Consider the following 72,089-nt stretch of genomic DNA (forward strand, 5'->3'; position numbering starts at 1 on the left):
GTATGTTTTCAGGAAATAAAATAAAAGCAATTTTTATTGTGTTAAAACTACTTTATTCATAAAATAGTAGAAATTAAAATGCTTCTTACTTAAGAAAAATGTACTACACTGGTCATGCCCATTATTTAAAAACTTTCCCAAAAAAAGCAGTTTTCAAAATGGTAAAGTATTCATAGGTAATATCAGTTAAAAACGACTTACATGGTATTCAACAGTCAAAAACAGCAAAATATTGAAAGGTTTGTTTGTTGTTTTTTTTACTAATTCGCTATTGTACGCATTCAAAACATTTAAAGTGTTTTTTTAATTAATTCATGTGGGATGAGGTAATGGAATGCGTGCAAGAAGGATGTATGTCAGAGTCGAGTAGATGAGAAAGAAAGGCATAGATGATTAAAAATGAGATTAAAAAAGGTTTGAACTGTCACTGGCTGTCATACCGTTTGCGTCTGTATCCGTCGTGCCGCTCGTAGCGCTAGTGTCGCTGTTTTCACGTCGTTGGTCGCTTGTGAACATCGAACGCCTCGGTCCACCCGGAAGTAGCTGCATACCAGGTTGTCCTCGTCCAATCACGTCATTGCTCCGCCGGTTGCTGCTTCCTCCTGCTTGTTGACACTGCGTGCGGTGCAATATGCCCAAACTAGTTGCACTTGAAGCACTTCATGCCACGATTCTTGTATGGACACTCTCGTGATGCATGGTTCATTTCTCCACAGTTGAAGCATCTTATAGCAGGACTTCTCTGGGATGGCTGGACTGCTGCAGGCTGCCTCCTCGTCCGCTCGCTCGTCATTGTCTCCATTGTAGATGCTGCTGCTGTTGCCGACTTTTCTTTCATCTGCTCGTACAGTTTAAGTTTTTCTTTCAGGACTGAGTACGTCGTAGAGCTGTACAAGATTGTCTTATTTACTTTCGCGTCCTTGCGATGCCTTCGATTATACAGGGTTATTGGTAAGTAGACCGGATCCTTTCAGGAGGTGATAGAAGAAGGCATTTCCAGTCGATTGAACCCTATAATGCATTATCCGAAACTTAACCATATCTAAGATATTTAATATTTAAGTTTTTTGTTAATTTTTTGCCAAAATTTTAAGTTTAAAACCGATAATAAATTTTTTTTCCGTATTTCAATATTTTTTTGGTTGTTTTGCATAAGTACCTTTATAAACTAATTGAAATAATCAAATGTGTATTATTTTACTTAAATTAGACACAATAACCTCAAAATAGTTAACCATTTTAAAAAAATATTCAAAACGCAAAAACAAATAAATTAAATTTAAAAAAGAATTTCATATGACATTTTTTTGTGCAATTCAGCTTAAAAACATTGTCAACTTATAAGCTTTCAAATAAGATAATTCAATATTTATTTAATATAGATATAAATTTAATATAGATTTGGCCAAAACAACCAGAGAAAGTGGGAAAAACCCAACATTGGTTTCCATACTAAAGTCAACAGGACTGAAAACAATCACACTTTTTACCTTTAAATTGGGCTAATTTTATTAGTTTTCCTGTTGAATTTTGTGCTGGTTGTTTTGGCCATATCTTGGTGATACCAAAATCGATTTGATATTATCTAATTATGTTTTTCTATGTATTTTATAGAGACCTGCAAACAATACCCTTATAGATAAAACCGGCCAAGTGCGAGTCGGGCTCGCGCACAAAGGGTTCCGTAGCTTAAATCAACCTATCTCAAAAACTATAAGAGATACTTTGATCAAACCAAAAATCGTTGAAAGAGTTAATTAGCATGCATCACCTCTATTTTTTTTAGAACTTTATACCCCGTAGTTATAAAAATAGAGGGGGGGGGACATACTTTTTACGACTTTGAGAGCTGATATCTCAAAAACCGTTCACTTTAAGAAAAATGTTTTTTAGAAAACTTTATATCATTTTAAAAGACCTTTCCATTGATACCCCACACGGGTATGTACATCGAAAAAAAAAATTTCATCCCTCAGTTACATGTATGGGGGGCCCCACCCCCAATTATTTTTTTTACTATTTAGTGTCATATTTTTGTAGCGGTTCATACAACACATATTCCCATCAAATTTCATCACTGTAGTACTTATAGTTTCCGAGTAAATCGGCTGTGACAGACGGACAGACGGACATGACGAAACTATAAGGGTTCCGTTTTTGCCATTTTGGCTACGGAACCCTAAAAATGGAGCATACGCCATGACTATTAAGGAAAAACTGGACATTTTGAATGTACTCCACATTGAGGGGTTATTTTATGACAACAGAAGTGAAAACGAGCAATCATTAGTAGATCATACTGGACCATCTATTACAAAGGATGAAATATCTTATGCCATTAAGTCAGCAAAAAATGGTAAGACAGTGGGACCGGACGACATACCAGCCGAAATTTTGAAATTGCTCGAATATGAACATCTGAGAACTCTGGTACAGTTATTTAATGCCGTATATGATACCGGACACATTCTGAAAGATTGGCTCCACTCTACATTTATAGCTTTACCGAAAATCAACAACGCCAAACGGTGCAGTGACTACCGCACAATATCCGTAATGAGTCATGTTTTGAAGATCAATGTCAATTCATAACAGGATATATAGAAAATGTGAAGAGAACATCTCAGACACTCAGGCCGGCCTGCGTAACGTGCGATAATTATGTTTAAGGATAAAATAAACACATTTAAGTTCTTAAATACAATTAACGTCTTGCATAGCAAAAATTTTGTTCTTAAATACGTTTAACGAACTGTCAAAGTTAAATACCCATAATTGGCTGTTTAGCGCCACTAAATACGTTTAGTTGCTTGTGTCTGTCAAAAAAGTTAGGTTAGGGTGCTTTTCCACCAGAGATTTGCTATGCAGCTATGCTGCGAAGATGTGATATCTACGCTACGAAAATATGTGACCGTTTCCACCAATACTACGCTAGGTAGCTGTGCGAGGAAGATGCGCTACGAAGATGCGCCGCCGCAAAGTAGCTGTGCGAGAAAGATGCGCATCTCGAGCTATGCTATGTATCGATAGTAGGGAAACGACGGGGGCGGCGGCGCGGTGAGGGGAGAGGCGCACACGCGTCCTGCCGCGCTGTGCCGGCGACTCGTTTAGTTCATTTCGTAAAGTTTAAGGAAGAAGGCGACAACTGAATTAAATAAAATGGATGAAAAGCTAATAGACGCGGTCAAAAAATACCCCTGCCTTTGGGTTACTAAGTTAGACACGTACAAATGTAATGAAACAAGGGATGCAGCGTGGGAGATAATTGTGAAAGAAACTAATTTTAAAGACAGTAAGTATACACACTTTTATTTAAATACATATGTAGGTAGGTATTTCGGTAGTAGGTAGGTTGTTAACAACTATTTAAACGCAATATTTGAATATTTGTCATTCAGGAGGTATATTAATTTCTTTGAGCGAGTCGAGATGAAATTCGAGTGTCTTGCCATGACACCCTTCCCTCGTTATTGAAGTACGAGCAATATATATCTCTAACTTGATAACTTCCAAAATTTGATATGTCATTGTTGTAACTAAGATTAGTAAATATTGAGGTATCACTTGTAGTAGAACCACTAAGGTAATCAATTTCTGTTTGAATTAAATAATTATGCAACACACACGATGCTTTTACGACTTTATCTACGATTGCGATACACGTACCATTTCCGCGCTAGTACACCAAATGTTGCTTCGACTATGCGACGGGCCCTTGATAATCTGTAATTAAATATGCGCTTTTGTGGATCTAATTGATCAACGTGGGTATGGTCGCATAAAATTTTCCATCAAAGGGAAAGCTTCATCACCTATGAAAACAAAAGGTACTGGTTCTCCGCCTTCATATCGCGGGCTTCATGCCAGAGGGGCGTATGCGCAAAAAATCGATTTTGCGTTTTTCATGCCAATCGATTCCTATACTAGTAATACACGTTCTGTAATTTTTTTGAAATTTTCAGTAAACTAGATTTTGATATATTAATAAATAACATAAAGGCGTATACGATGTAACAATAATTTTGTGTCGTGTCAAAAAGGCGTATAGACGGCGTATAAACATCAGTAGGACGCATTTAAATAATTACGCCATGTCAGAGAGGCATATAGACGGCGTATAAACATCAGTGGGGCGCATTCAAATAATTATCGCCATGTCATATAGATGTATGTGCATATTGCTAACAAAATATAACGAAAATATACTTTCACTGTTGATATTGATGCCTAGTCCTTTCCAGTCCAGAGTTTTAAATACATCTTCCAATGCATCACGGAACAGTATCGGAGAAATTACGTCCTCCTCCCTCACGCCTCTTTGCCTATGGATAGATCTTGTGGCTGGTTCTATACTTGGATAGTAATCGTTTCAGTGTCATTAGGCACTTCAGCGCCTCGATGTATCGTCAATCTCTTTGAGATATCTGCAAGGATGCCAGAACAGCCCAGATTTCGACGGAGTCAAAATTTTCATAGTCTACGAAAGCTAGGCACAGAGGCCGATTATATTCTTCCTTCTTCTGTATAATCTTCCGAACTGTGTGTATGTGGTCTACGGTGCTATAACCCCCACGAAATCCGGCATGCTCTAGCGGCTGAAATTCACCAAATCAAGTCTCGTGATGACTGTAATAAATGTACATAAACATCTTATTCACGTGATCAAAAGTGTGATCAGTCTATAGGATTTTAAGAGCAATTTGTCTCCTTTCTTGAAAAACAATAGACCTACACATCTGGGGTTCTGGCTGTTGCGCATGTGAAGCGTACAATTGCGCATAGAAGCGATCAAGGGATCGCTGCGACTATTTCCAGCTTAGAATCGTCGATTTTGCTACGGCTGGTTGTCAATTTTGTCATTAGGGTCCCTTCAAGTTGCTTAGCAAAGACATTCGATCCCCGGTTTTGTTTAATAGCTTCTTCAATCCGCTGTGTGTTGAAGCACCGGAGGTCACGATGAATAGCCTTGCGTATCATTTTGTTGAGAGCCTCTAGTTCTGACGGAATGGTCCAGCACAAGCGTTTTATCTCCGTAAGTCCAAGAGTCTCCCCTGATAGCTTAGACTTCCGTCCCGTGTGTTACATTGCACCGAACCTAGTGCCATCTTTCTGTATTGCATTGATCACGTCGTTGCAGGCTTCTTCAATGTGTGTAGTAGTTTCAAATACGTCAAATATATTTTTTAGCTCGAGCAATGAAATCGTTCAGACCCTGCAGTGGTCTGGCGCAGAGTTGGTCAGAGGGTGGACTTCATCAGTCACCGTTCTTCAAGCTTTAGGTAGATATTCAGAGTTCCTCTGAGTATATGGTGATTAAACCGATTGATCACTGATATATCTCTGAATATATGCCACCTTATCAGTCATGATTTCATTTTTCGTGACAGAGTCCGGCTTGCACCAGGTCCACCATCTTTGCGGCTTCTTTTTGAAGAAAGAGTTCATCAAGGAAAGCCCCTGAATTCTGCGAAGTTTCAGCTTCAGCCCTTTGTCATTTATTTAAGTATTTTTTTGTTCACTTAATTTAGAGTAAATTTTGTTTTAAGTAACGTTTATTCTTGTTTTATTTTGTACTCTTATTATTCCATATGAATTATTCTGTGTTTTTTAAAGCTTTACCATGTATTAATTAGTTCTTAAAATAGATTTTTATTTTTTTTTATAGGCGTATCATCTCTCTTAAATTGAGAACATCCGTTCAATTACGCCATGGCAAAAGGGCGTATGAAATTCGAAAAAAATAGAAGAAGTTATATTTTTGGTTATATTTTGCTATCAGTATATTAAATGATTTAAGTTTAAACCAAATAAAATATAAATAATGTAATTGGGTAACAAATAAAAAAGTTTGTTTATACACCCATTATTTCTATACATAATATGATAAAAAATGGATAGAAATACAATAATTTCCGTCAAGGCAGATAGACGTATACGCCATAAAGTGTACTTTAAGCATAAATATTATGAAAATTGGGTTTTAATAAAAACAAATAATAATTAATCAAGGTATATGCAAAATTATAGCAAGCTCCATTACTTATTAACAAAGTTATGATGTTTTTTGGCTCTCCTGAAAAGTAGGGTCGATGCAGATACGCCCCTCTGGCATGAAGCCCGCGATATAATGGTTCGGGTTGAGGAATATTCAGTCTCTTTTCTCGCAGACGTCTTCCAAAACTACTGTCATTGAATATGCCTCCATCACTAAATCTGCCCATTGACCCTACGTCAACCATTATAATTTTTCTCTTAGCGTAAGCTAAACACATAAGGACAATGGAAAATCGATGTTTATAATTGAAAAAAGAGGATCCTGTATTTGCAGGACACGTGATGTAAACATGTTTTCCGTCAAGAGCCCCCAAACAATTCTTGAATTGCCATAGATCTTCAAATTCTTTTGCAATTCTTCTCCAATCATTTTCAGAAGGTTCTGGCATAACAAGAGGCTGCAGTACATTCCATAGGGCCGTGCAAACTTCATCAATAATTTTCGACACGGTTGATATTCCAATTCTGAAATTTTCTGCCAATTTCGTAAATGAGAGACCCGTTGCTAAATACCTGAAAAAAGAGATATGATTTTTATAAATATGAAAATTCAATGTTTTTTTTACTTATTACCACCCGTATTCGTTTAGGTAAAACCGCGAAAAATCGGTGGAAACAGTTGCGAGACAGCCACCGCGAAGTATTGAAGAGGATAAAATCCAAAAAAAGTGGACAAGCTGCAACTAAAAAAAAAGAATGGAAGTATGAAAAAACACATGGAGTTTCTTTTGCCTTATATGGCAAATAGAGATCGGACATCAAACTATGGCGACGAAACATCTACAACTGATGAGAGAAATAATGATGATTCTACGCAAAGTTCAGTGCTTTCAGATAAAAGCCTAGATCAAAACCAATTTGAAGATCTTCTGTTGAACTCGGAACAAGAAGAAACTGCCAATTTGATGGAATCGATACCACCACCTTCTAAGAAGAAAAGAAGTGACTTAACTGAGTTACTGCAACTTCATCGAGAAAACCAAAAACGACACCAACAACAACGCATTGAAATAAAGGAAATGCTAAGTAGTGCAAAAGATGATTATGATGAAATAGACCACTTTTTCTTGTCGCTGGCGAAAACCACTAAGAAATTTCCCGGTTACTTACAAGCACGAGTAAAAAGAAGTTGTTTCAACGCAGTAGCAGAAGCCGAAGATTCGCATCTCTATAGTCAGCATACCTATGGTTATTACACAAACACTGGTGAATCAAGCTCACAACAAAATATTAGCAATTCCCAACAGTTTGAGATGATACCGCCACAGACACTGCCTTTTTCTGAACCGCAAAGCATTCAAGAAAATACGAACATGATACCGCCACAGACACTGCCAGTTTCAGAACCGCAAAGCATTCAAGAAAATACGAACAATTTAACAGAATCAGCACCGACAAAATCTTAACTAATTTTAAAATTTGAAACGTTGATTTATCTCTATTTTCTTTAATATTTCTAAAGTATTCTTAGTGTTAAATAAATGATAAAAAAAAGCTGTATTATTAATGACTGTTTATTAAACTGTACTTACTTTAAACAAACCGCTAATCTTTCCTTACAACTGATACATTTTCTGTAGTGAGTATCTTCCTTCTTGATATATGGTTCGATCAAATTATGTAATGATTCAAATGTACTTCTTGTCACTCTGTAAGAATTCTGGAACGTCTCATCGTCAGCTGTTTGGAATAGTGTAAAGAATTCTGAGTGTATTGAGTGATATTTAATATGATTTCGTAACCAGAATCTATGTTTTCTTCGTCGGAGTAAAAAGCTGAACAACAATTCATCTTCTTCCATGAGTTCTTCTTCGCACATTGCGAGATACAAAATAACTTTTTGCTTCCACGATGGCATGTCTACTTTCAGTGAAAAACGCGGGCATACTGTAGGTCTGCTCTGCACATACACAGCTACACCACTCGCGATGGTCCATAGCACATATCCATAGCACGCATCCATAGCACACATCCATAGCACGCATCATTCCATACAAAAAACATATCTTTAACAACAACAGAACAGAACAACAGAAAGTGGCTGCAGAATTTTACAGGATTGCAAAATTTCCTAGAGTGAATGGCGCTATTGACTGCACTCATGTAAGAATAATATCTCCAGGAGGACAAAATGCAGAGCTTTATAGAAACCGAAAAGGTTACTTTTCTATTAATGTGCAATGTGTAGCTGCAGCTAACTTGACATTTGAAGATGTAGTAGCAAGTTGGCATGGATCAGCACATGTTTCAAATATTTGGGATAACTGTGCATTAAAACGCAACTTTGTTCAAAAGAAATATGCTGATAAACTTTTACTTGGTGATAGCGGCTATGCACAAACAGGTTTCATGATGACTCCATTTCCAGATGGCACCCCGAATTCGAGGGGAGAAATCCTATACCAAGTCACAAATAAAAACCCGAAATGTGGTAGAAAGGGCTTTTGGAATATGGAAGAGACGGTTTCCCATATTATCACGGGACATAAGTGTCCACCTGCATAGAGTGCCTGGTATAATTGTGGCAACTGCCGTTTTACACAATTTAGCAATAATGCAAAATGAAAATGTCCCACCAGTTGATCCCGAATATCCTGTTTTGGCAGAAGATTTAAATGAAAATGTTCCACAACAACCAAGGGGAAATCGCAATATAGAAAGAAGACTGCTTGTTGAAAATTATTTTTCTTTATTATAAAACATTTATCATACAAAATAGAAATTCTATTCTACTAAGTTATTGCTCGATATTCCAAATAATAAACAGATTGGAAAATTCACACGTTTTCACGGTCAATAATCAATCACAGAGTAGGTAACAATCAACACATGGCATACTACTTGACAAGTACCTTACAAACGCATATCCCATAGGTCTAAACTGCCTTCCTAAGCTTGGACCATTTTCCACCATGCTGGTCTACTGTGGATTGGTGGGTTCACATATCAAGATGTGCTAAATCTAGATATGTAGGTTTCCTCACGATGTTTTCCTTCACCGTAAAAGCAATGGTATTCTTATTCTGTAAAATAATGAAAGAAGGATCTAGGGCGGGAGAAGCGGGTGCTTACACGACTGAGCTACCACCGCTCTCAATCATAGAGATCCTTCTTTCTTTATTTTTAAATCGATTAGAAGGAGCTGCTTGGCACGCATTTCAGCATTAAACTGTTTCTCCAACAGCTTTTCTTCCAACTCAATTTCAAATAATTTTCTTTTATGCTCTGTCTCGATTTGGCATAGTCTTTGTTGCTCCCTGACCAATTTAATTTTCTCCATGGCCAGGTCTTGAAAACTGTCATTGACTGTAGTTTTTTTCCTTGTATCTGAAAAATATTTTTTTTTTTTTAGATAGTTGCTAGAGGTGCAGTTTTAGCTCAATGGGTAACATGCCATTCTGGTTCGAAGCTATGATGTTAAGGATTTAAGGGAATATGGATAAATGTTAGATATTAATAAAATTATCCTTGGAAACAGTTATGACATTCTTACCATTAGTCCTCATCAGCTCTGTAGGCAGGGGCGTATTTAAAGATTGCGCGCCCTGGGCTCCTGTAGTTTTCCGCCCCATCAAGGAATAAAAGAAAACAAAAAGAGCAGTCAGTGTATAGTACCTACTACAACCTACCAATCTACATATGTATAAGAACATTGTGGGGATATATTTGCACTTGCAGAGATAATGATATCTTCCAAAGAAAAAAAAAGATTTTTCTGGATAGACGACGAGAACATTTTAGAACGTTTAGAAATAAACTTTGGCGACTGAGTGAGGCAATTTTTTTTCTTTAGATTTCCTTAATAAAATACAGTGGCGGAGATCCAGCACTGCTCGGAGTGACCCTGGATAGATCCCTCATGTACAAAACCCACTGCCAAAATACCAAGAAGAAAGGTCTACCAGCTGGGGCGCCTCTCCGCAAGTTCTACGAACAAGTAGCTTAGCACTCTGCTTCTCAGCCGAATTTGCCTGCCCCATATGGGCAAGATTCCCATTCCTCAGAGCCAGAAGACAAAAGTCTTCAACCAGTGCGTCCTGCCAGTGATGACGTATGGTGCAGAGACGTAGACACTGACGGTAGGACTGGTCTACCGATTTAAAGTCGCTCAGCTTGCTATGGAGACAGCTATGCTTGGGGTTTCTCTGATGGATCGTATCAGAAATGAGGTTATCCGTCAGAGGACTAAGGTTATCGACATAGCTGTCAAAATATGCAAGCTGAAGTGGCAGTGGGCTGGTCATATCTGCCGAAGAACCGATAACCGTTGGGGTAGACGAGTTCTCGAGTGAAGACCACGAACAGGCAAACGCAGCGTGGGACGCCCTCCTGCCCGCTCTACTGACGACCTTAGGCGGGTAGAGCCGGTAGTGGTTGGAGGAGGAAGGCGGACGACCGAGTGTTGTGGCGCTCCTTGGGAGAGGCCTATGTCCAGCACTGGATGATTATTGGCTGATGATGATATGGACAAGGTCCACGCATGCTAGAGAAGTAGATTTTGCTCTTAACGACACAGTTCGTATAGTAACGGGATGCCTCAAACCGACACCGCTCTACAAAGTCAACTCTCTGACTGGGATAGCACCCCCTAGCATACGGCGAAAAGTGGCATGTTCTGTTGAGAAAGGCAAACAAGAATGCGACTCCAGACATACACTTTACTCACATACTGCCGCACCTTCTTTTAAATAGTGGGGTGTCCTTAACGGATGAAAACCCACAAAACGCAAGGCTAAGGCTCTGGGAGGCAAAGCAGCCCTAGGATCCCTTCCTACCTCTTGAGGAAAAACTTGCTCCCGGTATCAGTCTCCCCTGGCACATTTGGAAGACTCTAAATCGGATGCGAGCAGAGGTAGACTATTCCACCGGTTCAGAAAAGAACGAAGGCGGCTTTCATATTTCTTAAGACATGAAATCAACATTTGGAAAGGTGGCTCAGGGCCGTTCTAGGCTTACGTCCAAAAATATTGTGCTGTACTTTTTTAATCTTCCAAACTAAAGCCCAAGGGCGGCCTGCCGGCCGCGCGACAATTAGCGACTAATTTGAAGGCGCCCTAAGCTAGTTAAACACTTACCACTAGTACCAGCTGAAACACTTTTCAAACTGTGCTCAATGGGAGTTTGTTGGTCCTCTTTTGGCAGAGATGCTTGGTACTGGGCCATTATATTTGCATCTCCATCATAAATGGTGAACAGACCATCCATTTGGGGTTCAATAAATTTTCTTAATTTATTTAAAGGTTCACCTTCATAATTAGGCGGTGGAGGTCCCCCACCTAGTAAAAAGAAAGTAAAATACAAATAAATAAGTATATTTACAGTGTTCTTGAGTATAGACCACAACTAGGCAAACACAGTACGGGACACCCTCCAGCTAAGTGGGTCGATGATCTGTAAAAAGTGTCTAGCTATTACTGGATGCAAATAACTTCTGTATGCATCCAGTGTAACAAGTGGTATTCCTAGGGAAAGGCTTATTACCTGCAGTGGACTATGTTTGGAAACAATAACATCAACAGTAGTATTTGCCAAACCACAAAGTAAGTTTCATACCTGTTCCCATTATTACACTCTTCCGCTGAGTGTCTTCTTTTTTTAATTGTTTCTTTAGATTTTCGAAGCTATTTCTACACACTTCAATTGGTTGATTCATGGTGGAAGAAATTTCTTCCCAATCCTCACCATGCTCTTCTACAGCATTTATCAAGTCTTTTCCGGAGTCTGAAATCAAGTGCTGTTATTAAAGCGATTGCGATTATACATACATAGGTGTGCATCAATTTAACATTAAAGTACATTCTAATTTACTAACCTTTCCACATCATATTCGCTTCCGAGTGTTGCTTTTTAAATTTACTTTTAACATTTCTGTAGCATGAAATTAGATTTTCCACACTTCTTGGTGCGCCCTTAGAATTTGCATTAAAGTTCTCGGTAATTCTAGACCAAGCATTCTGCTTGTCTACCTGCCGCACCGAATCGGTTTTTTTGCATTCAATGATGCTGCAGAATGGTTGGACCGTGTTGAACAACAGGAATTGTTCCTCTTCTGTAAAATTAGGCCCGCGCGGGCGTGAGCCACTTTTACCACTCATTATCACACACTGAACTGAAATGAAATTTACGATAAGTTTTCAGGAGGAGACCAGCACCAGAACTTGTAGTGAAGTGTAGTGTCAAGTGAACTTAAGTGTCATTTAGTGACAGTGACAGTTAATTTCTGGCGGCATTTGTTTCTATTCACGCAATTTTTCGAGGTGTTTTTAAATGTTTAGATGAAAATATGCATAGAATGAAACGTAACACATGCTAAATACGTTTAGCAAAATTTCGACTTCAAATGAGCCGTGCAAGACAATAAAAATAGTGTTTAGTATAAATACGTTTATCGAGATAAATGCGTTTAGCTAACTAAAATTAAAATATATTTAAATAGGAAGTCACGCAAGCCGGCCTCAATTTGGATTCAGGAATGGATTTGGAACGCGCGACGCACTGTTTCATCATCACAACCCATCACGTCCCCACTGCTGGGGCACGGGTCTCCTTCCAATGAAGGAAGGGTTTTAGGCCTAGTCCACCACGCTGGCCTAGTGCGGGTTGATGGACCCCAACACAAGCAAGCTTGTGCTGAGAGAGTTCGGGTAAGTGGGCAACCCGACTGTCAGATGTTTTCAAGCTGCCCGAAGGCCTCTGACTAGGCTTAACGACTGCTGCCGAAGCAGCAACCGGGACCCACGGCTTAACGTGCCGTCCGAAGCACGGAAGCGTCCAGAAAAGCACCACTTGAAATTGGTCACCCATCCAATGGCTGACCAAGCCCGTGGTTGCTTAACCTCAGTGATCAGTTACGATCACTGCGGCCCGCTCGACTACGGACGCTCTGTTTGGTTATCACATTTTAATGCAACGTTGTTAGGATATGGATTGATGCGTAATTGCGTATACATCTGCTTCATCGATTACGAGAAGGCTTTCGACCGTATAAAGCACGATAAATTAATTTCAGTGCTGAAAAAGATTGGCCTCGATACAAAAGACATTACTTTTATAAAAAACCTGTACTGGCAGCACACGGCAAACGTCCGATAAACCCTGTATATTGAATTGATACATAATCAGGGAACCTTGCTCTCTTACCCATTTCTTTCATGATGAGGATGTACTGATGATATGTCTTACTGGGCTACTTCTCACGAGCTGACATTAACTCGTGCATTTCTTTAGTGTTGATGCTTTCGGAGAATTCCTTTTGGAGGGCCGTCTTCAGCTCCTCAAAAGTCTTGAATACTTTCTTTATCTTCAGCCACAGTGCTGCGGTACCAGATAGGGATCTTCTTGCTATTATTAGTTTCTGTGTTGACCAAATCCCGTTTTTGACGAGCCCCCAAAATTTGTATCAAAAAGACACATTAACAAAAAAAAAAACTTTTTTAATTACACTCACGTGCAAATAAACAGTTCCAATTACAAAATGCAGAAACCAAATGGCCCCAATTTGAAAAAAAAATGGCAAATTTGTAGAAAATATTTATTTAGTTGGTAATATTCTGATGCGCCGTAAAATGTACTTATATTTCACAAGGCAAAGTCATTAAGTAAGTTTTTCCGTTTAGAAGTAATTTGGTGATTTCCTCAATGAAACTTTTTCATTGCCCGTGAGTGTATTTTTTATTTCATATTTTTTTATGTGTCTTGATACATTAATAAAAACTGTAGGGACACAATGGTCGCGGCCACTCAGCAGTTTAAGCCTCTCCCCGCGCGGCCTGTGTCATACTCCAGTCACCTCGCCTCCACGTTATGTAAAATTTTATAATTAATGGTCGATTTTCAAGATAATTATCAGCCTAACACTATTTTACAGAGGTTCGGTCGCTAAGAAAAGGAAATGGAAAAAGAAACTTCTTGAGCATCTATATAAAATATCGAGCCGGTAGAAAACCATCTTCAACCGACTACAAAGGAAAAATACATTTGTCAATAAATTTTATGGAATTTAAAAGATGAAATTTTACTCATAGTCAGTGTTTGCTCTTGTTGATTATCATGTCATTTTATTAAGCTAATAAAATGCAAGATTAATTAATTCCGCATTATTTTTTATAAATTCAGTGTCCATACTAGTTAAATACAACATCAGGGAAAGTAATTAAGGTAACCATATCAAGTTCATACAGTGGCGACGAGACTTTGAACCAACAGCGTGTGGCAAACAGTGCAAGCAAGTTGTCCGACATTTTGGATTTTTGCCAGTAGCTGTCGGCAAAACAAGGCCCATCTTGGTCAAAGTAGTGCAGTGCTGCCAACTTATCAATTCTGAATATTCTGATGACATCTGTTCTGCTCTGTGATATGACACTGACAGCTGACAATACATTCACTCATTAATTAATTGTATGGATGTAAACAACAAAAATAAAGTTTAATATTGATGGAAGAGGTAAAAGACAAAGTAAAAAGTGGAAAAACATCTTGGATACAGTCGGAGTTGGGGTTAGTGTCTGAGAGGGAACCTATATATTTAGAAGACTTGCGTAAATTGTTGCGTACGCACATCAAGACTGTGAATCAGCCTGAGGAGGAGGAGGCGCCTCTTTCACACAGTAAGAGAACGATGAATTATTTACCGTCCAGCTTAGATAATTTCAGTGGAAGAAACAGAGTCCATTAAAGATTATATGATGGCATTGAGAAAAATGACAAGGGACTGTGCTTTTACAGATATGAATGAACAACTGAAAGAAAGATGCTAAATGGAGTCCATTTTGGGGGTTCTATTATTTGGTATAGTCCTAATCAGAAGGTTGAAGAGAAACACTGTTATTGTTGATACTGTTCAAATACTTATATTGTCCGAAAACACAAGGTTACACAAGGCACGATTTAATTAATAGATGTGTGGCGAAGGCGGAGTGACGTGGGCTACTAGCGTGTGGTTCCCGTGACTCCACTACGGAACGCTGAATTGCTAACACGCAATTTGCAACATAGTCGCCACAACACTACCCTTCTAAAAAAAAATAGATCCAAAACAAAAATACAAAAATTTTGTATTTTAGAACACATAAACTTATAACACCACAATTTATCAACTGTCGGTTAAACTAGTCAATAACATCACAACATATTACAATTTTATTCACTCAGCAGTTTATCGTCAAATGGACTCGACTTGTTATCGCATACTTAGCGATCGGATTACGTTTAACAATGTTCTAGCAAACAACATTTATTTAACTGTTTATTGGACTTGACCATTGTGCTCAGTTGAATTAATACAAAAATGAAAACTGAAATGAATGTAATTCTGTAATTTGACATTATTAATTTTAAGGTAATCAATAGAATTGAAAAATTAGAATAATTAAATTTTGTAACAACACACATCCTGTTTTAATGATTAGTCATTCTACACTGTTTTTACACTTGGTAATTTGTCTGCGGCGTGGTGTTCCGCAGGTCGGCTCTGACCGCGAGTCCTGCTTCAGCTAACTCATTCCGCACTGTTTTTCTAAAAAATACGTCTGTAATACGACTGATACTTAAAATGTCTGTAAAATAACTAATCGTTTTCTGTCTTAAAATCATTTGCATCACAAGTAAACCTAAATAAAATGCTGAGGCAAAAGTTATCGTAACCTAGTTTACAAAAATAACATAAGGTATCGTGGTTCCATTCATAAGCGGTAGCGATTTTAGCGAAACAACTGCCTATCAAGAAAATACAATGTTAGTAACAAAAAGAAGTAACAAGAAGCGTCCGTAGTCGAGCGGGCCTCAGTGATCGTAACTGATCGCTGAGGTTAAGCAACAACTGACACGGTCAGCCATTGGATGGGTGACCAATTTCAAGTGGTGCTTTTCTGGACGCTTCCGTGCTTCGGACGGCACGTTAAGCCGTGGGTCCCGGTTGCTGCTTCGGTAGCAGTCGTTAAGCCTAGTCAGAGGCCTTCGGGCGGCTTGAAAACATCTGACAGTCGGGTTGCCCACTTACCCGACAACTCTCTCAGCACAAGCTTGCTTGTGTTGGGGTCCACCAACCCGCACTTGGCCAGCGTGGTGGACTAGGCCTAAACCCTTCCTTCATTGGAAGGAGACCCGTGCCCCAGCAGTGGGGACGTAATGGGTCGTGATGAGTAACAAAAATATTCTAAATACTACCTTGGTACTTAGTACTAAATATACGTCTAATTCATAAATCTAGTTGGTCTTTTAATCAATCTCCCGGTCTGTGTTGGTATGCTAATAGTTAGGTACTGTTTTCTTAACAGGCTCATCCCGCGGTGGAGGCACGATCGCTAAATTTTTTGGGAAAATAACCGGTGGAGATTGATTCAAAGATTTATCCTTATCACATAAATCCTTCTCATCACTTAACATATACGCTGGCTTAACTCTATCAATAGAAACTTTAGACTGACGGTTTCCGATTTTAATTAAAAATGTTTTAGGGGATCTGTCTATGACTTGATGTGGTCCACTATATGTCGGGGTAAGAGGTTTACTTACCATGTCATTTCTCAAGAAAACGAACAAAAATTTTCCGAGAATCGCTTATCGCCCTGGGCTGCTGTGGACGTAGGCGTCCTAAAATTTTTTTGAAATTTTCTACGTAAGTATCATCACTTACCATTGTGCCAGCTGACTCGGCATAAAAATCACCTGGTAAACGTATTGACTGACCATAAGTTAGCTCAGCTGAACTTACTCCGTTATCACTCTTACCTGCTGCGCGAAGTCCCAACAATACTGTCGGTAATTCATCGACCCAGGAACTAGTGTTATCGATGCGAGCTTTAATTGCTACCTTCAGACTTCTGTGAAAACGTTCAATTATGCCATGCGATTGGATGATATGAGGTTGTGCGTATTTTTTTGATACCTAATTATTTCATCAGACTTTTAAAAAGATCGCTTTCAAATTGTACCCCTCTATCGCTTGTAAGGAAAAGGGGGCACCCAAACCTACAAATCCAGGAGTCATATATGGCTCTAGCCACTGTATGGGCAGTGATATCTCTAATGGGTACTACTTCAGGCCAACGTGTGAATCGATCTATCATGGTAACGCAGTAGCGATAACCTTCTGTCGTCGTCGGTAACGGGCCTACGATATCAACATGTAAGTGTTCGAACCTAACTGCGTGTGGAAAGCTACCTAAGTTCGACACTGTATGTCGCTGTACCTTAATTGATTGACATTTTAAACAAGTCCTTGCCCACTGACCGATATCTTTATTCATGCCTGGCCAATAATATTTTTTTTGTTTACATTTTACGTGTAGTCCTAAAGCCAGGGTGACTAATACCATGAACTAAATCAAAAGCCGTTTTTTGAAATTGTAACGATAGGTATGGCCTAACAGTGTTATCTGACATGTCGTAATAAATCGCTCTGTCACATAATGGAGAACTGACTAACTTTAATGTAGTCCCTTGTTATGCTGACAGGAGTAGAACTTGTTCGTCAACATCCTGTGCTCGAGCTACTTCGTCGAAGTCGATAGCTGTGGGACAATCTATTGTTTCAACCACACGTGATAGCGCGTCAGCAAATGTATTTCCTTCACCACTTACGTGTTGAATATCACTTGTGAACTCACTGATAAATAATAACTGGCGTTTGCGTCTTTGAGTTTCACAGTCTGTACCTACTTTTGTTGGTGCGTAAATTAACGGTTTATGGTCTGTAAATATTGTTAATTCTTCAATCATGCTACGAAAATGAATAATTGACAGATAAATTGCTAACAGTTCTCGGTCATACGTACTATAATTTTGTTGAGCTTCCGAGTTTTCTGGAAAAATAACCAAGTGGTTTCCACTCATTATTTACTTTCTGCTGTAATACTGAACCTACGCATTTACCGGAAGCGTCGCACATTAACGCTAGTGGCCCTTCTGATCCGTGAGGGTGAGCGAGTGTAACCGCTTGCTGTAAGCTAAGTTCACACTGCTCAAAAGCGGCAATTGCCTTATCGTCCCATTTAATCTTGGTGTTGTCTTTTTTCTTAGCACCGTGTAAAAACTTATTAAGCTCCGCTTGGTGTTCGGCAGCATGCTCCATGTGTAATCTATAAAAGTTAATCATCCCGAAAAATCGTCTAAGCTGCGCTACGGTTTCCAGTCTAGGGAAATTTTGTATGACGTCAATCTTTGATTTAAGGGGGGCTATCTCTTGAAACCATGTCCCCTAAAAATTCGATTTGAGACTGACCGAACTTGCTTTTCCGTAATCTTCAAACCTTTGAAATACCTGTCGGAGGTGCTCGCGGTGTTGATCCTCGTCGCTGCTGGCTATGATGACGTCATCGATGTAGCATGACATGTATGAATTTCGCTCCTGACCGTCAGCATTCTTAAAAAGGCCAAACTATTTACTGAATTTCCAATTTACATTTTACAAGTGTGTTAGTTACATGACGGGCGCGAGACGACTAGCGTCTGCGCATTGTTCGCTACTGGAAGTTATCAAAATGCTTACAATACAAAACGTGACTAAAGCATGTGTCGCTACACCATAGTTAAACAATAAGATATGAGCTATTGAAAATAGCAGATAAATCACTGAATGAATTAATAACAACAGCGGAGACTGCAGAAATGGCTTACAGCAGTGTTTTTCAACCTGTGGGTCGCGACCCCCTGGGGGGTCGCGAAGCTTCTGTAGGGGGGTCGCCAAGGGGCGAAAAAACTGGGAACTTTAGTAAAAAAACAATAAAGACAATTAGTATTAATTTATTAAGAAAGACTCTTACTTCAAAAAAAAAATTCTTAATATCTCATCGTGGATCTGTTTTAGTACAATAGACCACATCCACACAGTAAGGCAGATTAATACACAGAAGACCGAAGAGTATAATTAGCTTCTGTATCTAGCCTTTGTGGACTAAGAAAACGCCTACAACTCCATCGAGACATGGGCAATTTTAGAGCGTTGCAGAGATTTCAAATCGACTGGCGCTATATCGAGGAGTTGAGGAGTCTGTGCGATACCGCTGGACGTGGAATGGCGAGTACATGTCACACCTCTCTGTTTCGCGGACGACATCGTTATTATGGCAGAATCTCTGCAGGAACTCAGCTGGATGATGGAAGTGGTCTAAATGCTGCTTCCCAACGTGTAGGCATCGGGGTATAAATTTGGACAAGACGAAAGTCATGTACAATGCTCACAATCGAAGTTGTGCAAGAATATGTCTGCCTCAGGCTGACTATTCGGCTAGGCAGAAGCAACTTCGACAAGGAGGCTGCAAGGCGCATCCAACTGGGTTGGGCTGCATTCGGAAAACTTCGTCAGCACATATTCTCCTTGGCTAAAGACTAAAGATTTCAACCAGTGATGACGTATGGTGCAGAGACGTGGACACTGACGGTAGGACTAGTCCACCGATTTAAAGTCGCTCAGCGTGCTATGGAGAGAGCTATGCTTGGGGTTTCTCTGATAAATCGTATCAGAAATGAGGTTTTCCGTCAGTCAGAGAATTAAGATTACTGACATAGCTGTCAAAATATGCAAGCTGAAGTGGTAGTGTGCTGGTCATATCTGCTGAAGAACCGATAACCATTGGGGTAAACGAGTTCTCGAGTATAGACCACGAATAGGCAAAAATAGCGTGGGAGGCCTTCCTGCCTGGTTTAAAGACGAAGACCACAAGTATTTATTTTTTTGTATTACTTATAATGATTTGTATAGTGAAGAAAAAAAACAAGTTTCTTTGATTCAACGAAATCGAGGCATATATTGGAATGAAGGCTATATCGTATATGAAGAATTTAAAAAGTACATTAAACCTTTTTTAGAGAAACACCGGAACATTCTTGTTAAAGGATTAGAAAAGATTAGATGGATGGAGGAAATATGTAGTAATTGTAATATAATCGAACTAGGAGAAAAAGGGTGTCCAAATTTTACTACTTTATATAATTCATTTTTGAATAGTACTGTAAACTATAACTGTGCCTATCATAAAAAATATTGTGCTCTAAAAAATGTAATTTCTTTAAGGAAATGGTTTATAGAAAATAATATGATTGTTTTTTTTTTAAATGACTTTATACTATTTATTGTTTAACTAGATTTAAGGATTATGAAAAATAAAAGCAAAAATTATGTAATTTTGGTTTTTTATTTTATTAATTTTTAATAAGTTCATACACAAGTAAAGTACTTAGGTACCTAATATTTTATCATTTAAACATCAAGGTTAATTTCTTTCAATGCACAGTGCCATATGTAGTACAGTATGTGGTGCTCTAAATAAGTATGTAAGTAATTAAATATTTAGTTTATTATAACATAATCCCTAACAAAGCCCAAACATAATACAGATTTATTTACTATACGAACTTAATTTTAATAACATTTCAAATGCACAAAGGAATGTTCATTGTTCAACGACTATGTCCTGTACCTGAAAAAGGAAATACTAGATATTAATTTTTATACAGAATTTATAAGACACCTTAAAAATAAACAAAAGAAAGAATATTTACTATTGTAAATAGCTACTCACCTTATTTCACTCAAGATGCGTGCTGGTCAGCATTTTCTCCAAGTTTTGTTCCAATTTGATTTATTAATTTTACAGCAAACTCCAATATAGTATCGTAATCTTCATTTACCAAATATTGTGTTTTTATTACTGTTTTCACTTCAGCTATGTTTGATGTTTGTACAATTTTACATATTTCCATTTTCACTACATATTTAGGATTTCCAAGATTTTTGGTTGCAATATAATTCACTAGAGAAATCTGGAACAAAAACATAAATAAATTAAATAGGTATTGAGATATATGTAGAGAACATACTGTGTTACTGTAGTATAGATAACTGACTCACCTCATCTGAAGACATATTTTTCTGTTTGTTTTTCTACACAACCGCAAGGAAAGGAGAATATTAGCTTAATGATTATTTGGTCATGTAATGGAATGTGCATCACTAAGGAATTTATGTACACTGTTTCAATTGAAATATTACTAATGTGTGGGATTCTTAGAAATTACATTGACATCAGCAGATATCATGTTGAAACACTTTAATCTCAGCACAAAATTTATGTACGATTTAAATGTATTTTTTTATTAACTATCTACCTAATATTTTCTTATTCGTATATGTATAATAAGAAATATTCTTGATTTTTATCCTATTTTCCGTACGTTCCATACATCATCATGAACTCATGGTGTAAATTAAACACAATCATATTAAATATTAACTTTATTTATTATATTATAAGGTAAAAATAACTTTACCTTAGCTTTAACTTATACTACTTACTTATCTTATTGGTTAGTATTACATAGGTACCTACAATTGAAAACGTAAATAGCATTTAGTGAAATAATCAATACACAGTGTCACAAGTTCCATTTCCACAAGAGATAAACTATCAGCATAATAATATAAAACACTAGAAATATTTTCTATCGGTATATAACATTTTTCAAAAATACATTCAATCTTCAAAATAAATTTATATGCTTTTATGCGTTCATAGTGTAACATCTTAAGTCTCGCGTCTACACAGTGCGCAAACAATTTTAAAGCATCTACCAGTAAAATTACAAATTCATCTGAACAACGTTTATCACAGTGTAGAAAAGTATAAAAGGGAAAATTAAAATACTGTTTATTGTTACATAGTTGTTTCTCTTTAATTGATTTATAAATTTTTTGCCACTTAGAATAACACATAAATAATGATTCATTTTCATTTCGAAACTGAAGTTGTGGATAAAAATCAGCGTCTTCTGACAGACAAGTGATGATAATAATACTATTTGGATGAACATAATGTGATATCAATATACCAGTCATTCTCGATAATTCAAATAATGGAATAATGTCCCCAAGACAATGTTGATATTTTATCTTTTAGAATAAATTTGTTATCATCATCATGGGACAACACAATTTTTTTTACTTCTTGAGTAAAAATTTGATGCTTCAATGATTTAAAAAGTATTTGTTTTTTTCGCAATTGTATTTTACCAAGCAAAACATTATTATAATCATTTAGACATAAATCTTTTACCACGCATTTCTTAGCGCCTTTTGCTTTCTTTATTTCAGCGTCCTCAGTCTTAATACAATACAGTTTCGAACGTAATCCAACAAATTCTGAAAGGATTTTTCCTCCTAGTTCATCTTTAAATAATCCAGGAACTTTTTTATTTAACTGTGGTACATTGTAAGTATTATCAATTGAATAATTACTGGTGTCAAAATATTCTAGAAAATTATATTTTACATGTGAATAAAAGTCGTCCGTTTTAATCGAGTAAAGAAGACTATCTGTATCGGTATAACACAATCTTAGTCTTTCACCGTAAAATGGTTTCAAAATAGAATAATGAAAAGTGTATAAATGACTTTTAGATATTTCCAACACCGAAAACCCAATATAAATTGGTTTATCTAATATAACTCTCTCTGGTTTCATTTGAACAGCTACAAAATTTTCTGTAAATATAGTGCAATTTTTAAAATTAGGTCTTGATATTAATCTATCCGCGGTGTAGTTTTTTTTTGTTTTATTGCAGTTATCCGACCATTTAGTAACTAACTTGATGTCAATTCTTCTTTCGGTATCTTCTAAAGTCTTTCCGAAAATGCTATTGTTAAGGAGCTTAAATAAATCTTGTTCAAAAGAAGATTTAGCTTTTTGTCTAAGATTAGTATTTAGATCCATATAGTCCTTAAGATATGCCCCTTGTTTAAATTTAATTACTTTATGGATTTTTTTCAGTACTAAACCATGTTTAATACAATTTTTCAAGTGTATGTAATGAATCACGTAATGAAATTTATCATATAAATTTGGAATTAATTTTTTTGACACTGAACCCGGTGGTGCAAACTTTTGTGCACAAAAGGGCAAATCATTGTGAGAGTCATGGAGATAATCTGGATGTTCTAAATCAACCTCCAAAATATATCCATATGCGGCATCATCTGCTATATCTAATATGTTCAATCCATCTATTTCAAATTTACTTAACATTTTGAATCCTGAGTGAGGTAAACTTTGGCACATTGCATATCCGTATAGGTTATTACAATCAAGGTAAACTAAAAAGTTTGATGGAAGTTTTGGGTCATAACTATGTTGATACTTATTATTAGCTTTAGCGTGTCTGGTTGTACACAAACACACACCACCACGAATACCACTTTGAAGCATCCTAATAATTTCTAAGTCATGGATGAGCTCCAAATTAACTCGTGTTTTTAAAAGCATAGCGTCAAAACTATAGCTTGGTGAAGTCAAATAAAAAGCCGGATCTAACTTATAATTTTTTATACATGTTGTGCGAAAATTTTCAAAAACGTCTGCTAATAACAACACGTCTGTCTTTACATATAAATCTGTATATTCTCCTAAATTATTTATATTAAATGTGCACCATATATTTTTTGCATGTCATCGATTGATAACGATGAATTGTTTAACTTATTGAAAAATAATTCTTGCGGTGGAAGTTTTGTCTCATTTATTTATTTTTTATTTTTTATTGAAGTCTAAGAAGATTGAACTCGGATTTATTTTTACAAATTTGATTTAAATGCTTAAACTGTTCATCAGCTAAAGTGTTTGAAAGCTTGTCCAAACTAGAAGGCAAAAAGCTAAAGGAATCAACAAATCTCACAGCAATATTTTCTGAATCTGTCATTTGAAATATTTTAGTAAACGATATGTAGTTTTCCTTGTTTCTTGCTATAACCTTAATTTTACCTGGAATAGATCCCAAATGTCGTATAAACAAGTGGCTATCGTACCCAGACAGATTGTGAAAAAATACAGGAATAAATTTAGGGAGTTTGTAGCGCAAATTACAATACGAATGCGCTGCTCCTCTGTATTTACCTGTTAAGTGACAGTGATCCCTCACTCGGTCTTCTACTAACGGTTTCTCACATATACAGCATTGATGTGACGTATCAAAATTTAATTGATCCGTGTCAGTCATTACCAGTGCTATAGGTCTAGAGAGGACTTTATAAATTTCTGTTATATCATTGTAGTGTTTACATCTGTGTATGACCATTCTGTCGTCTCGAGAATCGCAGACGCATGTCGCGGGGCGCGGGGGGGCAGTCGCCTACCGGCCGCGGTGGAGTAAAGACGTGTGCGATTGTTGCGAGCCGATATCTCGGTTACGTGTCTGTTTATATCAGTTTAATAGTGAACACTACATGTGGCGACGAGGAGCAAAACTGTGAGTTACTCTAGTTTTCTTTCAAGGAGGATGAAGACTAGAAGACTGTTAGTAAGTTAGCGTGCAATACTTACAAATGAAAGGTAAACGTTGAAATTTACTAATAACTAAGTATTTCTAACGAGGTACTTATATAAGTTTACATCTTCGATGGTTTACAAATACTTAATACTGTTTAACCACTTAGTATTTGTATTATCCTATTAAGTATATTGAGTACCTACTTACCTACTTAAATTAGCCAAAGATTCTCGTCCATTATTAAAGGAAGTATCAATTCAACGTTCCATTTTGTCATTTTCAACAGCAGAGCCCTACGATCGTAGGAAGCTAGGTATTAGAGATTTTCAAAGTACAAACTTAGTAGTAAAAGCTAAGGTAAGTACCTAAGTACTCCTTATTGGAGGCCATCTGCGACGAAATTAGGTATTGTAATACATTTAGCAATAAATAGGTACCTACTTAGGTTTTGACACAGAAAATAGTTTTACCTGTGTCACATAACCTCAAATCTCATAACTCATAACAGTACCTGTGTAGTTATCTATCTAAATTTGCTTTTTGTTGTAAAATTAAAACATTGTTACCTTAACGAAAGTTGGGTAAATAAACTATAGGTTCCCATTCGGAAAGATCATACCTACCTACCCATTCTACGGAGAAAACCGGGGGCAAGGAACTTTAGTGCCAGGACGCGAGTCCGTTTCAAGTATGATGCATAATAGAAAATACCTAACTTATTGGTAGGTCAGGTTAATATTATTTTATTATTGTATTAGTAAGTACACAAGCAGTTAAAAGAATATACCTACTTATTTCCAACGGACAAGTTGAGTTAATTAAGTTGGGTATACCTAGTTAGTTAATTTTGAAATAGGTACCTAACTATGCCAATAATAACTGATTTAAACATACATAGGTATTTAGGTTCTTATACAAATTTATAGTATATAAGTAAGGTAAGTAACTTACTTATTATAAGTACATACCTACTTATGACAATATGTATATGTCAAAGTGCCCTTTTAATGATTGGAAGTGGCAGTACTAAAATATCAATAAGTAGGTAAGTATTATTATTTCCCTTAAAGAGATCAGTGTACAAGCATAGACTAATTAGTCTATAGCACAAGCGTTAAGTATACGACACGCCTGTTCGCACAATGTACCACCTGGTTATTGTACAAAGTTTAGGATTACTGACTCTGTAGTTTACCAGTTTTAGAGAGGTCACGGGTGTGACGTGTTTGTAAGTAATCTTATAAAGCATTATTATCAAAGATACCTGGTCACGCCAGGGTCAAGCCGGTCCAGTTTCAAACACTTACGGTAGTCCTAATGACTTATGTAGCATGCGTTAGGTAACTAGGTACCTAACGGTGATCATCATCATACACGATAGGCAGGAGGCTAAGTACCTACCTAGTTAGGTACAATTAGGTTCAGGTTCACACTCTATTAGACAATACTATTGAAGGTTACGTTTTCATGGTGAGGCTTCCTTATGTGTTGCTTTCCAATAATAAGGACATAAAGTACGGAGACATACCTAGATACGTACATACCTAACTATAAGTACCTTATAAGTTTCGATACTGGAGTACACTCTTAAGGGAAGATGATAACTAAAAGAACTAAAATAGATAAGTAGGTACTTCTGTATAATCTGAATACCTAAGTACTTAACTGTGAATATTGATGATGTCTTCCAAGCCGATACGGCTACGGCGACTGCTAATGAAGATTTAGGCTTCGTTGGTGTGCCCGGATGTGGCTTATGTAGCCAATCTTGGCGGTAAATGTTCGACCGCACATTTCACATTATAGTAACGGTGGCTCTTCCAGGTAGCTCACTATATGGTAATGGTGGATTAGTTTCGATAGACAAGGCAATGTGTTTGTGTTGTTAGAACAAAGGGTATTTTAAATTAAATGAAGTCGATATACACAATATATCGTACTTTTATACTGATTTAAGTAAAGTTTTGTAAGTATATTTACAAAAGTAAAATGTATATTGGTATAATATATAGAAATCCGAGTGGTGTGATGGATGGGAACTTGACTCCCAGTCCTGGAAACGAGTGTTCTGGTCCTGCATGTGTCTGAATTCTTTTCAATTAAGGAAGTTGAGTGCTGTGGTGCCGGATGCTCTTGCGGTGCGGAAAACCCTGTGCATTCGAATTTCTGGAGGTGTGCAGTGAGCGCTTTTGCTCGTGCCGGGGCGATGCGGCTCCCGGAACACAGCCTGTCGCGCGAGTGCAAGTGTGCAGAGAGGGGAGTGCTTTAGCCGGCGCGACCGCCTATTGTTGGTTCTACCTATCTTCAAAATGTAAATTGATGCCGTATTACAGGTATGTTGGATTGTGTGTTTTATTGAAAGTTCAGTAATTAATTACATTGTAAGATTGTCTAGTAAGTTTACCTTCTTACATGGTTCATTCATACTAGTTGGTTAAGCGGACATAGATATCTAACTACCTAAGTTCATTTCCTACATACCTAATGCAATGGCGGGTAGGTGGTTGGTCTCACGCGCTGTCTCGAGGATTGTGTTACCATGAATTAGTAATATTATTTATGCAACTATGTAAGTACGTCATGATTAAAATTGCTTATTTAACTAGCTTGTTCAACTATGGATCATGGATTCGAGCAGAGGAGCTGTTATAAACTTGATCCGGGTACACTGCTTATTCTGCCAGTGGTGCTGGATAATGCACCAAGGTACCGTATATACTGTAGCAATCCATGTGGGCACTGAAAGCTGAAGGAAAAAGGGGTGAGTATACGTACCTAAGATAATGCCAAAACGGTGGATATGTAAAGTTTATTATTAAGTTATTGTGCTTAAGAATTGGTACAAGTGGGTAGATTAGGTGCTTATCGAACATAAGCAAATATCAACCGGTCAGGGTGATTGTTCAAGTATATTAGGAAAAATCTCAATGAAACAATACCAATTAACCATGGCAAGAGAAAAGGTATCCAAAGGAAAGGAGCGGATGATGTCCTTCAAGTGGGTGAGAAAATTTATAGCAAATCACAGCAGGAATAATCGAGGGACAGAGTTGGTTTATCAATATCTGTATCTTTGTAGCGATTTAGGATTTTAGTATCGTAGACATAACAGATGAAATAAAATTTCGGTATAACATAAAGCCTCAGTTCCACCATACTCTGTTTGATAAATAAATAAATATGTGGGGATATCTCACACACGGCCATCCGACCCCAGAATGGGCGGAGCCTGTGATATGGGTATATCTACTCAAATTAATAGATATAAAATAACGATCGTAACAAGGGATTAGTTGTTGACTTTTGACACATCTGTCAAGAATTTGATATGGAGATGACATATAATTGATGACATTACATACAATGTAACAGGTGTGTTAATGATCTAACAGACTATGATGAAACTGGGCATAAATGGTAGAAATTAGAAATGTTACTGTAAGAGCCCGTTCACACCGGATCCGTCAGTGACGATTTGTCGAAAATCATGATACGTCATGACGGATATACGTTCATATTGCATACGGAATCGTGTTATTTGAGTTATTTCACGATTCGTCAAAATATCCGATTATATGTTCACATTCGTTTCGAGTATAGTAATAATTAACAAATTCGAAAAAAAAATAATCACGATTCGTGGTTTTTGAACGAGGGTTGTAAAAGACTATACTCACGTGATTTTAAGATGACTGTGTTTGTTATTTTACACGATTCCTGATGTCTGTGAACACGGGCTAAGAGTTTTGTAAGATTTATTTTGTTGTACATAGAAGATATTTAATTTGAGTTTTATTATTTGTTAATGTCAATTAAAATTTGTTTAAAGAAACATTAGATACCGTAAGTCTAAGTTCCACGAAATATTCACATTGGCGAACCTGTATCGCCTAGTGTGGAATTTGCAACCACATCACAAAATGTAAACAAAAGAGAATGGCCAAGCCTGACCCGCTTTGCCGCTGCTAGCGGGACCTGTTTTTATTCAGTGCTAAGGGTGTTCTGGATAAGGGAAGATGTTTGAAAGAATCTAGACCGCTTGTAAAAGGGATACTTTGCTTGAGGGAGGGAGGCGTCTTGTACAGTACGGGGACTTGATCTTTCGACACCTGTGTCTTCGTTCTCCCGTGCCTCATAGTGGTGAAGTTTGCGCCGGGATGTGCTGTGGTCATGGACTGCACATTGGTGTGTGTTTCATCGATGGCTGCTCTGGCAAGTTGTGGCGCCGTGGAGAAGTGGCCATTCTCCTTTGTTGGTTAATAATCACTTTAATTTTACACTTGATTGTAAGAGTGGCATTAAATTGCACTCAGCCTCGACTGGCAATTGGCCTTGCATGGCAACATTAGATTATGACTGTAAGAGTGGCATTAAAATGCGCTCAGCCTTAAATGGCAGCATTAAATTGTGATTGTAAGAGTGGCATTTAATTGCACTCAGCCTCGACTGGCAATTGGCCTTGCATGGCAAAATTAGATTGTGACTGTAAGAGTGGCATTAAATTGCGCTCAGCCTTAAATGGCGATGGGCCTTAAATGGCGGCATTAAATTGCGATGGGCATTAAATTGCGATGAGCATTAAATTGCGATGAGCATTAAATTGCGATGAGCATTAAATTGCGATGAGCATTAAATTGCGATGAGCATTAAATTGCGATGAGCATTAAATTGCGATGAGCATTAAATTGCGATGGGCATTAAATTGCGATGGGCATTAAATTGCGATGAGCATTAAATTGCGATGAGCATTAAATTGCGATGAGCATTAAATTGCGATGGGCATTAAATTGCGATGAGCATTAAATTGCGATGAGCATTAAATTGCGATGAGCATTAAATTGCGATGAGCATTAAATTGCGATGAGCATTAAATTGCGATGGGCATTAAATTGCGGTGAGCATTAAATTGCGATGAGAATTAAATTAGATTTAGCATTACATTGCGTGGTGTGAAGTGTGTTTGTGAAAGGTTAACTCTAGATAAACAGTGAGACTATTGCGACACCACTGAGAATGTTGGTTGAGTGGTTTGAAGTTGGTGGTAGAATAGCTGAGTTAGCGTTGCTTGATCTAACTGGAGTTATACCTACAGCTGAGAGCTTCAGGCCAGGCAGAGCTTAGGTAGCTATGTACAGAGGTGTTCACCTGGTTATATGATTTTCGACAATTTTAATAAACAAGGCAGGGAATATATTAACAATGTTCTGAGAGAGAAGCTAATGCAGAGAGTACGAAACAGGGAAGTAAGAGGAAAAGAAGTTATGTGCAAAAGGAAAGGATGAAAGGGTTAGGTAAGGTTAGGCACAAAGAATAATATAATGCTAACATTTCAAAATGATAGTTGAAGGACAGTCGAAGAAGCAATCTGTTTGAATTTCATTATTCTCGATCGAATGAGGATTACGCAAGGGTTTACTGAGCTTTTTGTTTTTATATGGATTGGAAAAATCTGGTAGTGATTGAGCAAATCAAATCAAAATTTAAATGACAAGGGAGGGATGTAGTGTTTACATCTGTGTATGACCATTCTGTCGTTTCGAGAATCGCAGACGCATGTCGCGGGGCGCGGGGGGGCAGTCGCCTACCGGCCGCGGTGGAGTAAAGACGTGTGCGATTGTTGCGAGCCGATATCTCGGTTACGTGTCTGTTTATATCAGTTTAATAGTGAACACTACAATCATTTTGAAGAAAACTTATAAACATATCGACACAATCTTTACCGCGATAAAACATTAATTTATTGAAATTATTATCGTATGAACAAGTTATGTAATAAGAAAAAGCACTCGGTATATGCTTGTGAGTAATTTGTGTATGATTCGAATCTGGTATTGTTGAACACGGCTCCAACAAAGTTTCAAAATCAGCATAAATAACAAAAGGCATTTTTTGTAAGCGTTCGTAGTGCTTAAACTCGAGTATTGCGCCTTCAGTCGGCAGAACTGTCGCGACGCCTCCACAACTATGCAAGGTCAATCGTTCCTCGGAATCAAAACATATCAAACACTCATCGCAAAAGTAAACTTTTCCATGGTGTTTGGTTAATTGCGAACGTAAGAGTTTATTCAAATCTTTTATTAAACAATAATGTAACGTATTCTTATTTTCAAGCAATAAAAGATTTACGTGAACCGCTTGGCGGGCACTTGACTTGTATAGCGGGCCAACAACATTACATTTTTTTAACCCATAAACGTTGACACTAATTTTATTATTTTTTTCAAATAATTTTATGTCGGTAAAGCTGACTGGAAATGTCATTCCATGCGTATTTAGAACGGTACAAAAATGTGGATATGATTTTGTTCGGTTTGCGTTACATTTCACCGGAAAAAGAGCTGCCATTATGCACCAAAGAAAACAAAAACTATCATTTTTGTTCACATTGATGCAAGCTTTCTTACTTTTTATGCTTTTTGGTAGATCAATAAAGCCAGACGCACGAAGAGGAATATATTTATTAATATTTACCTCTAAATAAAGTGTATCAAGCAATGACCACCCACTATCGCGTTCCTGGAACTCGTCAACTTTTTTTAGAATTACGTCGCACATCTCATTGAATATAGTTTTGAAATCATAATTGCTGTGGATGCACCTATTTTCAGTGGCAAAAGACTTAACCTCGGAAGTATCATTTTTAGGTAGATAAAAATTTGCAAATAGTTCAAAGTTAATTTTAACACTTTGATGCGTAGCAAGAGCCGCATTCAATAGTCGCTGAACTTTACCAGCGATGACACGCAAAAACGGTGCCGGCATTACAGGGTGGCTTTCAGGAGCACACACCTGCGCTTGCGCACGCCCGGGGCGGGCTGCGGGCACGGGGGCGGGATGTTTGGTTCTGCGGGAATCGTACACTCGATACGAAGCAATTCGTGAACGAAATGCTGAATTAATTTTTTCTATACACTCCTCCGCTTCAACTCGGGTATTATTTTTATGAGCTATGCTTTTTAAGTGAGCTGAAAAGGCTTTACTTTTTACTAATTGTTCGCACACTGAGCAGAAAATATTTTTACTGGGGTTAACCATTGTTGAATAAGTAAATAATTAACACTTTACTTATTAAGTTATATTATATTTTATTATATATTTTCAGTAAGATAAAGTAGTTAAAAATAAGGTATTTGGTATACCGCTATAACCTAGTTAGGTGCCGGTTTCAGAAAGCCTAAATAAAGTTAATCATCGATAAAAAATATTAGGTATCTGTAAAATATGTAAGGTAAAATTTAATTAATATTTAAATTAAATAAATTAGCAACGAACAATATTTAATAATTTAAACATATTTTGTAGTTTTTATTTTTAAAGACGATTAACTTTAATTCGATTTTCTGAAACATATACTATCCAACTAAGATTTACTTCTTATTCGGATAGTATATTGGCTCCTGTGTAAATCGGGTCTTCGCAACCCGAATGAAATCAATTATGTTAGTCCATTCCGGACTATCATAATCGAATTGATACTTAAGACTGGTGTACGCTTTGGTCCACCGGTCCCGTGGGGATATGTTTTTAATATCGCGAACTTCGTAAACACGAAGTTCGCAGAACAGGCTTCCGTCTAATTTTGCGGTTCGCCGCAACGACCCATCCCCAACTTTTCGGGTTAAGCTGCTCTCCAGCTCTTGAATCGGGTTGTTCAGTGCCGCTGCAGCCTCCGCCTCGTCATCCGACCCACCGAACAGCGCCGCCACAGTTGCTTTGCGACGATTGTATGTCGCCAGGTCAATTTTTTGTTTGCCCTTATTGATTCTGTAAAGAATATAAAAGTAATATCATTACTTACAAGTCGTCAATTAGTGTATACAATAATAATATACTAAGTACCTACTTAGGTACAGTGAAGGTCAAGAACTCCTGACACCCCTATATAGCTATAACTACAACCCTCCCACTTAGGCGCCACCTATATAAAATAACCTTGAACTACATAAACCTTGTTTCGTTACTAAGACTTCTGTGTGTGTGTTAAAAGATGGCGCTAAATATCGACCTTTATTAATTTAAGCGCCATCTTAAATCAAATATTGGAACTAGCTTCATAAAGTTCATGCCAGAATGTTAAAACCTGTGTTGTTCACTTTTAACTATTGCAAGCCAGCTCAGTGTGATACGAAGTGATTGCATTTTTCACCAGTTTAACTACTTGACGGTGTTGTCTAATCGTTAAGGTATTCGGCTTTCAATATGGAGGTCCAGAGTTCAAATCTCTGGAAGGAGTGACTTTTAAAATTTATTTTTATGTTTTTCTTTGTTAATCATTATAGATAGGTTATTTTAGACTATCTTTATCAATATGAACAGGAAATAAAATAAAAACATAATATATAAGAAAAAAAAAGCTTTATTTCACTAAACAAGTAGGTAAATATTATTAGTCTGTATGCAGAATAATTATGAACAAAAGTAAACAAATTCAAAAATTGTAGAATTACAACAAAGAGAACCAACATGTTACTAAATTTCAAAATTTACATCTCTTGTTGTTCTACAATTAAATTATAAATAAGCAACAATTTTATTACTAATTACTTATAAATATGTAATCAATTATCTTAACAGTATGAACAATTATCTTACTAGTTACTAAATAAATTTTACTCATACTTAAACTGGGGACCCGTTAAATACCTACTAAACGCATAATAACATAGTTATAATGTTCCATTTCTTCGATATGCGAGTTGTGCTGTTATCGTGTAGAAGATATTTCTCACGCAATGCAAACAGCAACCATAACATCATCTTTAAATTCTCAAATTGATTCTTGTCATGCGTTTAGCTATTTTATAACAGTTCTTCAGGGCCCATTATAGGACATCCATCTTCGGTAACCTTTAAAAACAATAATTTGATCATGCCTTAATAAATATAATAATTGTGACATTATTACTATAGTGTAAAAAGTATATTATGATAATCTATAAGTAAAATAAATGAAAACCAATAATACTTATATAAAGTAACCAATAAAATTATAAAGAGAAAATACGAACCCAATGTTGTCCTGGCACTTAACTCAATTAACAATGACCTTGTTAATAAATTCGTTTGTCATCGTTACGAATTAATAATGTTGATAACAAATTAATAATGTGTATTATACGTAAATATAAATCAGATGGAATTAACAAAACCCATCTCAATGCAACAAAACATTCTCTTCAAGTCTACAATTTCAATTGAGAAATAAATTCGAAATACCCTCTGCGCTTATAATATTTCATATTGTAAACAATTATCACTACATAGACTATACTTTTGCTAATGAACCGCAACATATTCACTATTTTGCAAACGAGTTTAACAAGCTTCGTGGCGTAGCGGGCAAATGGTTGGTTTGCGGATAATTGCGACGCGGGTTCGATCCCAGATGAAAAACAAAAAGAATTTAAATTTTGTATTTCATAATATTATTGTTCTATGAATTCGTTAGTTTGTGTAAATGATGGATATAAATAGGAGAATAGTAAAATAGTTCTATATCTGTCTATAGACACGAGCACTACCGCAACATACCTACGTCACACCGACAAATTGGCTTTGCGTAGTTAGAATTTCTATTTGAAATGCAGGGGGTCAGGTTTATCTGCACCTGACTGTACTTTGGAATGTGTCTGTTACTCCATCACGCTAAACAATTGATCGGGTTCAGACAAAATTTGCACGAACGTGTTAACGCTCATAACATAAGTGATACATAATTTAATATAACAGAACGTTAATAAGTTTATCGGGATATGTACGGAAAACTTTTTATAGCTTGGGGACAACAGCTAGTATGTAAATCCTACTAGTACAGTGTGGCCTCGCTGAATTATTTATTTTGGACGTTGTACTGTTTTTAATTCATGTGTCGTAAGAATTAAATTTGACAGTGTCAATCCCATTTAGGGTGGCACCAAACAAATAAATAAGAATATGATTAGGTACTACTTTTACTGTTTATTATTTAGTAGAACAATTATTGTTCGTACTTACGCTGCTCTACTTTCGGAAGCGGATTCGGAAGCTTTAGTCTTCCGCTTCCTTGAGCCGGATGGAGTTGGGGCGGGAGCAGTAGACGTGCTCGGCGCGGCGCTCAGCGCTGCAGGCTTCACGGGACGACGCCGTGGCAGTTCTTCCTCGGAAGAATAAAATCCCTCACCGTCAGACCTGCAATAAAGAAGAGACATTTTATTTTTATTTTTATTTTATCGTATTCGGAAAACTTACAGCTATCTTAAACTAGTTTACATTTATATGATGCATCTAAGAGCCATTTAATAGTTTTCGCATACGCTATAAGTCTCAAAAACTTTTGAACTTCTTGACTTGAATAAAAATAAACGTACTAAAATTTGTTGACCGATGTGACAGACAGACAGCGGTTTCAAACACATATCACCCACTTTTTGCGTCAATGGTAAAAATCAGAGATTATGAAAATATAACTTACGTACATTTTTTCTCGTAACTGGTAGGTAATGGAGAGGGAAGACGTCGAGCACCGATCACTGTGCACTTCGCTGATGAAATATAATTTTTCTTTTGATTTCCGTCAAATTTAAATCAATCGATCGATATGATTATTTTCACTCACACAAAGAAAAGTTGATCATGTATACTGCAAGTTAGCATTTTACCAAAATTATGGGAAATGAAATGATGACTCTGATTAAGTTTCTTTTAAATTGTAATACGATATTTAGTCAACACTAGTAGTTCATTTGGATTTGCTTGTGATTGGATATAATTAATTTTATAAAATAATCATGTTTGTAATAAAAATGATGTACTTACCTATTTCTGATTATGTGCCAGTACAGTGTATTTGACCTATGGTAGCATAACGGATTAGCTCTATGCCTCTCATTCTAGAGGTTGTGGTTCGAATCCGGGCACACGCCCGAACCAAATTCAATCTTTTCAATTAATGAATTTAAGTTCACTGATAAAAAGTGGTACTACGGTGAAGGAAAACATCGTGAGGACACCTGCACAATGCAGTGCACATGTAGATCCTAGAGATGTGTACTCTAAGTACATTGTACACATTCTAAAACTGCGATACTGCTCGCGACCTATCATTTGAGTATACAAATGTACACCGAAAAAACGGGTGGGTCGCTTGCGAGTCACCTCTGAGTACCCCTTCGGAGATTACTGTCCACAGCTTATAACATGCATAATAGTTTATTTGAGATAAAACGAGGTATCTACTACTAGTATGATTTATCTCTTCTGAAATTGTACGATTCAAATTGCTGCATAAAAAACTTCGTTGTATTTCCGAAACAAGATTGTAATTCTGACCAGAATAGCACATCAACAAAATGCAAGCACTACATTATATTGCAATGCAGGGCAATGTTCCAGTCAGTGCGCTACTATGTGAAGCTATTATTATCATAATCCAGTTTATCTCTGTGTTAAAATACTTTTTACATTGATACAAAACTACTAGATGTATTTTTTATTTAGTCTAGGTAGTGAAATGGGTACCTTTCTCGTGAAGGTACATACTTTTCTCCCTGTTCCTAAAGTTTTGCTATGATTAGTTTAATATACAGGGTGTCCCAAAAGTCAACGTCATCCCTTAAAGGGCTGATAGGTCAACTCATGAGAGGCCAGAATATCACAATATGACCTTAGTAAAAACTCGATAATTTTCGAGATATTGACACTTTTAAAAATTTGCTGAAAATCGACACCTTGGATCAGTTTTTTGCGTGCCGCCGGTACAAAAATCCATATTGTTAGAATTTGTTTGGTGTTGCATCACCCTGTATACCCCTGCTATTGATCACAGTCAAAAAAAATATCGAGTAATGCTGTATGTTTAAAAAAAACACGGTTTTCAAAGTCATAAAAGGTAATCGTATTTTTTTATAAACAACTTTGACTCTACATACTGTAAAAAAAATATACCACGCAAACCTGGCACCTTATTTGAAAAGATTGCTCATTTAATGCAGTTTCCAAAATGGTATGAAACGTTGTTATTGTTTTAATAAACAAAAAAGTTATTGCTATTTTAGTACAAAACGACCTCGATGTAAAATTGTTTGAAGGAAATTTATCTGACTGAATTTATTAAGGGTATGTCATGTTGGAATGAGTAAAAGTAAAATAGGTGATGGGGTCAGCCGTGGCAACATAGATGACGCAAAAATAGCTAAGAAAAAACTTACCAAACTCTTATAAAACATATTTTGGGTTTTTTTTTACCTTATTTAAAAAAAACAAACATTTATTGTCTTTTTTTTATTTCTTAAAATTATAACACCACATTATTATATTAAGTACATAATCAGCAAAAAATTATACTCATTAATGGTCATAATCATAATTTTAAGAGTTTGGTTTTGTTTAACAATAACTTTAAAATAAATAACAAGTATAATATTAGAGGTAATGTTAATGACAAACTGATCTGTCCCTATTCTTTTTTGGATACTGTGGGTGTACAATGTACATGCGTAAGCATTTTACTTCTTTATACCATGTTACCATGCGCTACATTTATGGGGAATGTGGAGTTGCTATAGTCCACTTTTTTCGAGAAAGATACTCAAAATGCGTTTTTTTTTATTAACTGTGACAACGTTGTCTCTTTTCCCACTCCCAGCCACACCACCTATTTTACTTTTACTCATTCCAACATGACTTACCCTAGATAAATTCAGTCAGATAAATTTTCTTCAAACAATTTTACATCGAGGTCGTTTTGTACTAAAATAGCAATAACTTTTTTGTTAATTGAAACAATAGCTCGAAGAGCGCCTCTCATGCGCGCTTATAGTTGATCTATTCACATATAACTGAAAACTAAAACTTCAATTATGTTTGAAAGACCGCGATCCAGGATGCCCAATTTCATACTTTTATTATAAATCATATTAATTTTAAAACGTAAATTATTATTATTAAACTTTAACATTAATTGAACCTAGGCTAGGCTAGGATTTTAATTGCTATCTAATTCAATCAATACCTACATACTTGATATTACTTCTTATCTGTAAAGAGTTGATCTATTCAATTTAAGGTGTGAAATTAAAGATTAAGTAAATTTCTTAAAAAACTTTATTTTCTTTTAACCATTTGTTTAAACACGTTACATTTTTTAAAGCACATGTATCAGTGTGATACATACAACTTATAACATCGATTGAATCATTATATTTATCATACAAACTTAGTAAACTAGGACAATTTTTATCTTCTAGATTATAAACATTATTATTCTTTGTTATTTCTATAAGCCACTTCACCTTTTCCATTCCTTTAGTGTAAATAATCTTATTTGATAATAGCTGTACAATATAATTTTTATGACATGAATATGGTATGAAACCTTCTTTCCAATAAATTCCTCTATTTCTCTCGATCCAACTTACTTGTCTTCTTTCTGTTTTACTTAGATCATAGTATGCAAATGGTGGTTTTATCAGAAAAACTTGTACTTGTTTTTCATGTATCATAGCTATTTCTTTAAGAATGAATTGATTATCGTCTGTTCTAAAACCTTGTACGTCTACAATAACATTCATGATAATTTTCTAACTATTTTACTCAAGGGTTTATATTCAATCAAACGGTCGTTGATAATTTTTTTTTTTTTTTTTTTTTAAAGATTTTATTATCACTCCACAGACTTTATGTCCGTGCCTTTTTGAGAGATCAATATATTGTGAGAGTTTGGTTGTTTTTTGTCTTCATCTTTTAACTACTCACTACTCAATGTGGAAGCTTATAATATATATATTTTATCTTTTATATATATATATATACCTATATATTATTAATAATTTTTTTTTTTTTTGCACTCCTGGAGGAAAATCTACACAGACACCTGGGAAGGGGACCCAGGTAGTGTCGGCCTTTAACCGACTAAAAACCCCCAGTTGTGCATTTCTTGTTTTTTTTTTTTTTTTTTTTTTTAATTTTTTTTTTCTTTGTTTCACACAGTCACACTTACAATTATAATGGCAACAAACATTTGAAGGGTAGGGCCAGTGTCAGCTGTCTTCAGAGAACTTAACAGACGCCTGTCAGTGGCCACACACTCCTTTTGTCATCGCTGTTGTTTTGCCTGGTGTTAATGTGTGACAGTGTTCTTAAAACTATCTTAATTTTATTGGTTAGTTCTTATACAGATAATATTAATTCATGATATACTATACAATACCTACATATCAAAACTATACAATACATGCTATATACTATACATAACAAAACTATAAAATACATGCAATACGGTTTGGCCGTCAATATAAAATTAAAATCAAAATTCTCCTATTCCGCTCCATTTTGCGTTGCCAAAAGCTCTGATTGCTAGGCAACGACCTCTTTGTCCCGATTTTTTATTGCCATCTTTAGGTTGTACTCGAGGATCCGTTTCTTCGGTGCTGTTATTGCCGTTTTAGCGAGGTTGCCGAGAGCGTCCTCGGTGTCATCCGCATAGTAGGTGCAGGCGGAGGTGTGCCTCGACAGCGCCACTACTGCGTGAGGTATGCTATCGTGCAACTTTATTTTATCTTTTGTTTTTATGATAATGACGGATTCGTACGTCAATCCCTGTGCTTCGTGTATGGTTAAGACGCGTGATCCCGTTCCTTCTCCAAACCCTTGGTCAGGGTCTCTTTTTCTTCCTGTGTATGCGTCAGGAATAGAGTGTTGGTTTGGGATTTTGGAATTGCTGCGTCTGTAAACCTTTTCAGCTGCAGGGATTGGATACGCGTTGTGGCTGCGTATATGCCTGAGTATACTTCTCTTAGGGCGTATGCAACATCCATGGGGTTTCTGTATGAGCACAACAGCTCCTGGGTGATGTTTGCTACCAGTGTTGGGCGACTGTACCTTAGTTCGAATAGGTTCTCTCTGTCTATGTACGGTAGCTGGTTGATGTTTCCGATTAGAGCAATATCACTGGCACGGGACAGGCGGGCGGCAATTACGATTGCCCCGAAATGGTTCATCAGGGCCTCGTCAATTATCAGGCGTTGGCATCCGACATGTTCTCTAAAGCCGTTTACTAGGACTGATGCCATCGTACGTACCCTAGTTCTAACCATGTCCCCGATCCTATGCGCTAGCCTGTTTCGTATATCGACGGCCGCCTCAGTTGTCGTGGTGATAATGGTGTCTTTGCTCACATCGAAGTTATTTACCACCCAGGTTGTCTTCCCACATCCAGGTACCCCGTTCACCCAAGCGATGGTGGGCATCGTCCAGCTATTCCAGGTAGCGTTAATGGTTTCCGCTTTTGCTAGGATTTTGTCCTCTAGCATAATCCTGGTACACTGAGCTACGACCACCATTTGGTTGTTGTGTGGGAGAGTGAGTTTCGGGATGTTGCGTTCCCAGGGCACGAATCCGCATTCCTCGCTATAAGCCGCCATATACGCTCCAGTCATTTTGCCTCTGAGGACTTGGCAACTACTGTTATCGTATATGCAGGCTTCGGCCTCCTCGAGTAAAACTTTTAGCCGGCTTTCGTTCTCTTGCCTGTAGGTCTGCATGATCGTTTTGCAGGACAAGAGATTTACCTGCTTTGTGGCGGTTGTAATTGCCATAAATTCGATGGCGGCATTCTCTAGATGGTCGTTTGAGGTGGTAGCTGTTTTCAGCTTCGGTGGGACCACCTGGCCCATATCCGCTCGAGTAATTTTCCTCTGGGCAAGCCTTTTTCCAGTTTTAGGTTCTCTGGAGATTTGGCGCCTCTCGGGTGTCCTCTGTGGTTGTTGATAATTAAACAGTATGCTGTTGTGTTTTCTGGTAAGTATTCAGAACATTCGATTTCTATTCGTACATCTACAGGACCAGTTTTCAAATTATCGTTTTGTCTTGAACAATCAATTATAAACAACGGAGCACTATCTTTAAAATTTATTAGATTAAGCAGTGGATCTGCTGGAATGTTATAATATGACTGACGGAATTTAGTGTACATATCGTATAATATACTGTATTTATCCTCATTAAACTTTAAATGCATAGATTCATATGGATAATAATGTGAATTTAGAAATAGTGTAACATTCGTAACATTGCAATGATCAAATTTTGAACAGTCTTTTGTTCTGTTATTCTTTTTATCAGTTTGTAAACCCAAAATCACATACCGAGGTTTTTCTATTTGTGAAGCAGTCTTAACTGACCAGGAATGTTTAACTGTTTTAGGTAATATAGGATATTCATATAAATCCCAATTTCTGAATGCAATTTGTATTGGTTTATCTTTTTCAAGAAGTTTAAGTAGCGATAGTTTCTCATAATCTGATACTTTAATATGAGGTACACGCCACTGTACTTTTTGTATGTTTATTTTAACATAAGCTACATCATCTGATAAACTGACACTGTTTAATACACTATTGCCCCTGTTTAAAATGAGTTCATGCTTGCAGTTCATTACGATTTTTTTATAATCTTCCGCAAATCCTAATACTTTGTTGAGAGGTATAACAGCGCTAAAACTCTGACTGCTTGTAGTTCCGTTTAAATTCCAACCCCATATAGCTGCAACTTTGCTCTCCCCCTCATTCATTGATATATATGACTTCATTGTAGTTGTTATGCCAGCATTTTTGATTCGGTCTATTTCGATACCATTCATTTCATATCTGATATCTTGAAACAGAAAAAGAACTGGGTTGTTAGTGAGCGTGATGGCTTTTTGTATAGGTTTGTCATCTTTGCCCCTAAGTTTTATATCTCCTTCTATATAAATGGCACTAGCTGATGGTAATATGTATATGTCTTGCTGATGAATTGGAATTCTTATTTCATCATTTTCACTAAAATTATTATTATATGGATTATAAGTATGCATTTCAAAACTTTCAATTGAATTATCATACTGAGGGAAATCGCTTATTCCGAGAATACTCATATTTTAAATCCTAAGGCCTGAAGAAACTTTTTGTTATTTTTTGTAATTTTTTTATTAATTTTAACACGTGTGCTCACTTTAACACTGCGGGGTATATTGATACGTTTAGTATTCGTATGTTGAACTTTATAAAATACTATCATGTTGTCCTACGTAGATGAAGACGCAATTGAATAGTTTCTCCTCTGAAATTAATGTAATTTCCGTGTTCGTCTAGTATCTTTACGCTCAATGATGATATATTATTTTTGTGAACAGGCAGATATATAATATTTTTCGGTATTTCTATATACCTATGCCCGGGTGAAACGTCTGGCACAAATTCGTGTATAACATGTGACGGTGATCCGTTAATATACGATCCTTGAACTAGATCACATTCGATCCTTATCACGGACACAGGGAGAATGTTTACCGGATTCATAGATTCATACCATTTATTTGGTTCTAACTTTGTATTCTGAAAACCAAGCAAGTGTCCAATACTATTGTTTGCTGTAAAGTTCACTCTTTCAGAACAATATAAGTAACATTTCAGTCGTAATAATATTATTACTAGTAGATTAATATTATAACTTTAGTGATTGCTGCTGCCCCACCAGCTAAGCTTCCCACAGCAGAAAGTCCAGCAAATATAGGTATGAGCGGAAGAATACCACCAGTCTTGGGGATAGGAATCATGCGAGGAAGTTTTACAGATGAATCTTTCATGGACTCCTTAGCTGCTGCTATTGCTAGTTCGATAGCCATTTTCTTACACTTGAGCTTCAGTTTTTGTAAATGTTTTCTTGTATGAGAAACAATCTTTTTAAAATGTTTCTTCAAGCCAACTCCAGTTTTCATGCTTTCTTTTTTGGTTAGTTTACTTCCTTTCAGACCACAGCCGTTACTGACTTTAGCTAACATAGCTTTATTCACTAAATTAGCTGCAAACTTCTCCCCCAGGCTTGCATTTGATGACTGAGCTCGTTTTCTTGCCATTTTCATTAATTTTATATCGGCTTTGTGACGATGAATCAGTGAACTGGACTTGTTATAAGCTACGTCGTGTTGTTTACAGTATTCGTCTAGTAAATTTATACCTCTATCTCCTCGAATAAGCCTTTTAGTGAGTTTGGTTCCAGGACCACAATAATTATATCCGGGTAAGTGTAGTTCAAAAGGTAAATGATTTATAAGACAATTTAGCAGACTGCTGTCTACCATAACTTGTATTATACTAATTTATTTGGTGAATATACTTATATTAATATACTATATTTGACTTATTAACCCAGCTATTTTCATTCGAGGGTAAACCCAACCATTTTACAAATATCTGTTTTCCTTTCGTTTTTAAAACCTTTTCTATTAAGTATATATTAGGGTGTTTTGTTTTCGATAATTCTTGCTCATAAAATGATCCTAAAATAGCTTGATTTCTGGCATCTTCTATCAAATATGTTGGTGGAGACGTTTTTTGCACCTTGACAATCCTGAAGATTTCTGCAGACCAATTAGGCGTATAACCTTTATCAAATATTCCTTTATACTTGCTTATTCGTACAAAATCACCAACTTTAAACTTGTTCTTCTTCAGCTTTTGCTTTGGCTCACAAGCTTTAACATATCTTTCAAGCAACATCCTAGTGTTATTTTTATTTACTTCTATAGGTTTTAGTCCAATGGTTCTATGAAAGGTGTTGTTGTATTCGTGAATTATATCATTTAATGTAGAATCACTCCATTTGTAATTGCCTTTTAAACTAAACAATTTATACATTTTCGATTTTAAAGTTCTTATTACTCTTTCTGCAATAGAAGCTTTTTTCACGGAGTATGTCGAATAATGTCTTATATTGTGTTTAACAAAAATATTGTTTAATTCATTATTATAAAACTCTGTACCAAGATCAGTTTGTAAATTCTTAGGAACACGTCCTTTGCTAAATAAAGTAATGAAAGCCTTACATATGTAATTTTTTGTTTTCTGTTTTAAGGGATATGCCCATACATATTTCGAAAAAGTATCAATTACTACTAAAATATATTTATAGCCATGATTTTCTTTAGAAAATTTTTGCATATCAATTAGATCAGCTTGCCACAAATCATCTATATCTCTCATAATAACTCTTCGTCTTCGAAAATTAACTCTCACATTCTTATGTATTTCGTTTACTACATCGGCTTTGCTCATTTTTTTGGTTTATTTATATGTTTTTCAAAATTATTTAATCTAATTATAGATTCGTTCAACTTTTTATCCAATAACTGAATGGTATTGTGGCTATTTTCTAAAGATTTATATAACAATTCTTTATCCGTACTATATTTTTCATCTATATTTTTATAAATAACTTCTATTGATTTATCAACATACTCTTTGTTCGCGCTGTCTGTACCACAGACTGGTAATTTTATGTTTTTTATGATTTTGTTTTGAGCATCCAAATTATTATCACTTAAACGTTTCAGGGCACATGAAGCTGGTATTAAATTATTTATTATTCTTTTACTTTTATGTATATGATGACCAAATTTATCAACGTTCATTTTAACCGTTTCTATACTCAATACTAAAGCTTATTTTACTATGCTGCGAGTTTTATTCTTTAATAATACCAGCTTCTTTTAATTCTTCAATGATGGACAAGATTTCATTGTCATGGTTGGTGTTACCAGCATCTTTTGAAGCAATTAATAATTGAAGTCTTTCTATCAACTCATTAGGATCATCCCAGTACACTAAATCAGTATTAGATCTATATGACTTAAACTTTGTCAAGTTTCCCCCTAGCTTCTCCATAGCACCTGGGTTTTTAAATAACGGTTTTATGATTTCACGATACTTTGCACTTTTGTCACCTTTGATTTGACTATCAGGGTGGTAATCTCTTCTATGCGCATTTGTAACACAGAGCATATTTTTATATTGAATTTTATCATTTTCTGAAACCAAGCCTAAATCAGGTTTCTTAGATAACAACAATTCTTTTAATCCTGGCGTTAATTCATAACATTTGCTATTAATAGTGATAAAAAATTTGCGTCCATCATTGCAAGTATCACTTTTAGATAAAATCACTTTAGAGTTACCCATAAATAGATTTTTATCTTGACTTCTTACTCCGCATGGAATATTAATATCATCATATACATCATATAGATCATCTTTTAATAATGAATCAAATAAAGTATTACGATCTTCTTCATATGATGCAGAGGTTTCGAACGAATCATTTGCATCAGCATCCTTTTCCTCAATAAATGTATTTTCCAAGCTTAAATCTTGAAATTGTTCACTTGATGAAGTTGTGTTATGCAATAAATTAACTTTTCCTGTATTTTTATTATGATATATCTTTTTATTAGAATCGTAGCTATTTTCAACCAGCGCTTTTATTGGAACAGTTATAGGTTTCAGTAACCTCGACATAGTTAAATCAGTTTGATTTTCTTCGTTTTTCATGTTTTTTATTTTAGTTTGAATCGAGTTTACTGATTGAATCAATTGTTGTTTAATGTCTTGTTCCATTTTGATTACGACTTACTACACATCCATCAATTACATTAAATGAAGAGACACTAATGTTATAAAATTAATTTTGATTTTATATAAGTAATCAATAAAATAATAGTTAAAACGAAAAGCTTAACTTTAATAAACATATTGATGCATTATCCACTAGGGCCAGAAAACTCATAAATATTATGAAACTTCTGCGAAATGGTGCAAACAAAGATACAATCCGACTGGTGTATGTAGCTTTGTGTGAATCGGTCCTCAGCTATTGCATATCTTGCTGGGGTGGTTCCTGCAAAAGCTATATGATTACCCTAGAAAGAGCTCAGAGATCAATCATAAAAGTAATGTACAAAAAACCTAGAATATATCCAAACGCTACCTTATATAAAGAATACAACCTTCTGAGTATTAGAAAATTATTCATAATTAGAGTCGTCCTTCTTCAGCACCGCAAGACACTTAACTCCAGTAATTACAGCCAGTTACTAAAACAAAGAATATTTAGAATAGACACAGTGCCTGCCAATACCACATTTGCCCAAAGATTTCCACCGTTCCTCCATCCTCATATATACAACAAACTCGCTAAATCATGTAACATTAAAGAGCTAACTACTAAAGCCACTCAAAAAGTAGTTTTGAAATAGCTTTTCCATCTTGATTATTTTGAAACTGAAGATATACTATTAATAACAAAATAATTTAATAATAGACTAAACATTGCTGCCCAATTGATTGATTTCCTACACTATATTACCATACTTCTAAATACATCATTAATTATAAATAAACAATAATTATACTTTCAGACACTTATAATTGTATTTTATAATTTTATATGTACCTATGTTTATTACTATTTATTTATTAGTATCATTGATATCTATACTTATTATCTATACTTATTATAAGTATTAATTCATATTTTTACCTAAATTATATACTCACTACTCCATACCTAACAATACCTATTCTATTAGCCAGTCCATAAGTTTTATAAAATAAGAATGTATTACCTACTTAAGTTCCTTTGTTTGTTTTTGATAACCAAAAATGGTTAAATTTATGTTAATTTTTGTTTTTATTTTGTCTTGCTAGCTAATTATGTTTACCAAAAATGTTCCTAAGATTAGTATATATTTAGTTTTAATAATTTAAATACCTACCCTAACGCATACCTATTAAGCTATTAACATTATTTAGATTTAAAAGTTCTATAAGTACCACCTACCTACTTAGTTAATAATTTTATTTGTAACCAGGTACACTGGCATCCACGACACAGGCTGAGCCTAGTGTGGAAGCCACCGAATTTCGATAATTTATAATCTCTCACCCTTTTATTTAATTTCCTAAAATTATTTGTTTGTACCTACTAACTTTTTAAATTCTATGGTGTTTAAATAAATATTTTTGATTTTGATTTGAAGTATTTATTATAAAGTTATCAAATTTCTCTCTGTACCGCCCATTGTTGAGTGAACTGTCTTTGTCGATAACTAAAAAACTATGTGGTGCTTTCCATACTGAAGAACAAATATTTTTAAAACACAGCCAGGTCATATCATTATTGACATGTTCAGTATAAATGTGTTTCAAATTTATATCATCTTGCTTAAAAATTATTAATAAATTTACGTTGTCTCTAATTAACTGTTTCGGTACTTTTGAGTATGTTTGAGATAAGTAAAATGAATCAACCTTATTATGTCTTCCCATAGCAAAATAGTTCCTAATATTTGATTGCTTTTCACATACAACATCATCGAAAATCATTATAGAGTCAGGATGAGCTTTATTCGGATGGATAATTTCCTAATTTTCTTTAAATATGAATAATTTAACTTCAGGTATTCTTTTAAAAACATTTTTCAGGAACATGTACTTTGGTTGAAAAGCAGTCTTAGAAAACAAATAGACATTACGAAACTTTAAACCATTTTTGTGTAATAATAAACTGATCATCACGTTTGTTTTACCACAATTAGACGGACCACAAATTATACATCTTATAGTAGAAGGTAATAGTTTACTATGCCTGCTATGGAGTGGTTTCGGATCAGTACTGTAATCAATAATGTCTAAGCTTGATGCTTGCTTTATAACCTTCATAACGATAGTGAGCAAGTTTTTAATATCATAGCCGTTTAAATAGAAATCACATCTTATATATGTGTTAGAATATATATTTTTGGCTAGAAGTAAAAGTAAAAGTAAAAAAGAGAGAACAGCAGCTATCGCTCATAAATAAAATGGTATTTTACTGTATCCACTCTCATTTAGGTACCTTTATTGTAAATACTAATTACTCATGTTATCCATAAAGCAGCGAGTAGGTTACATACCTAGAATGAAATGAAATAAAAAAATAAGTTAATTGTTGGAAACATTTTTATTGAATATTAAATAATATGTTAAATAATATAATTTTACAATTTATCTTTAACTAGGGGTTAATACAGTTTACACATTTATATATACCTAAGTTTAAATGAATTATTTAAAACTTATAAATTAAATTTATGATCATTCTTAAAATATGACTTAATATTATCTAATTTCTTATGATTGCATATTATTATCCTCATGGAGTTTATTTTTAAAGTATACTTATTAAAATTAATCTAGATTATGGATTTAAAATGACCCCATGGTAATGTAGTTATATGGTCAGGCAAAATTCGCCTTTTATCATCGCTATTATTTAATACTAATTTATTAATTCTCTGAGAATAAAGCACGTGCTTCATTGATTTTATGATATTCATTTTACATTTTACTTTCGCATTATTAATTAATGCAGTTTCATAGTCAACGGGTCTGAGCTTTTTTGTTATATGTTTAGATACACCTTTAGCTTTTTTAATCTCTTTTTTCACACTTTCGATACAATATAACTTAGCACGCAAACCAATAAATTGTTTTATTATATCACCTCCCATTTCATCCTTAAAAAGACCAGTTATTTTTACGTTCAATAAAGGAATGTTGTAAATATTATTAGTTTCAAAATTACTTGTATCATAGAAATTAATATTTTTCCTAAGGTCATTATAAAAATCATCAGTTCTGATAAAATAAAGTAAGCTATCTGTATCTGTATAGCAAAGCTGTGCTTTATCGTTATATTTATTTTTAATCACATTGTAATGAAACTGATATAGATGCTGCTTTGCATATTCAAGCACTGAAAATCCGATGTAAATTGGTCGATCCAGCAATATTTTTTCTTTCGCTAATTGGATGGCTACAAAGTTTTCTGAAAATATGGAGATACTTTTAAAATTTGGTTTACAAATCAGGTTTTCAGCTCCTACTAGTCTGTTCGTTTTATTACATGTATCCCTCCAAGATGTCACTAATCTAATATCCACCTGTTTCCTCCTATTTTCAATAGTCTTACCAAAAATAGCGTTATTTAACAGTTTAAAAAAATCTTTCTCGAATTCTGAATTAGATTCCTGACGTAATTGTGTATTAAGGTCTATATACTTTTTTAAGAAATTATCTTGTCGAAACTGAATAACCCGGTGAATTTTATTTAATATTAAACCATTCATTAGACACTGTTTTAAATGTATATAATGGATTACATATTTAAATTTATCATATAAATTTGCGATGAGTTTTGCAGTCTTTCCACCAGGAGGAACATGTTTTTCCGCTGCAAAAGGCAAATCACTGTGAGATTCATGTAAATAACAGGGATAAGTCATATCAACTTCCAATATATAACCAAAATCGGCATTATCTGATACTCAGTTCTTTAATGATGATATTCAGTTCTTTAATTTCACTTTGTGATAAAAATCTGAATTCAGACATGGGTAATTTTCGCATCATTGCATGACCGTACAAATTGTTACAATCTAAATAAATTAGATAAGTAGAAGGTTTTGAACTGTCATATTCTGCCATATATTTATTGTTTGCTTCAGCATGCCTTAACGAGCACTGAGCTAGCCCACCGCGTATACCCTTTTCGATCAATTCATACATTTCCAAGTCATGAATCAAATCCAAAGAAACGCCTGTATATAAAAGCATAGCATCCCAGCTTAACCCCGGAGATGTTATATAATACGCAGGGTCAAGTCCGTAATACTGAAGGCTACTATGCCTGAACTTTTCAAAAACATCACACAATAATAAAACATCACATTTCAGATACATGTCTGTGTATTCTCCTAGATTTTTAATATGAAAAGTATTCCAAATATTTTGAGCACGGTTATACTCTTCATCAGTTATGTGGGACTCGGTTAAAGTATTATAAAACTTACTTTTCTGAGGTAAGCACTTTTCATCAAATTTTATCCATGAATCGATGTAATCATACGGGTAAATACCTTTTTGTCTAAGAAGTTTTAATTGCTTTTTTGATTTAAACTCTTGTGATAGGTGTTTTAAATCCTCATTTGTAAGATTTCTACTTAAATTATCTAAACTGCAACTTAAAAACTGAAATGAATCTAAAAATTTAATTTGAATAGAAGATCATGGATTTTTTACATCTTTTAAGTACTTGGTTATTGTTAAATATTTTTCTTTCGTTTTCGGTATAATCTTTAGATCACCGGGATATTTGGCTAATTCAGCTATAAACAAGTGGCAATCATAATTTGAAAGATTATGAAAAAATACTGGAATGAATGGACAAACACGGTATAATAAATTACATTGAGAATGTGCAGCTCCTCTGAATTTACCAGTAATGTGATCATGATCAGCTACTTTATCAAGTATCAGAGACAGTTTACAAATATGACAGCGACTAGCTGAATTAAATAGTTCTTTTTCCTTCTCTGTTAAGGGGGTCATTGGCTTTTTATCATTAATTATATTTGAAATATATTTCACGTCTCTTATTAAGTAGTCAATAAATACTTTAACACAGTTTTCACCTCTGTATGAAACATATTTATTTAAACTTGAGTCATGGGAACAACAAACATAGTATCCAAAACATGACGGTTGATGTTGTTTAAACTGACTTGTATTTTTAGAGGTTTTAGCACTATGATTTAATAATAAACTTTCAAAATCAGCATATATGACAAAATTTATTTTCTGTTGCCTCTCATAGTTTTTGAACGTAATTTTTGTGTTCTCGCTAGGTAAAACAGTTAGAACTTTTGAGCAAACATGTGAATCATATTTTTCTTTTGTAACAAAGAACTGCAGACAGTTTTCACAGAAGTGCGGTTTACCGTGATGTCTACTTATCTGTCTCCGTGTTAATTTTACTAAGTCTTTTATTAAACAGTAGTGTCCCTTAGAACCTTCCTGAAAATATAGTAGATTTACATGATTTATCTTTCTTTGATTTGTTAAGTATAACGGTCCTGTAATCTGATTTTTATTATCTAAACCGTATATAGTCACACTTAAATTAGCGTTATTTTTTTCAAATAATTTTATATCATTCGGTGATGGAGGGAAATTCATACCTTTCACATTTAAAACTGATGAGTAACACGGATACGAACTAGTTCGATTCGCATTTTTATTACAAGGGAACAATGCAGCTACAATTGACCAGGCAAAGCAATGATCATCATTATTTTTTATATTTAAACAGCTCTTAGTGCTTCTAATTGCTTGTGGCAATTCTAAATAACTACTACCACCTCTAAGTGGAGAGTATCTATTGATGTTAACTTCTAAATGGCTTACAGAAATAAATGACCAACCAGATTCACAGTGCTGAAATTCAGTCATTTTTTGGGAAAATATTTCTCTACTCTTTGAATAAAGATCTTTTAAGTCAGCATTTTGAAAAACAGCAACGAATTTTGTGTTGAAAGATTTTAATTGTTTTTCTTCAGAAGTGGGTAACATAAAATAAGCAAATAATTCAAAATTTATTTTGAGCGCCCTATGCTTGATTAAGGACAAGTTGATTAATTCTGTTATAGTACTTTCATTTGAACTAATAAACTGTTCAAGACCATCACATGACAGTTCTGTCGGATTTATTCGGTAAGAAGTTATTCTTTCTCTGAAAGCAGTGGCAATTATGTTTACATTATTGAATTGACTCGACAATAAGCAATTTTTTTTATGTAAGTTTGTTCTGAAGTGACATTTTAAACTACTTTTCTTAAGATGAATGTTACATTTCGAACATAAATATAAACCATTATCAATCTTAATAATGTTTTCTGTCATATTTGGGATAAGGTGAGTGCCTGAAAGAAAAACATAAAGATACTGTTAATTGTATTTTATTTTTATTTGTAATAAGAGTAAGTTATAAGGATTATATTTATTTAAACGAGTAAGTAAATAGTTAATATTTGGTTAAATAAGATGTAGAACTGTATAATTATTAAGTAAATTGAAAAATAATACATTTTAATTATTATGAATAAAATGATAATATATTTTAATTATTCTGATTATATGAGCTAACATAAGTCACAGGAGAATCCTTAAAATCTTTCTTAATCTCCTGTAAAAACTTAATTAAATACTTCCAAGCATCTGAATCGTCATTCGATTTTGCTTTTACAGTCACAATTGAATGACGCCACCTATTCATCGGACTTACATTTTCAATTTCGCTACACATATAAAGTTTCAAGTCAATAAAATGTGTACCCTGCAAATCGGGATGGGTTTGTTTAGATATACCATTAGCCACACGCCGACTAAAATATGAGATTAAGTCACTTTTTTTACCATTGTTCAATAAGTCCTCATCGATATCCGAATCTACGCCCATAATGTCCTTAGCTGTGGTTTTCAATGAAGTACTCGGTCGAGATTCAAGTTGCGTTGCAGCCTTCACTTGGTTTTCTTTCTTCAACTTAGTAGTTCCATCCCGTTTCTTTGAAGTTTTTTCTGTATTTTCTTTCTTAGACCTGTAATTCAAAAATAATTTGGTATTAAAAATATATTCTTCTAATGATTACCTTTCTCGGAATACTCTATAATACGAACGTAAACAATTTAAAATATATTTACTTTTACTAATAATTCTGTATATTACTGAAAATAGATCATTTAAAATTATTTTTTATATAAAACATTAAATTATCTATAATAATAAACAACTTTAATACAGTATGTTTTGTAATATCATACTTTTAAAATAAACTTGTTTTAATAATTCTCTTTATAACTTTTTATATCACTGAAAGTGGACAATTAAAAAACATGATAAACAAAACAAATAAACTAAGAACTAACGTATTCGAAAAATATTTTCGATTGAAAAAAGTTATTTTAAAACGAATAGTATAAAAAGTAGTATTTTCTAATAATAAACTATTTCTTTGGACATAGTAAAAATTCACTACCATTAATATAAAACTGCTTGATTATTTAGTACCAATTTTCATTTAAAATACCCATAATTAAATTTATGTCACTATTTAAATAAGTTGAGCATTCAATTACTCACCGTTTTTTAGCGGGGGCAGCAGGCTTTCTTTCTTTCTCCGTTTTCCTTTTCTTAGATTTCTTAGCAGATGATGAGGATGGTGGGTCGGCCACTCGCACCGGCGACGCCTCCCGGCTGCTGGCGCTGCTCTCGCTGCTGCTGCTGCTGCTGCTGCTCGAGGAGCTCTCTTCAGGGCTCAGAATGATGTCAGCTCGACTTGCGCTTGCCCTAAAATAAAGAATGAGTAACGTTAGTTTTCATACGCTTATTGTAAAACTGGTTCGATAATTCAAGTAATTAAAAGAACCTTAATAATGAATACTTACATTTTCAATAAGTACTGGAGTGATAAAACACAAGTTTTCTTTTGATTGACTGATCTGATAAACCAGGTAGCCGGTGACGAAAAAAATGAATCACTCCCGCCATTTCACCCCTATAAGTAAACTTTGCATTGTACATGTGTTTAGCTTCTGTTGAACGAGAGTACGACGTCACAATTGTCCGTAAAAAGAGATGCATGGACTGTTGTAGTGTGCAGTACCACACGTGTTTTTGAGTCAGCATTTTATCCTAATTAGTCGGCACTCGATACTTTGACAATACTAGTAACTAAACCAGGGTTTACTTGCTATTTATTTTCGAATTTTGGAAAGTAAAAGAATAAGAACGAACAGATTTTAGAGCTTTATTTTATACAGAGTGTTAAAAAAAGGATAGTACTTAAGCAGAAAAGGGGTGACTAACCCGTACTACGACTACTTTATTTATCGTAGAACAAGTGGTTCAGAATGATTACCCAGAGTCATCCGCTCTGGGGGTTACTATACCACTTTTACAACACCCTGTATGTTGGATATTCTAAAAGCAAAATAATATTTATACTCATAATTTTGTTCGTAAAGAGAGGACGGACGTGTCAACACATCATCATGTCTGTAAGTATTTTTTTTTGTTTCGTTGGATCTATATTGTAATTTTTTTATGTTTATTAGTAAGTTACCTTCTTATAAATGGATAAATGGATAACATGTATTATTTTTTCATGTTTCAGGATTCGGGTTCGATGTTCAATTTCATTGCACCAGATCCGGTTTGAAAGGTGCTACAATGAGTTAGAATCGAAATATAACTTAGATATTTATAATGACTCCCCTATTGTTTGGAAGAAGAAACTGCTGCCATAATATCACCATTAATTTTCAAATAATAACTTATGCAACATAATTTTTCATATTTGATTTAATTTTAATTTTAATTTGATTTGATTTAATTTTATTTTAGACATTTTATTTCTAAGACAGATTTTATTTGTATATATTCTTAATTTATTTTCAATTTCATGTGTGATTCATTTAAGTAATTTAGGTTTGTAAATATAGGTATATTATAATTCTATTGTACATGGCTTTAAATATTGTATATTTTAGTTTAGATTTTGCATGTTAATAATAATTTTATTCAAATTTTAAATTACTGTTTACGATAGTCCTTTTGAATGCTGTTGCACGCCTGTAATTGGTGCATAGATAGAATAATAATACCTTTAATTATGTCTTGATAATGTATGATCATATGTGCTGTTGGCGTGTCTATTTTTGTAAAATAAAATAAAATAAAATAAGATCATATCCTTGCAAAACAAGGTGGTGAAAACTCCAACCTAAGAAGGAGGAAATTAGAAAGTATTATTTATTCACACATCAAAATGCCTATGGAAGGACATAAAGTAATCAAGCTAGAAATATATGATGCTGAAAGATTAAAAGGTGAAGGTATATGCAAGTGCAATGCTGATATTTGTTGCCAGCATATTGTGAAAAACCTTTTCAAGGATGAAATTTACAAAAGTGCTCAAGATTTGATTTCTAAAATTACTGACAATTTAGCAGCTGAAAATAGAACCGGATATTTCTAAAACTATATTTTTATGTGCAAATAATTGTAAAGTGTTGTGTTTAAACAATGGTTTAGAAAATAAAGTTTTCTGTGCAACTGATTTAATTATTTAATTTTACACCTATTATGTATTTATTCACATCATAGCAATGACACTCATTCCAACGCAATAAAAATGAATATATCGAATATATCAACTATCGTTATGCATGAGCAATAATTTAATAGTTGTAGGTATTGATTGAATTAAGTACTAATTGGAGTTCTAGTGTATCCGTTCATCAGTTATTGTTAACATTTAGTATAGTGTCCGTATATAAGTAGGTATTAATATGAATTTAAATTAGTCCTTTGAATAGATCAACTCTTTACAGATAAGAAGTAATATCGAGTATGTAGGTATTGATTGAATAAGGTAGCAATTAAAATTCTAGCCTAGCCTAGGTTCAATTAATGTTAAAGTTTATAATTTACGTTTTTAAATTAATATGATTTATAATAAAAGTATGAAATTGGGCATCCTGGATCGCGGTCTTTCAAACATAATTGAAGTTTTAGTTTTCAGTTATATGTGAATAGATCAACTATAAGCGCGCATGAGAGGCGCTCTTCGAGCGCCTCTTGCGCGCGCCATGAGTCGATCTATTCACATATAACTGAAAACTAAAACTTCAATTATGTTTGAAAGACCGCGATCCAGGATGCCCAATTTCATACTACTGATGACGTTGACTTTTGGGACACCCTGTATAAATTCAAATAAAAATAAATAGCTTCTATACTGTTCAAATTAAGAATTAATGTAGAAATCTTTAATTTATATTTAAAAAATACAGGTTTATTGCATTGTTTTCATTTACCTTTAGAATAAAAAAATACTTACATAATATATTATCAATTAGCTTGCTATTTGACATCATACTATGACATATTGACATGTATGTAGGTTTTGTGTGTATCGTATTTTAAAGTAGATTATAAATATATTATAACAAAGTTTATCTTTTAGTGGAGCGAGTTCACTACAACCACCCACGAATACCACAGTGAAGTTGTTAATTAACATATGACCGCGATCCGCGACACGTCATGTGGTGACTCCTGAGGTCTGGCTTAGTTTGATAGTCTAAACACCTCCCGAAAATCCCGAGGTCTGGCTTAGTTTGATAGTCTAAGCACCTCCCGAAACTCCTGAGGTCTGGCTTAGTTTGATAGTCTAAGCACCTCCCAAAAATCCCGAGGTCTGGCTTAGTTTGATAGTCTAAGCACCTCCCGAAACTCCTGAGGTCTGGCTTAGTTTGATAGTCTAAGCACCTCCCAAAAATCCCGAGGTCTGGCTTAGTTTGATAGTCTAAACACCTCCCGAAAATCCCGAGGTCTGGCTTAGTTTGATAGTCTAAGCACCTCCCGAAACTCCTGAGGTCTGGCTTAGTTTGATAGTCTAAGCACCTCCCAAAAATCCCGAGGTCTGGCTTAGTTTGATAGTCTAAGCACCTCCCGAAACTCCTGAGGTCTGGCTTAGTTTGATAGTCTAAGCACCTCCCGAAAATCCTGAGGTCTGGTTTAGTTTGACAGTCTAAACACCTCCCGAAAATCCCGAGGTCTGGCTTAGTTTGATAGTCTAAGCACCTCCCGAAACTCCTGAGGTCTGGCTTAGTTTGATAGTCTTAACACCTCCCGAAAATCCTGAGGTCTGGTTTAGTTTGACAGTCTAAACACCTCCCGAAAATCCTGAGGTCTGGTTTAGTTTGATAGTCTAAGCACCTCCCAAATATCGGTAGGGGGTTTTTAGCCGGTAAGAGTCCGGCACTACCTGGGGTCTTCACTTCCCAGGTGTCCATGATGGATTTTACCCCTACCTAAAAAAAAAAATAAAAAAATGTGTGTTATGTGATGTGTGTTGCGGCGTGAATAAAAATTTATATCGGTGAGTAATTTTGGTATATTTTTAATACTAGCATCATCCTGGTGCCCTATAACCATATATTTGCTGTTGGAAATAAGGCAGTAATGTTACCCAGTGTATTAAGTTATGTTAAATACAGAATGCTTGTTTATTAGTGGTCACCCCGTTGGCAGGTGAATGTACATAGGTCATACTTGTATAACTTTAATTATGGGAACCAACTCTGAAATCAGGAAAAATAAAAGAGCTGTTTCATAGTAAAGTTAAATACATATTCAAAGTAATGTAAAGTTAAAAGCACCCTGTATATGAATAAGATCATTTAGTAAGTCAACGGAAGAGACAATTATTAGATATCGAACGTAAAACCGATTGGGCATTCTGGATCACGGCGAGCGAAGCGACTGAGAGTGATCTAGAATGCCCAATATTACACTACTCATCCAACATTGGCCAATGCAGAGGAAAACTTAACACTCCCGGCGACCCCGTTTGTGTCGCACTTGTGTGATAGTTCTTTCGCCGGTAACCGCAATGTGCTCGGGAAAATGATGTAAATCTTTATTTAACCGAGCACATGGGTTACCTATGATGACATCTCTGGCGAGCTGGTCTCAAACCGCCTGAATACTTTAGTGTACCATTTCATGCCTTGCTTCCTCTCCATTAGATACACAGACAATTTTTGGTCTTTCAAGTCAACCCCGCCCGTAAATTTATTATAATTTTCCACTACAGCAGGTTTATCCAAGTCCTCGCCAGCTCGTTGACCAGATACCATTTTGTCCTTGTGGAAAGTCGATATTTACACTGGTAAATAATGTAACGTCTTCCCAGGAGAGAACAGATACATCACCACAGTGTCCACTTACCACTGTCCCACGAGGTATTCTGGAGTCGGTAAGGTTTTTGATGTCGTCGGGCGTATTAACTCGACGTCGATTCAACGTCCCGACAACATCAGTCCGACGTGACTTTTAAAACCTGCTGAGTGGAACTGAGTTATAAAAATTGCCCCTGTATAAAGTATAGCTAGGTGCTCCTGGAAAACTTTCAACACGATTTAGCGGTTGAGCTAGTGAAGCCAAACATCGATTCTGTGGGTCCTTCCCCGTGTAAATAGTTATATTAAGAACGTAGCCTGTTATACTCTCGCAGAGCTCATAACTTTTAGAATTTATTAATGTAATCGATGATTGGCTTCACTTTCCCAACCTTTTTTGTCGGACCGTGCCTGACAATGATGTCATTATCGACAAAGTGCAGAAACTTAAGCACCAGTAAAAAAGAGATTCTAGCAAAAACTGGACGTTCGTTTACCGATATTCAATTAGTTAAAGAGTGGTTTCCTGCCGATGACATGCAGTCTCCCACCGTAGCTGACTGCACGGCATTTAGTTTTCCTGATGCTCCGCGTTCTCCAGGCTTCTCGAAGGCTCTGGCTGCTTCCAGGTGCCAGGTGACCTCCAGTTGCACGGCTTCTCACAGGTCCTCGCCCGATGTCTGTGCTTGTAGTGGCATCTGCAGAGCCAGTTCGGACTGTCTAGAGTCCTACGTGGTCCTTGGGAGTGTGATCTGGACTGCGATTAGATTGCCCTCTATTCTCTTCTGCGTCCTCTAATTTAATTAATCTCATGTCGTATAGTCGTCCGTCCGTCTTATTTCCAGGGTCATCTCCATCAGCTGTCGCGAAGTCGGGAGTTGGTGTAGGTGTGATTGCTGCAACCTCGTGTGGGTGGAGGTTCTCCATTATTTTATAGGCCATTTCTGCCAGTCCCTCGAGCTTGGTGTCCTGTGCCCCCGATAATACTGCCTTAACTGCTCCGGATAGTCTGGATATCCAAAGACGTCTCAGCGCGTCGGCTGATACTTGAGTGTTGCTGGCGAGTTCCGACATTCGTCGTCGTCTTCGTGTATAATAATATTCTATTCTGAAGTTGTTGTATTATTATCAGCAGTATTATACATACATTTGAAAATTTTCAAATCGATTGAACAGTGTAACTTGTCTCTATGATTTGTTGACTTTAACTTACATACATAGTGTTGCATACAGGTGCATCCATCTTATGTGTGCTTGTATTCTATCCTTGAGTGAAATGAGACACCGTATAAACTTTTGACCATTCGCTTATATTCGTACTTTTGCACTTTAAGAATTTTTAACATCAATCGCAAAATCCAAGAATCCATCTCGTTCACCGTCCATAGACCAATCTGCCAAACATCACTTATTTTTTTTTAAACCTTCGTTATGTTTTTAAGTTTAAATCCAATTCTTATTCCAACAATCTCACTGAAACTAACAATAGTTACTAGTTACAGGTGAAGCTAATAAAAGCATGTTAAAAATAGGAGATACTTACAGGGCTGCTGCTGGTAAATGCTAATTCTGGGCATTTCTCTGGGCATTTCTCTTCTCTTATTCTCAAATTTGTTCCAATTGTCCAGGTTTTTTTTAATATTTGGCTCGGTCTCCAATTGGAGTGATTAGTTTCTTGAAAAGACTACTGTCTAGCAACGACAGTGTTGATAATGTTATATTATTTACTGAAAAATTATAAAAAAATATTTGCCTAAAGATTATTATCACTCATGCAAGAAAGTTTTTGAAATAGGGGGAATCAAATACTTGGCTTGATAACCTTGGTTTTAAAAAAACGAGCCTATTGACTAGTTATCCATTTCGCCTGTTTTTGAGCTGAGCTGACACATTCGGTGTCCTGTGGTGCCAAACTGATCTAAGATGAGGTGACAAGAACATAGAAAGTATCTAAGTACGTTCCAATAATTTATTGCACGTGCACTTTATGAACGCCAAAAGAACCGGAGATAATGGAGTTGCCGTGGCCCATCCGTGGCCGAAAACAAACAGCCGAGACAACATCAATCAATCACTAATATTTATAGTTAGAGGTACCACCTTTTTTTCTTCTTCTAGTGCCGTCTCATAGCGAATGTTGGCAATAATTCTGCTGATTTCCGCTTTGGAGGCCACCGCACGGAACAATTCTCCAGGTGGAACTACTGGCGTAGATTTTGCAGCCATTTAGGTCATTGGCCGCCCGGGCCTCCTCCTGCCTTGTATTTTCCCCTGGGTTATAACTTGGAGGAGTTCGTATTTGGGGTTACGCATTATGTGGCCGAAGTATTCTAGCTTGCGTCTTTTTATAGTACTCAGTACCTCTGTGCCTTTTATATATCTGGGATGAAAATTAAACCTCAGATGCACTTAAATAAACGTTGAGCTCGACCAATTGTTTTTTTTATAGTTTTGACTGTAGAGGTTTCATCCTCACTATCCTTGGATATGGGACGCTTTCTCCTTTTTTGCTCTATTTCATTATCGCCATTAGATAATGGGGAATAAGGAGGAGATAAAGGGGAAAGAGGGTCCGAGACGTCAGGATCAGGGGGGACTGGGGGCGGTCTATCCCTGTCACCCTCCATGGTCCTCAAACATATAAAACTATTTTACAATATTTACCAGACTTCAAGGCAAGATAAACATATAAACACAGCACTAATAAATCGTTAAGGATTCAAGGAAAGCAGGAAATGAAATGAATATTTTATGCAAAGCACATGCAACACCATAAACACTTCCCCAAAGTTCAACCTATTTATCCTCCAAAACTCTTTAATTTACAAAAGTTTGACAACTGTCATCATTTCTTACGTCACAAGTGTCAGGACCTTCATAGACTATTTCAGTGCTACCAACTTGAAAATCAGAACTGTCGTGCGTCGCGGCGTCTTTTCCGCTTCGGCGTCTGTTCCGTTCATACCAACTTCAAGACCACATGCACCGTCATTGATGTTGCATTCAAATGCAAATGCAAAGTTCAAACTTGAATGAAAATGCTTTGCAATATGGCCAAGCAGATTTCCATTCCTTGGCTGCATTCTTCTTTATAGTCTCGTATATCTGTAACCTCTCCTTGAGTACCGAGTAGGTAGATACGCCGTACAGCATGACTTTGTTCGTCTCAAAGTCGACGATGTCATCGACTATGTACTGGATTGCTACGTAGTCCGGAAGTTTACCACGCTTCCCCAGCTACTTCATGATCAACATATACTCGTAGCAGCTTTCGTCGCACTCCTTTTTATGGTTCGTCACCAGCTCGTGAATCTCCTTAGGGTTGACGCGTCGTCGGGGAACTCCTCCAGCAGAGCCCGCTGCAGTTCTTCGAAGGTCTTGAATACCTTTTCACTGCGCCATCACCAGCTTTTGTAAAGGTGACCAGCCGGGTACACACGACAACGCCAAATGGTTGGCAGGGCACACTAACGTAGTGTATGTGTGCACACTAACTTGGTCTATGTGTGCATAAAAGCAGAAATCGGTTTACACACCAGTAACACACACACACACACACACACACACACACACAACAGAAAAAACGAGTTTGCGCGTAGGCAAACGCCCTTACCCGACATAAAAATAACCACCGTTCGTGTTAGTTAAATAGTTATAAAATTAACGTGAAGCAAAATTACACTGCTCGAGTCTATACGCTTCGTAGTTCATTGGTAGAATGTTAGACTTATGAAATAACATAGGTCGTGAGTTCAAGTCCACTGTTGGGTATTTTTATTTTACTGAATTTAAATTTTGCGTTAATTTAAACGCTGTTGAGTATAAAATAAATTTATTTGAAGCTGATAAATGACTACAAGCTGCATAGCTGTCGACTATTTCTCTTCGATAAAAATATATGATTCGTTCTTCATTTCAGAAGTAAAACCATTCCACCCTCATACAATATGAATAAACGAAATTTGTTTTTAGTTTTAGTGACAATTCACCTCTGTGTCTGCATAGTGATTTAATTTCACTTTGTGATTTGTCAATTTAATTAATTTCTCTTCGCAGTCACTATGGAAAGTCACTTAACCATGTTCAAAAAGGCGGAGATAATTGTTTTATATGAACAAAATATAACAATTAGTGAAATCGCAAGACGTTTAATGATATCGGTAAGTAACATAGAACTGCAAAATTATAAAAAGTATACTATTTCACACACCATAAAAGCATATTAGGTATTCTTAGTTATCAACTATCACAATAATCAGTCTGAACTTGGCTTATATCAGTCATCAAATGGGTCTCATAGTATGTATGCCAAGTTCTTCAACTTTTTCAGTTCGGTGCCGCTCCGGTTCATTGTATCACCACATGTCATCTGACCATCTTCAGGTGGTTTCTGCCAACAAGAGCTCTCCAACCGTGTCTAGGCCATCAATTTCTGACCGGTTTTGACCATCTTCCGTCTTGCCTACAAGCCAATTTCAATGTTCTCTAACAAACAAAAATCACATCCCCACTGCTGGAGTACGGGTTTCCTTCCAATGAAGGAAGGGTTTAGGCCTAGCCGACCAAGTAGTGCCATGTGAAAAAAGTTTTTTGAGTTGTTTTGTGTGCATATGCATAATTATAATAACATGTCACGGGTACTGGCACTTTTACCTACTGTTTTTTCTTTCCATTGATTATATAAATATTATTCAGTCAGGCCGTGGTACAAGCATCGAAGATGATATTCTGCTGCGCCCGTCAGGATCCTGCCCGGGCTTTTTTCTCAAGGGCTTCTAGCTCCTGGGTCCGGGTAGACAGTGGGTGGGTCATCAGTCAGGTGGCATGCTGTTTTTGTTCTTCGTCTCAGGGATCCGGTGCATCGACGGCTGCCGATAGCAGCCGTCGATGCACCGGACCTCAGATTCCTTGGGAGCTCCTCCCAAGGAATCTGAGCGTGGTGACGAGCTTAAGATCCCTTATGCGGAGGAGGCCTTGGATTTGTGGAGGGCTCGATGTCCTGGCAGTGATGTGCCTCAGCAGCCGGAGTGTCAGCGCTTATGGGATGAGCCGATTTGCAAGATCACTCTTGACGGGCTCATCGGCCAGAGTGTGGGACCTGAGCTCGCGCGACTGCGGGCAGCTGCTGAGCACGAATCCGGTGTGTGGCTTCATGCGTTACCCTCACCCCAACTAGGGACATTGTTAGATAACGATTCCCTACGCGTGGCGGTTGCGCTGCGTTTGGGATGCAACATTTGCGAACCGCATCGCTGTGTGCGTGGCGCATGGGTGGACGCACAGGGGCATCACGGTTTGTACTGCGTCAGAAGTGCAGGCAGATTTTCGTGCCACCACTCCATAAACGACATACTTCGGAGGGCTCTTGTTTCTGCGAACATTCCAAGCGTGCTTGAGCCACCCGGCCTGTCTCGTAACGATGGCAAGCGTCCTGATGGTCTAACGCTGGTGCCGTGGGAAAGAGGGCGATTTCTGTTGTGGGACGCGACATGTGTCTGCACTTTTGCGCTGTCACACGTAGTTTTCACTGCAGCAACCGCTGGTGCCGCAGCGGAGGCAGCGGCAAGGCAGAAATGTGGCAAATACCGCGCACTCATGACCTCATACGCATTTGTTCCTCTGGCATTGGAGATGTAAGTGTCTTCTAGGTATGTAGGTATAGTGCAGCTGGGTTGTAGCGGTGAAAATTATAACACCTTGGTAAGTTGAAGGTGGTTTATTTACAGGCACAGTAATTACAGTCAGAAGCAAGTAAGTATTTAACACAAGATAGCGATAGAAGGAGAAATAGCACAAGCGGAAAGCGATATTATTTACGCGGCGTAAGCAAGCGAGAGCGGGGCGCAAACGAACGTGCGTTTCGCGTGGAGTGTGTATTTGGACTGCCGGCTGGCGCCTGCGGTCGCCCTGCGCGGGCGCGGGGCTAGTGAGTCGTGCCGTCTTCTTCACACCCGGCGGGCGTGCGCCAGTGCGCTGTCTCTTTCGCACTCATGGACCTGCGTCATCCTTATCTATTGCGCGGTTGCATTACACCTTTTCTGACCGATAAAATATTTGAAGTCGCCCACATCACTCCCCCGCGGAGACCGTTACTACGGGCGGTAGTAATCGGGAAATCTGACTTTTCTTCCTGATCGGGTTGTAATTGATGGGCGATTATCATTCTCAACATTCGGAGTATTATTTGTTTCGGTCATCATGTATGCCGGCTTCAGGCGGTCTATTGATACCGTGGTCGTTTTGCCTTTCACATTTAATTTGAAGACTTTATCTCCTCTCTCTATTACTTCGTATGGCCCGGTGAATGCTGGTTGAAGTGCTCCACGCACCGTGTCATCTCGAACGAAGACGTGTCGGGTTGTGGATAGGTCCTTGAAGACGAAAGTGTTCTTGTTGTTGTGCCGGGAGGTTGCTACGGGTTGCAGTTTTTGAGCGAACAGACGTATGCGATCAATAAACTTTGTTAGATCGATATTTTCCTTATCGTCTGGGAGGAACATCTCGCCAGGTAGTCTCAGTGGCTCGCCATAAACCAGCTCAGCTGCGGATGCTTTTGCGTCTTCTTTAATAGCGCTTCTAGTAGAGTAGGACGAGTGGTAGTGTTTCTGTCCAGCTGGCATTTGCGTGGCAGACGATGGCGGCCTTCAGCTGTCTATGAAATCGCTCGATTAGCCCATTGCATTGTGGATGATAGGCTGTCGTCTTACGGTGTTGGAATCCGGCTAGTCTTGAGAGGTGTTCGAACAATGCGCTTTCAAATTGGCGCCCTCTATCGGTAACTATTGTAACAGGGCAACCAAATCGGGCAATCCAGCCCGTCAGGAGCGCTTTTGCGACTGTCTCTGCCGTGATGTCAGGTATGGGAATCGCCTCAGGCCATCGTGTAAACCTGTCAATGGCGGTGAGGCAATACCGTTTGCCGTCTGATATTGGTAGTGGTCCGATTAGGTCAATGTGCACGTGATGGAAGCGTGTTGTAGGTAGCTCGAAAGTGCCCAATGGTGATGACACATGACGGGTGACCTTTGCACGTTGGCACGGCAGGCATTTGCGTGACCATTCCTTGCAGTCCTTTCTCATGCTTGGCCAGACAAAACGCTCGGCAACTAGTTTGGCTGTGGCGTTTGCTCCTGGATGGCTCAACGAGTGGAGACTTGCATAAACTTGTGATCTTAGTTGTTTCACGATGAATGGTCTAGGTACTCCATTGCTCATGTCACAGTATACTTCATCGTTGCAGTCTGGAAGCTTACACTTTTCTAGGCGTAGTGAAGAAGAACCATTATTTATGAGCTCCTTGAGTTCTGAATCATTTGCCTGAGCTTTGGCCAATAAATTGAGATCCGCAACAACGTTGTCTCTTCCTGCCAGGCGCGGATCCAGAGCTCAAAATAGGTGATGGGCAAGTCTAAAAAAGTGATTTTTTTTGCCTAGCCTTAAGGTACTGATAGCTGATTTTATTGTATGCGCTTGGTAATGATGATTATTATGGTTATGCTAAATGAAATTTTTACATCTCAAAAGTTCTCTGTATAAAAAATCATTGTTAAATAATTCAAGACAACTACCCCCAATATTCATTGAGATTTGTGACACTTTACAATAGGTTTAAAATTGACGTTGCGACATACGAATTTCAACTTTATGACTGACGTAAAGAGTCGAAACTCGTGTGTTTCAAAATCAATTTTAACCTGATTGTAAATTAAAAATACGCTCTATGAATTTGCTGATTTGAGTGCTAGACTAAATACTCATTACAATGAGGCTAATTACATCTCGATAGGCCAAATAGTTTTTTTTATGATAGGTATTTAAAACGTCTGGAGAAGAACTGTGGAGGCCCTGTGCTCCTCGTGGAGTTAGAGGAAATAATCAATCATCAATCAATGCTATTTAAAAGAAAGCCTGTTCTTGACCAAAGAGTGTTTCAGATTTCCTAAATTTTGACCCAAATACAAACGGAGAATACTAACTTAATGATGCCGCGCGGTCTGCAATATTGAAGTTATTTAACAAGCTCATCTGAATATTGCCAACCAACCAAAGTCTTTGCTAGAGATCGATCTGTTCGGCAGACTCTGTTGACCCAACTGAAGACCGACAGTGGCAACACCGTTACATCAGTGCCAGAAATTCTGGGAGAAATTGAGAGATTCTACGGACAGTTATACACCACAACACAAAACCCTATTACCAGCGGTGCTCACGACAGCCGAGCGCCTCTCACCTGACACTATACCGAAGATATTCCGGACGTCAGTCTAGACGAGATTAGTATAGCTCTCAAACAGCTAAAAAACAACAAAGCTCCGGGAGATGATGGAATAACGACATAACTTCTGAAAGCCGGCGGTAGACCGATTTTAATAGCACTTCGGAGGCTGTTTAATTCCGTCATACTCGAAGGCACAAGCCCGGAGGCATGGAGCAGAAGTGTAGTGACTTTGTTCTTCAAGAAAGGCAACAAAGCCCTATATATTGAAGAATTATAGACCCATTGCACTTCTGAGCCATGTGTACAAGCTGTTTTCGAGAGTTATTACGAATCGTCTCGAGCAAAGACTCGACGACTTCCAGCTACCCGAACAAGCCAGGTTCCGAAAAGGCTATAGTACCATAGATCATATACACACGCTTCGGCAGGTTATACAGAAGACCGAGGAGTATAATCTACCTTTATGTCTAGCGTTTGTGGACTATGAGAAAGCCTTTGATTCTATTGAGCTCTGGGCGATGCTTCAATCCCTTCAGCGGTGCCATATAGACTATCGCTATATCGAGGTGTTTAGATGTATGTACAATGCTGCCACAATGTCAGTTCGATTACACGAACATAGCACAAAACCGATCAAGTTGCAAAGGGGCGTGAGACAGGGAGATGTTATTTCTCCGAAACTGTTCACCTGTGCACTGGAAGATGTTTTTAAGCTTGTAGAGTGGAAAAGACTGGGCATTAACGTCAATGGCGAATATATCTCTCATCTACGATTTGCTGATGACATAGTTATTATGGCGGAAACGCTGGAGGATTTAGGCGAAATGCTCACAGACCTCAATGATGCCTGTAAACAAGTTGGGCTGAAAATGAACATGGACAAGACAAAGGTCATGTCGAACGAACATGTTTCAACATCGCCCGTAACTGTAGGAGGTGTCACCATCGAAGTTGTCGATCAGTATCCCTACCTAGGACAAGTGATCCGATTAGGTAAATCCAACTTCGATAAAGAGGTAGCTCGTAGAATCCAACTCGGATGGGCAGCGTTCGGGAAATTACGACACATCTTCACTGAAAACATACCTCAGTGTCTGAAAACAAAAGTTTTCAATCAGTGTGTGTTGCCAGTGATGACTTACGGAGCCGAGACGTGGTGCTTCACCAAAGGGCTTATCCACAAGCTCAGAGTTGCTCAGCGTGCTATGGAAAGGGCTATGTTAGGCGTGTCCCTGCGAGATAGGATTCGTAATGAAGAAATCCGCAGGAGAACTAAAGTTACCGACATAGCCAAAAGGATTAGCACGCTGAAGTGGCAATGGGCTGGCCACGTAGCCCGCAGAGCCGACGACCGCTGGAGTACAAAGGTTCTGGAGTGGAGACCCCGTGTCGGCAAACGGCGTGTCGGTCGCCCCCCAACCCGTTGGTCTGATGATCTGCGGAAGGTAGCGGGAAGCCGCTGGATGCAGATGGCGGGTGACCGTTTGGGGTGGCGATCGTTAGGAGAGGCCTATGTCCAACAGTGGACTACAGAAGGCTGAGAGAAAGAGAGAGAGAACCAAAATTTAAATTTTTATTCAAATTAACTATAAGTACTTATGTTTTTAAAAAATGAGCATTTTTTGGTTTCGAAATTTTGTGGGCGGAACTTTGTTATTGCTCGTATTTATTAAACTCAAGGGGCACATACGGAAAACCTCACGAAACATCACGAGAGGGAGGGGGGGGGGGTCTCGTTAGACATCACGTGTATTAATTTTTTGTCAAAAAGCGCTAGGTATTTATGAACCGAAATTTTGAACGGCACAAAAATTTGAACGATTTTTAGTATGACCTTGATTGACTCGCCTTTACATGGACTTCCAAAAAAATACACGTGATCCAGAGGGGGGGAGGGGGGTTTGGTCCCAAACCTCACCAAATATCACAGGGCGGAGGGGGGATCAAAAAATGAGAAAAACGACCTCACGTGATTGATGGACGGCCCCTAACACAGAATCTTGGCGTGACTGAAAAAAATATGTTTGTTTTGTTCCTTAACAACTATCCGGAGGGATCGGGGTGGAAAAAAAAATATTTAGCATAACCCTAAATCATCACCAACATATAAAAAAATAACAACTGTAAGGTGATAAAATTACTAAATTATAAATATTAAATTCCCCCATGGTGTGATATTGCCAGTCATTTAGGTGATGGGCATGCCCACCTTGCCCATATGGGTGGATCCGCGCCTGCTTCCTGCTATGTGCCTTATGTCGGAGGTGAATTGGCTTATGAAGTCGAGGTGTCTGAATTGTCGCGGAGAGCAGTTTTCTTTAGGGCGTTTGAATGCGAAGCAGATGGGCTTATGGTCAGTGTAAATAGCGAATTCTCTTGCCTCAAGCATATGCCGGAAATATTTGATTGCCTCGTATATTGCTAACAACTCTCTGTCATAAGGCGAATATTTTCGTTGCGCTGGACTGAGTCTTCTAGAGAAGAAGGCTAGCGGCTGCCATTCATTATCTTTCAGCTGTTGGAGAGCTGCACCGATCGCTGTATCTGAAGCGTCAGTCACGAGAGCTAGTTTGGCTTGGCAGTCGGGGTGCGCTATGAGTACAGCGTTACAAAGGCTCTTTTTGCATTCTTCAAACGCTTTGAGAGATTCTCCTGTCAGGCTGATGGGATGGTTTCCTTTCACAGATCCAGTAAGCAGAGCGTTGAGAGGTGCTTGAATTTGGGCAGCTTGCGGAATGAACCTTCGATAGAAGTTGAGCATGCCCATGAATCTTCTCAGCTGTTTCACGGTAGTTGGAGCTGGAAACTCTTGTATTGCTAGCGTCTTGCTTTCTAGTGGTTTGATCCCTTTGGCGGAGATACGGTATCCAAGAAAGTCAACTTCTGATGCTCCGAAGACACACTTGGATACATTTATGATCACACCATATTCTGCCATCTTAGCAAAGAGTTCTCGGAGATGTTTCTCGTGTGTGGCTTCATCAGGAGAGCAGATTAAATAATCGTCAAGCTACGCATAGCAAAAGTCCATGTCTCTAGTCATTTCATCGACGAAACGCTGAAATGTTTGACCCGCATTTCGTAGACCAAAGGTCATGAATGGGAATTCGTATAAGCCGAACGGCGTGGTGATGGCCGTCTTCGGTATATCCTCTTCATGTACCGGGATCTGATTATAGGCTTTCACTAAGTCGATAGTTGAAAACACTGTATTCCCGCAGATGTTGTGTGTGAAATCCTGTATGTGACGGATCGGATATCTGTCGGGTACTGTCCTTGCGTTCAACATACGGTAATCGCCACAAGGTCGCCACTGGTTGTCTTTTTTCGGTGCGAGGTGCAGAGGTGACGCCCAGGGACTCTTCGACGGTCGAGCTGTACCATCTTGAATCATAGTCTTGAACTCTTCCTTCGCTACTTTCAACTTGTCAGGAGCCAGTCTTCGTGGATTGCAGAATACAGGTGCTCCTGGTGTTGTGGTAATGTGGTGTACTGTGGAATGCTTGATTTTGCGGTGTGTTCCAGACGGACGTGTTATCTCCGGATAGTCCTTTAGTATCTCGTGGTATTTAGTATCTCCGGTTACGACCTTGATGGATGAAATGTCCGAAGAGTGAGCCACTGAAGCGATTGTCGATAGTGTAGTAGTATTGTCTACGAGACGTTGATTTCGGCAGTCAACCATCATGTTGTAAAATGATAGGAAGTCCACTCCGATGATAGGTTTCGTGACGTCTGCTACTGTGAACCGCCATGAATAGTCACGGCGTAGTCCGAAGTCCAGTATCAGATGTGTGTAGCCATACGTGTTGATTGTTGATCCGTTAGCTGCTGATAACTGGTAATCTGTTTTAGTACGACGGTCTTTCAAGGCTGTCCGGGGAAACACACAGAGGTCGCTGCCCGTATCTACCAAAAATTGCAATTTGGTTTTGCGGTCTGTTATAAACAGGCGACCTGAAGATGGGAGGTGGTCGTTAGTCGCCATTATCGACCCCCCATGGAGTTTTCCGACTGGTAGTCACATGGCTTGACACATGTATGAGCATCGGCACCGAATTTGGAATGGTACCAACAAATTGGGAATCGACGATAGTTGGATTGTGAGCGGCTTCTTGGTTTACTACTACGGCGTCTTGATTGGTCGCGCCGTGACCTTGAGATGGATCTGGACCTTGACTCTCTGACCTGAGCCGACAGTGCACTCACTTGTTTTGTCAACTCCATTATCTGTTTAGCCATAAAATCCATAGCACTTCCGGGTGGTGGCGCTGCAGAAGAAGAAGCAGAAGCCACTTGATGGTAAGGCATTTCGTCCATTCTTGAGGTAGAAGCTACTTGCCGGTATGGTGTTTGTATAGGAACCACGTCATGAACTCTGTCCGCTATATCTGCCAGTATCTTCAGTGTAGTAGACGGTTGTGCGGCGAGTATGGTTTGCGTGCTGTTCGGTAGGCGGCTTGACCAAACCGTTTTTATGAAGTCGTCAGGGACGTTGGGTCCAGCTAAGTTTTGCAGATGTCTGAGAAATTGAGTAGGTTTTCTATCTCCCAGTTCTTCATGCATAAGGAGCTGTAGAATCTTCTTCTCTTTCGACTTCGTAAGGCGTTTTATTAATTCTTCCTTGAATGTTTCATACATATCTTTCTCTGGAGGGTTCTCTATGAGGTCATCAACAATGTCGACGTACGGAGGTTCCAGGTAAGTAGTTGCATGATAAAATTTTGTCTCGTCCGATTTTATGCCAGCCAGTTTAAATTGACCTTTTACAGTTGTTTGAACCAAATCATAGGTTTTTTCTGCATAGAACGGTGGTACCTTAACTCCGACACGATAAACGTCGGTTGCCGTCGGTGCAGTGGAAACGCGCGATGGCGCTGCTGGAATGTTCTCGACGTCGTGATATTGCGGAGATGGCCCGCGTTCACGGGGCTCGGCCACATTGTCGTCGCTCGTTCTCACTTGTCTGCTTGTCATTGTGTTCGATGGGGTCACCAGTGTAAGTGTCTTCTAGGTATGTAGGTATAGTGCAGCTGGGTTGTAGCGGTGAAAATTATAACACCTTGGTAAGTTGAAGGTGGTTTATTTACAGGCACAGTAATTACAGTCAGAAGCAAGTAAGTATTTAACACAAGATAGCGATAGAAGGAGAAATAGCACAAGCGGAAAGCGATATTATTTACGCGGCGTAAGCAAGCGAGAGCGGGGCGCAAACGAACGTGCGTTTCGCGTGGAGTGTGTATTTGGACTGCCGGCTGGCGGCTGCGGTCGCCCTGCGCGGGCGCGGGGCTAGTGAGTCGTGCCGTCTTCTTCACACCCGGCGGGCGTGCGCCAGTGCGCTGTCTCTTTCGCACTCATGGGCCTGCGTCATCCTTATCTATTGCGCGGTTGCATTACACCTTTTCTGACCGATAAAATATTTGAAGTCGCCCACAGAGACAACTGGGGTCTGGGGACTGGGGACACAGGGCAGGGCATTTATAAAAGAGTTAGGGCGTCGTCTTAGAGATCGAGGACATGACAAGCGCTCTGGGTCGTACTTGATGCAGAGGATCTCCCTCGCAGTGCAGCGCGGTAATGCTGCCAGCGTGATGGGAACCTTTGGGTCGGGTGCGTCCTGGGGCGGGCTATTTGTATAATTTTGTATATCTAATTATGTTTTTCTATGTCTTTTAATTATTATGAATAAAATAAGTATGGAAGAGAAGTAAGAGCGTTATAAGTATTGTGTAGAAGTCAAGTGTACACACATATTTACCTACTGTAAAATTCCAGCCAGTTACAAAGCTATTGAATCAACCCTCAGAATAAAAGAAAGGCAACTCCCTTCCCCTCGGATCTCTGATCAGTTCAGTCGCTTTTTAGGGAAACCTTTATTTAAATATTATTAGAAAAATCAAAGTTTTCGTAAATTAATTCTAAGTGATATAATAGGAGACCATAAAATAACAAGAGTGGTCAGAAACGGAGTTCGCGCTGTTCATTCATACAAGTATTGTCATCAACGGGCATAGTACTACACTTCGATCCTGTTTTTTGTGCGTAAGTGAAACACAATTAGTAAAAATCACACGCAACAGACAGAGACGAATCACAGCACCGGTGAGAGGTCTTAGTACGGTGGACGGAAAGCAAAAACGTATGAAATCGTCGATCGCGACCATATTACATTGACACGTGCGTTGATCGAACTCTTCTGGCTATCTACATCCCTGGTACTTTTCGGTTGATTTGTTTAGCGACATCGACATGCCAATAAATAGATCCCCACCGCGGTCGCTTCCCGCGCCGCCTCAGCCCGCTAACCAAGGCGCTGCGGAGCGTGAAAGTTGCGACCCCCCAGCGAGTATAAGCGTCCAACACTATGACTCTGCACCGGATCTCCGGCTCTTGTTGGACACGGTAACCGAGAGAAAAAAGAGGAAGTTCGATCATTCTGACTCAAACATCATTGACGTCATGAAGGAAATGTTCAATGCTTTTGCGCGAGATCAAGATGCGCGTTTTGAGCGTCTACAAACGACCATATCAAACTTGAAAGAACAAAATAATGAATTAACTCTCAGCGTAGAACTGATGTCAAGCAAATATGATGAGTTTCTGGTTAAGATTTCTGAGCTTGAGTCGGAAAGGAAGAAAGATAAAGAGGCAATATACTTCCTTGAAGATAAAATTGAGTACCTCGAGCGCAAGTCGAAATCTACGGGAATCGAAATACGAAACCTCCCCAAAAAAACTGGTGAAACAAAAAAGGATCTTTGTAGTCTAATACAAAATTTTGGAAACTCCATTAACGTAGACATGAATCAGAGCTGTGTGAAGGATATTTACAGAATTAGGTCAAAAGATGCCTCAAATCCAATTCTTGTCGAATTCAAAACAGTGATTCAAAAGGAAACTGTCCTAGAAAACGTGAAAGCCTTTAATAAAACTAAGAAAATCGGTGAAAAACTGAACACTGGACACTTTTTGATACAGGGACCCGTAAAACCAGTTTTTATATCAGAATTACTTACAACACGGGCTCAAAGACTCTTCTACCTGGCGAGATCTTTTCAGAAACAACACAACTATGCATTCTGCTGGTCTTCACATGGTATTATATACCTAAGGAAAGATGAAAAGTCTCCACATATGAAAATTGCCTC

General features: G+C 37.2%; 3 protein-coding genes and 1 long non-coding RNA gene across 4 annotated transcripts; all 4 read right to left on the reverse strand.

Annotated features, from left to right (window-relative positions):
- Positions 1 to 20,123: 20,123 nt before the first annotated feature.
- Positions 20,124 to 21,744, reverse strand: LOC119692169. The gene is made up of 3 exons (XR_007267491.1): positions 20,903 to 21,744; positions 20,574 to 20,814; positions 20,124 to 20,471 (listed from the first exon to the last, which is right to left on the reverse strand). It is a non-coding gene; the product is annotated as an uncharacterized LOC119692169 (long non-coding RNA).
- A 9,633-nt stretch (positions 21,745 to 31,377) lies between these two features.
- On the reverse strand, positions 31,378 to 35,861 carry LOC125490125. Its single transcript, XM_048628372.1, has 3 exons — positions 34,764 to 35,861; positions 34,303 to 34,476; positions 31,378 to 32,073 (listed from the first exon to the last, which is right to left on the reverse strand). Coding segments are annotated over exons 1-3 (573 nt in total). The 5' UTR covers positions 34,766 to 35,861; the 3' UTR covers positions 31,378 to 31,676.
- A 15,052-nt stretch (positions 35,862 to 50,913) lies between these two features.
- LOC119691970 (suppressor protein SRP40) lies at positions 50,914 to 52,589 on the reverse strand. Its single transcript, XM_048628409.1, has 3 exons — positions 52,422 to 52,589; positions 52,117 to 52,323; positions 50,914 to 51,574 (listed from the first exon to the last, which is right to left on the reverse strand). Coding segments are annotated over exons 1-3 (687 nt in total). The 5' UTR covers positions 52,424 to 52,589; the 3' UTR covers positions 50,914 to 51,096.
- Positions 52,590 to 62,815: 10,226 nt separating this feature from the next.
- LOC125490058 lies at positions 62,816 to 63,343 on the reverse strand. The gene has a single exon (XM_048628075.1). It carries the CDS (start codon positions 63,341 to 63,343, stop codon positions 62,816 to 62,818), a length of 528 nt encoding a protein of 175 aa, XP_048484032.1.
- Between the last annotated feature and the right edge of the window lie 8,746 nt (positions 63,344 to 72,089).

Source organism: Plutella xylostella, chromosome 20 (assembly GCF_932276165.1).
Source record: "Plutella xylostella chromosome 20, ilPluXylo3.1, whole genome shotgun sequence".
Classification (NCBI taxonomy): Eukaryota; Metazoa; Arthropoda; class Insecta; order Lepidoptera; family Plutellidae; genus Plutella; species Plutella xylostella.

Bases quoted from the DNA above. Each gene is read 5' to 3' on its own strand.
- LOC125490125 (XM_048628372.1), bottom strand. The intron at 32,074-34,302 runs GTAAGTACGAAC...TATTCTTTACAG, and splicing joins GCTTCCGAAAGTAGAGCAGC to AATCAATAAGGGCAAACAAA.
- LOC119691970 (XM_048628409.1), bottom strand. The intron at 51,575-52,116 runs GTGAGTAATTGA...TTTGAATTACAG, and splicing joins GCTGCCCCCGCTAAAAAACG to GTCTAAGAAAGAAAATACAG.
- LOC125490058 (XM_048628075.1), bottom strand. From the start codon at position 63,343: ATGCCAGCTGGACAGAAACACTACCACTCGTCCTACTCTACTAGAAGC.